This window comes from Gymnoscopelus braueri (assembly GCF_963280865.1).
Source record: "Gymnoscopelus braueri genome assembly, chromosome: 8".
Classification (NCBI taxonomy): domain Eukaryota; kingdom Metazoa; phylum Chordata; class Actinopteri; order Myctophiformes; family Myctophidae; genus Gymnoscopelus; species Gymnoscopelus braueri.
Genome location: NC_137609.1, coordinates 55,019,242 through 55,091,330, shown reverse-complemented (window position 1 = coordinate 55,091,330; position 72,089 = coordinate 55,019,242). Strand labels below are relative to the sequence as shown.

At 42.8% G+C, this 72,089-nt stretch overlaps 2 protein-coding genes across 3 annotated transcripts; both read right to left on the bottom strand.

Moving 5' to 3' along the window:
* Positions 1-780: 780 nt before the first annotated feature.
* Positions 781-1,920, bottom strand: LOC308090957 (E3 ubiquitin-protein ligase TRIM21-like; the record flags this gene model as incomplete). Its single annotated transcript, XM_080436229.1, has 1 exon — positions 781-1,920. One exon carries the CDS (start codon positions 1,918-1,920, stop codon positions 781-783), a length of 1,140 nt encoding a protein of 379 aa, XP_080292355.1.
* Positions 1,921-14,883: 12,963 nt separating this feature from the next.
* Positions 14,884-66,551, bottom strand: LOC308089793 (U2 snRNP-associated SURP motif-containing protein). 2 transcript variants are annotated; one of them, XM_080434718.1, is made up of 24 exons: positions 66,504-66,551; positions 61,324-61,411; positions 59,331-59,442; positions 58,444-58,568; positions 58,164-58,231; positions 56,461-56,594; positions 52,130-52,203; positions 49,858-50,023; positions 43,217-43,419; positions 41,026-41,069; positions 40,177-40,281; positions 39,352-39,418; positions 36,194-36,372; positions 34,915-35,077; positions 33,078-33,157; positions 32,873-32,960; positions 31,873-31,998; positions 30,557-30,773; positions 27,725-27,805; positions 26,917-26,980; positions 26,512-26,665; positions 24,591-24,701; positions 17,425-17,612; positions 14,884-16,959 (listed from the first exon to the last, which is right to left on the bottom strand). In XM_080434718.1, the coding sequence occupies exons 2-24, from the start codon at positions 61,399-61,401 to the stop codon at positions 16,839-16,841; spliced, it is 2,748 nt and encodes a 915-aa protein (XP_080290844.1). In that variant the 5' UTR covers positions 61,402-61,411; positions 66,504-66,551; the 3' UTR covers positions 14,884-16,838. The 2 variants fall into 2 exon arrangements, with proteins under 2 accessions (XP_080290844.1, XP_080290845.1); XM_080434719.1 differs by having other exon boundaries at positions 27,725-27,802.
* Between the last annotated feature and the right edge of the window lie 5,538 nt (positions 66,552-72,089).

Here is a 72,089-nt window from a genome sequence, read left to right as displayed (position 1 = left end):
AAAATTAACCATCTTTGGTTATAGTATATCTATGTGTCGCATCACGACTCATTGTGAGCTTGTAGATCTGCTATTTTCAAATTGCCAAAATATATATAGGGATGAAGTGATTAATGTATGTTTTTGTAATGATAATCAAAACCTACAAAGTAACTAGTAACTGAAGTTTTGGGCGGAACATTCGGAGTAAATAGCTGATCTACAAGCTCACAAGCTCTGTTGTGAGCTTGTAGATCTGCTATTTTCAGCGACACATTGTGAGCTCGTAGATGGGCTTCTTACAGGCAAAGAGGTTTGGTGTAGAGGGGAAAAAAGAGCAGACCAAGTACAGAGCCGCAAAGGTCACATTTACTATAGGCAAATATAAGTATAGAGGTTAAATGGTTAAATGTCTGAAAAGTATCTTTTTTTTAAGGCCGATGCAAACCTCTAAAGTTTGTAAAGATAAACGTTAAAATGAATCCAACATATACAAATAAAATATCATATTTACACAAATAAACAAACATTCATTTACACAACACTGAGTCAAACACGTCTATGAAGCTATGTTTGAAATCTAGATGGTTTATTCATAAGTTTATGCACTATTCTAAACTATTTTTTTTACTATTGTTTTTCTCTACATGTTTTCAATGTCTTCTGCCTATAATGACATTGTCTGATTTACTGACTATTTAAACTCCAGGCTGTTCTTCTTCATGTTGACAGGAGAGCTGATCAGAGGAGCAGAGTTTCTACCATTATTAATATTTATTGGAGGGAACAAATGCTTTTTCTTCATTTTGAAGATGGAGGGAACATGTTCCCACTGTCCTCCCCGAGCTCAGTGTCCATGTTGACAGGAGAGATGATCAGAGGAGCAGAGTTTCTACCACCATCATTATTACATGGACTGAAGAATGGAAAGAGTTTCTCAGTGAAGGTGCAGCCAGTGAAAGTATAGAGATGAGCTCTGGTCTCCACATCATAAAAGGAGACCAGACCCTCCTCATAATCCACAAACACTCCCACTTTCTGGACCTCCTCTCTTACAGGGAGGAGGACACCAGGGTCAACATGAGGCCAGTACTCATTTCCATTCCACAACCCTATAGTCCAGTAACCATTGTTGGGTCTCAGTATGTTTTCACTTTTCCTGTTGACGGACTCTCTGGCCACTCCTAAACACCACTTAGTCTTCCCTGTAACCTGAACCTCATAGTAAAACCTTCCTGAGGAGAAGCTTTGTTTTCCTAAGACATTGACATACAGAGAGAATCTTTCTTTGTTGTCAGGGAGATTCTTCTTTACGTTTCCTTGACTTACTTGTTTTCCATCCTCAGACAGGATGAGCCAGGGATTTGCTGTATCAGGGTCCAGAATTACATCCACCTCATATTGCTGGATCCTCCTCAGCTCAGCATCACAGAGCTTCCTCTTCATCTCTTGACTGAGTGTCTTTTCCAGCTTAGCCACAGCTGTCCTCACTGTCCCCACAAGTGAAGACTGATGCACATTGACCTTTGTCCAGTCCTTGGTGGGTTTCCACCCAGAGTTTATGGATGGTAAGTTGTGGAGGAGGTCATGATGGTCTTCAGTGTGTGAGAGCTGTTTCAGCTCAGAGCTTCTCTTCTCTAATTGAGTGACTTCCTGTTGCAGCTCATTAATATAGCCTTCAGCCTGTTTCTCTGTTGTTTTCTGCTTCTCTTCAATCACATCAATGAGCTCAGCCTGGCTTCTCTCAATACAGCTGATCAGAGCAGTGAAGACCTGCACACTGACGGCTATCACTGTATCTGCATCTTTCCTGCTGAGCTCTACTGAGCGTTTGACCTCCTGAATCTTCAGTCGTCTTTCCTGGATCATCTGCTGAACTTCAGCCTCTGTCTTTTCTTCATATTCTTCTTTCAACTTGTGAATCCTGAACTGATCGGCCATCATTGAAAGAACTTTATTAACTGAGAATTCTTGATTCTTAGAGAATGTTTTATTGCACAGTGGACACTTACACACATCATTAGTGTCCCAGTAACGTGTGATACAGGCTTTGCAGTTGTTGTGTCCACATGGAGTGGTGATTGGATCAGTGAACACGTCCATACAGATAGAACACAGGAAGTGATCTTCAGAGACGGGAATGCTGGCAGACGCCATTTCTACACACCGAGAATAAAAGTGAAAGTGTGAAACACTGGAAATATATTCACTGACTGAAATGCTTTGGGAGCTCAACTCAAGCTAGCTGGTTACGTCCAACCAATGTCCGCTGCAATGGTGTTCTATTAGAACTTAGATACGATGATGTTTGTCGCTGAGAAGCTAGAGGTGATTTCGATGATACACAGGGACACAGAATAGCCAATAAGAGGCTGAAGAGGTCTGCGGTTCCAGAGATCTTTAATGACACTGATTGAGATTGAATGGACGTTATGAGCTTCCGTTCGTAGGACACCAGTATCGTAAACCGCTTGTGCGTCGTCTTATATCTCCCGTCTTGTAAGATGCCCTGTCATCCCTCTGATGTCGCTCTGTCCCGGCATATCCCGTATATGGAGTTTCCAAAGTAGCTACGCCCAAATATGGTGTATAGTGTATATGACGTCAGATCTAAGTGCCACTTCATGAGGCCAGTCCCCAATTGGTCAGCCGCCTCAGCCTGCTCCATATATGGTTCTCCCAGACACCACGACCATGTATGGTTTTCACTAGAGACCGAAGTCGCCCAAACTCCATACTTGGTAGTTGTTATTCTAGAGCTCCATATAGGAGTCGACTTTATTTGATTGCGCCTGAAACCATGACAACACGATATTGAGGTTAGACAACATTCTCCATATTTGGGCGTAGGTTTGGAACTCCTTTCATTGATTGATTGATTGATTGAAATTGTTATTAGGCAAAAGAATGTAAAACAACACAGTTACATTTATAATGCTTTTGTCTAAAAGGTCCGGCCAAAAAAGTCCTTGCGGGCTTGTTTCCGTTGGGGTCCTTGAATTAATTTCATAGACATATATAGTAGCAACCAAACAGTTCAAAAATCAACAAAAGAATACAGAGGAAAAAATATATACCACTATGTACAAAAAAGGCATGAGGAAAAAAAAAAGATATGTACAAAAAAAGGGGAGGGGGGGGGTCGTCTGTCTACAGGGAAACTGGTACTAGCTCCTCTTTAGGCCTCCAGAAAGATGAGTTTTTAGGGCTGTTTTGAATTGTTTTGAATTTTCCAGCGAACTGCATTTTTTGAGGGATGGGGTTAGACTATTCCATTCCTTGGTGGCTGTGCTATAGAAGGAGAATTTGCCCATGTTTGTTTTATGGGTGGGTGGTACCAGATTGTTGTTTACGCTCCCTCTAGTTTCGTGGCTGTGGGTGTCACTAACTTTTTCGAGGTATTTATACAGATATGCGGGTATAGGGGGCATTTCGGGCAAATCTGCATTTATAATTTTGAAGACCAGACCCATTTTTAGTTGTTTAACCCTGTCTTCCACCCTGAGCCAGCCTAGGCTGGCAAAGTGAGTGGGAGAGAGGTGGGTCATGGGCCCCAGTCCGAGAAGTAGTCGGATCAGTTTGTTTTGGGAGGTTTGAAGCTTAGTCTTCAGTGACACTGAGGTGTTGGAACATGGCTATGGCTGAGTCATACTGTAGTGACATGAGTGCAGTGGTGGAAAGTAACTAAGTACATGTACTCAAGTACTGTACTTAAGTACAATTTTGAGGTATTTTTTGGGCGGTGAAACCGCCCCTATAAGTGAGATTTGGAAAAATGTACATTTTCCTGCGCTGTGATCTGGGCCCAGGAAATTTGTAGAATTATCCTGCGCTGTGATTGGCCAATCACAGTCTATTCAGGACTGTGATTGGCCAGTGTCACATGACACATGTGCATAGCCCTATATAAGGAACCATAACTTGAAAAAAACCAAACATTTGTTTTTTTCAAGTTATGGTTTCGTCCATCATAAAGAGTGTTTCAATAAATGTATTTATCTTTTGTACATGATTGGTTGACTCCATTCAGTATTGTGATTAGCTAGCAAGACACCGCCCACTTCACACAGGGTGTGATTTTTACTTTACTGGAGTATTTCCAATTTTCAGTACTTTTACTTCTACTCCACTACATCTCAAATATTGTACTTTTACTCCACTACAATTATATGAAAACTTTGGTTACTTTGTAGATTTGTATTATTACAAAACGTACATTAACCACTTCAGCCTTACAATTCGGCAATTTGAAAATAGCCGATCTACAAGCTCGTCGCAATTTGACACATTGTGAGCTTGAAGATCTGCTATTTTCAAAAGCCTTTTTATTAATTTGAAAACTTGTGAAATGGGACATTCTGCATAATGACAGAATGTCATGTCGCCCTCTAGTGGCTCCAACAGGGATGGTGTATCTTCATAAAATTAACCATCTTTGGTTATAGTGGCCCTCATTTATCAACCGAGCGTATAAACCGGCGTATATTTTTCCATATATTCGGCCGTACACCAACGTCGAAGTCACATTTATCAACGAATCCTACACAGCCGATCCGAGCGTACATTTGGTCCCAGCCTTGATAAATGTCCCGTCTGAAACCGAGCGTTATTTAAATAACACGCCCTTAAATATTCTGGAAACACCCCGATTTTACGACATGAAGAACCGAAAAGAAAGAGTTTCGCCGGCTCGCCTCGCCTCGCTGCCTGTCAAGTCACACACACGCACACTCACACGCACACCCCTCTCTCTCTCTCTCTCTCTCTCTCTCTCTCTCTCTCTCTCTCTTTCTCACACACACACACACACACACACACACACACACACACACACACACACACACACACACACACACACACACGCACACACACGCCCAACTGTGTCTTTCATGTAATCCGTAGCGGTACCATCTTTGTTGTAGGCTTGTAGCCTACATGAATGACATTATGATACTAATCACATCGCCATGAATGGAATACGTTTGTATATTAATTTATTTAACCCATACCGAGCAGTGCTTGTTCAAGTTACATTAAAATAAAGCAGTCAAACTCGGGCGGGCGGCAGTGATCCCGACCCGTGCCGCCACGTTAATAAGACATTGGAGAGTCGGGTTTATATCCTTAACCCAGCCAGGTTGTAGTCTTCATAACTCTCTAAGACATAAACTCCATACCATAGGACAAGCTACTGTAAGTTTGTACACCTCACTGTCCATGAAAAGATGTTCGGGAGTCCCGAAAATGCGCTCGCAGAAGCGCTTTGAAAATAGCAGATCTACAAGCTCACAACGCTTCGCAATGCGAGCCGTTGTGAGCTTGCAGATCTGCTATTTTAAAATAGCCAATGCAGCCAGGTCTGCAAGCTTAACCGAATGACTGTTAAAGCAGTTTGTTTAAATTACTTTATAAAATGTTATATTTTCACAGGGATTATTTATTGGTGTAGATATACATTTAGGAGTGGATTATGTGTCCAGATGCCTGTCAGACAGTCAGACAATGCTGCTCCGCAGGTCTAGAATGGAATAAACGGGCGCAGCCAAAGTCAACAACTGGTCTCTACCAGACGTGAGATCTCAGCGTACCGTAGGCTGAAGCCCACGTCAGGATATATTGATAAATGCCAAAAGGTGCGGTGATCTCGCCGTACGCCCATTATTTGGGCTGCGCCGCGTTGATAAATGAGGGCCACTATATCTATATGTCGCATCACGACTCATTGTGAGCTTGTAGATCTGCTATTTTCAAATGGCCAAAATATATATAGGGATGAAGTGATTAATGTATGTTTTGTAATAATAATCAAAACCTACAAAGTAACTAGTAACTGAAGTTTTGGGCGGAACATTCGGAGTAAATAGCTGATCTGCAAGCTCAAAAGCTCTGTTGTGAGCTTGTAGATCTGCTATTTTCAGCGACACATTGTGAGCTCGTAGATGGGCTTCTTTCAGGCAAAGAGGTTTGGTGTAGAGGGAAAAAAAGAGCAGACCAAGTACAGAGCCGCAAAGGTCACATTTACTATAGGCAAATATAAGTATAGAGGTTAAATGGTTAAATGTCTGAAAAGTATATATTTTTTAAGAAGGCCGATGCAAACCTCTAAAGTTTGTAAAGATAAACGTTAAAATGAATCCAACATATACAAATAAAATATCATATTTACACAAATAAGCAAACATTAATTTACACAACACTGAGTCAAACACGTCTATGAAGCTATGTTTAAAATCTAGATAGTTTATTCATAAGTTTATGCACTATTCTAAACTATTTTTTTACTATAGTTTTTCTCTACATGTTTTCAATGTCTTCTGCCTATAATGACATTGTCTGATTTACTGACTATTTAAACTCCAGGCTGTTCTTCTTCATGTTGACAGGAGAGCTGATAAGAGGAGCAGAGTTTCTACCATTATTAATTTTTATTGGAGGGAACAAATGCTTTTTCTTCATTTTGAAGATGGATGGAACATGATCCCACCGTCCTCCCCGAGCTTAGTGTCCATGTTGACAGGAGAGATGATCAGAGGAGCAGAGTTTCTACCACCATTATTAAGACATGGACTGAAGAATGGAAATAATTTCTCAGTGAAGGTGCAGCCAGTGAAAGAGTAGAGATGAGCTCTGGTCTCCACATCATAAAAGGAGACCAGACCCTCCTCATAATCCACAAACACTCCCACTGTCTGGACCTCCTCTCTTACAGGGAGGTGGACATAAGGGTCAGCAAGAGCAAGGTACTCATTTCCATTCCACAACTCTAGAGTCCAGTATCCATTGTTGGGTCTCAGTGTGTTAAAACCTTTCCTGTTGATGGACTCTCTGGCCATTCCTAAACGCCACTTAGTCTTCCCTGTAACCTGAATCTCATAGTAAAACCTTCCTGAGGAGAAGCTTTGTTTTCCTAAGACATTGCCATATAGAGAGAATCTCTCTTTGTTGTCAGGGAGATTGTTCTTTACGTTTCCTTGACTTACTTGTTTTCCATCCTCAGACAGGATAAGGTAGGGATTTGCTGTATCAGGGTCCAGAGTTACATCCACCTCATATTGCTGTATCCACCTCAGCTCAGCATCACACAGCTTCCTCTTCATCTCTTGACTGAGTGTCTTCTCCAGCTGAGCCACAGCTGTCCTCACTGTCCCCACAAGTGAAGACTGATGGACATTGACCGTTGTCCAGTCCTTGGTGGGTCTCCACCCAGAGTTTATGGATGGTAAGTTGTGGAGGAGGTCATGGTGGTCTTCAGTGTGTGAGAACTGTTTCAGCTCAGAGCTTCTCTTCTCTAACTGAGTGATTTCCTGTTGCAGCTCATTAATGAAGCCTTCAGCCTGTTTCTCCGTTGTTTTCTGCTTCTCTTCAATCACATCAATGAGCTCAGCCTGACTTCTCTCAATACAGCTGATCAGAGCAGTGAAGACATGCACACTGACGGCTATCACTGAATCTGCATCTTTCCTGCTGAGCTCGACTGAGCGTTTGACCTCCTGAATCTTCAGTCGTCTTTCCTGGATCATCTGCTGAACTTCAGCCTCTGTCTTTGCTTCATATTCTTCTTTCAACTTGTGAATCCTGAACTGATCGGCCATCATTGAAAGAACTTTATTAACTGAGAATTCTTGATTCTTAGAGAATGTTTTGTTACACAGTGGACACTTACACACATCATTAGTGTCCCAGTAACGTGTGATACAGGCTTTGCAGTAGTTGTGTCCACATGGAGTGGTGATTGGATCAGTGAACACATCCATACAGATAGAACACAGGAAGTGATCTTCAGAGACGGGAATGCTGGCAGACGCCATTTCTACACACCGAGAATAAAAGTTAAAGTGTGAAACACTGGAAATATATTCACTGACTGAAAAGCTTTGGGAGCTCAACTCAAGCTAGTTGGTTACGTCCAACCAATGTCCGCTGCAATAGTGTTCTATTAGAACTTAGATACGATGATGTTTGTCGCTGAGAAGCTAGAGGTGATGTCGATGATACACAGGGACACAGAATAGCCAATAAGAGGCTGAAGAGGTCTGCGGTTCCAGAGATCTTCAATGACACTGATTGAGATCGGATGGGCGTTATGAGCTTCCGTTCGTAGGACACCAGTATCGTAAACCGCTTGTGCGTCGTCTTATATCTCCCGTCTTGTAAGATGCCCATGTCATCCCTCTGATGTCGCTCTGTCCCGGCATATCCCGTCTATGGAGTTTCCAAAGTAGCTACGCCCAAATATGGTGTATAGTGTATATGACGTCAGATCTAAGTGCCACTTCATGAGGCCAGTCCCCAATTGGTCAGCCGGCTCAGCCTGCTCCATACATGGATCTCCCAGACAGACACCACGACCATGTATGGTTTTCACTAGAGACCGAAGTCGCCCAAACTCCATACTTGGTAGTTGTTATTCTAGAGCTCCATATAGGAGTCGACTGCATTTGATTGCGCCTGAAACCATGACAACACGATATATTGAGGTTAGACAACATTCTCCATATTTGGGCGTAGGTGCATTTGGAACTCCTTACATGGATGGCTGAGTCATACTGTAGTGACATGAGTGCAGTGGTGGAAAGTAACTAAGTACATGTACTCAAGTACTGTACTTAAGTACAAATTTGAGGTATTTTTAACTTTACTGGAGTATTTCCAATTTTCAGTACTTTTACTTCTACTGCACTACACCTCAGAGGCAAATATTGTACTTTTACTCCACTACAATTATATGAAAACTTGAGTTACTTTGTAGATTTTTATTATTACAAAACGTACATTAACCACTTCAGCCTTACAATTCGGCCAATTGAAAATAGGAATGTTCCAGACATCCAGGAGTGTGAATGAAAAACATCATCGCTGTCGGGGGTCTGAAGGCCTATGTGCGTCATGATCCAAGGAATCCAGAAAACATATATGTGATAGTTACAGGCCAAAACCTTCGCCTACTGTGAGTGTGCGAGCAAAGTTTCACGCAAATCGGTCCAACTGTGTCAGAGATTAGTAGTTCACAGACACACAAACACAAATATAATACAATATCCTATCATGAAACAGCCCATCCTAAATACATCCAGAAACACAATAAATCTCAAGACAAAAAAAAAAAGACTTGCCATCTCCGGTTTACTTCCTGTATCTGCGTGAAGTGGAATCTTCCCAAGATTTTCATAATAAAATGTATTTTTTCAGAGACAAATCAGGAGAAAATCAACTTAATTATCGACCTTTCTCTGTCCCAGCAAAACCCACTCTCGCGGGATCTAGCACGTGCTATTGGTAAACATAGGACGTTTGTTTGCGAGATTTGCTCTCAGACGCCAGCACCGACTTAGGAGACCGTTTGTAGGATTTGTGTACCATTTTGCCTCTAGTGGCTCCAAGTGGAACGGCGGATCATCCTAAATTAACCATTGGCTCAACTTTCTTCTAAGAAAAGGTCTCTGGATTGGATTTCCACATTATCATTGAGGTTCGGGTTGTTGCCACTAAAGATGTAGGCCATACATGGGCAACGGGCAGCCCGGGGGCCACATGCGGCCCCCCACCTTCACTTAATGCGGCCCACAGGTTAATATTGGAATACTGATATTATTGATTTCAGCTGTTATGATTCCAAACATGCAAACATGACCCGTGTTAATTACTTACAGTCTATATTAGTAGTTTAATGACAGGTATTAAAATTCGATTGCCTTTTTTTACGTTCAATGTATTTGTATTTAAGTTAACATAAGTATAACTAAATGCATTTGAAATTAAATAAAAATGTTACTTTTCAGGATTCCAATTCAAAAATAGCAAAAAATAAATAAATCAGTATTCCAATTCAAAAATAGCAAAAAAATAGCAGATCTACAAGCTCAAAATGCGTCGCAGTGCAACACGTTTTGAGCTTGTAGATCGGCTACTTTTGTGTGACATAGAATGGCGAAAAAAGTTTAAATACGTAGAGACAGTATATGCAATGTGGCTCCTCTGGAGTGAGTGTGGAAATATAGTGGCCCTCTCCATCATAAGTTGCATCACCCCTGTACTATATCTTCGTCTGTCATGGCCGCCAGTTCCCACCTGACGTTGTGCGGGAGCCCCGAGAGCTCCAGACCGTACCACATAACCGCCAGCTTGCATAACGTCTTCAGACTAGGAGTCACGTCCAAGACGTATAGGTCGTTGGCCGTGTACAATCCTCCAAAGAGGACGACGCGATCTCCCACCATGCAACAGCACATCCGGTACATGTCGCACAGGCTTTTCCCTCTGGGCTCGACGCTCTTCCAGGAGAAGGTCTCCGGATTGAATCTCCACAGATCGTTGAAGAACTGGTCGTCGCTCGCCCCACCGAATACGTACAGCTCTCCGTTGTAGGCAAAGGCGGCATGACCCTCGCGTCCTTCCGGACGAAGCCGCGTAGAGGGCGTGTTCAGCCAGCAGTTGGTCTCCGTGTCAAACACGGTGAGGTTGTCGTTGACGTCCTCATGGTCGTCATCCTCTACACCCCCAAACACAAACATCTTTGTCCCGATGACGGTGGCAGAGTGATGTGAAGAAGCCGGTGGTGGAGTTCCTCTGGTGTTAATTAAAGACCAGACCATTGTGGTGGTGTCCAACTTGTAGATGTCGTTAGTGTAACCGGTCAGCTGGTTGTATCCTCCATAGACGTACATGACCCTCCTCGAGACACAGGCCGAGTGGCCCCGCCTCCCCTTCGGAACGGTACCGGAAACCGTGGGCTTTAACCATGCGTGGGCGTCGACATCGAACGCATAAAGCAACTTACTGTACTCCCATCTGTTAGTGAGTCCCCCCCAGATGTAGATCAGATCTCCTATCAGCACGGCGGTGTGGTAGCGGAGCATGGAGGGGACGTCAAGGGGACGCTGTGCTCTTCCGGGAGCCACTAGGGGAAACTTCCTCCAGCGCAAAGACACAGTGTTGAAGACACGCACTTCGATGTGAACCGTGTCGTAACTGTCACCTCCAAAGGAGAACACCTCGTCTCCTACGGCCACGGCAGCGGCATGCAGGCCTCTCTTTGGTCCTTCCTTCAGATGCACCTCCCAGCAGAACATTTCTCACAGCAGACCTGTCTGTACAGCAGACAGGCTGTTCAACAGTTGACACATTCAGAAGATGCTAAAGGCGGGCGACATTCTTGCTAAATATGCTAAATTATATTTTGTTAACTTGACGTTTCCTTTTAAAGGACACAATTGTGATGACGACATTGAGATGTCGTTGTGCGATGACGTCATTACGTAGAATACACAAAAGTGAAAGGACTTCACTCGGTAGAACCAGTAGAAGCCCTAAAAAAAATACCCTATTTTATTTCAACTGGTCACATAATATTTATCTCCAGTATGATAGATCCCCTGACGGTTACTAAACACGGAGGGATTCACTGTGCTTCCGCAAAGAAAAGAAAGAAAAGTCATTGCGACCCCCGTCCGCTTGTCACAGGCCTGGTGGACTCCCCCCCCGCTTCCGGAAGTCTCATTTGCATTTGATTTCAGGAATTGGGTCTGAGGGCTTATCTGGGCGTTTCTTTGTCGTCCACAAAATGGACTAGCCCCAGGGGTCTTCAACGTTTTCAGGCCAAGGACCCCCTAGCTGAGAGAGATGAAGCAGGGACCCCCTCCCCTTTATATTGGATAAAATTGTGTTTCAGATAAAACACTAACTTGTTTCCCTCTACACCTATAACTCTTTGCCAAAAATAGCCGATCTACAAGCTCTCAACGCCTCGCAGCACGAGGCGTTGTGAGCTTGTAGATCTGCTATTTTTGGCTAAAGTTGGGATGCTAGGATGCTAAGAAAAGGGATGCTAGGGTTCAAGTGGTTAATGCAAAAAAAAAATCATATCACACAAAGATTTGGCGGACCCCCTGTAGTAACTCTACGGACCCCCTAGGGGTCCCGGACCCCCTGTTGAAGACCCCTGGACTAGCCTATCACCGTCCTCGCTCATTGTTCTGTGATTGACAGTGGAGGTTGGCCAATCAGGTGGAACCCGAGTGAACCCGAATGGAGCAGAGTGCAGCCGACCGAAATGGAACGACCGCCATTGACATTCTGTCCGCTGTTTTCATCTCTCTTTTAAAATCTCAAGACACTCTCAAACTTCTTTTTTGAGGCACGGAATTTGCTTTAAAGATATCGTTTGGATAGGATTTAGTTGTTTAACTTATATGTGGTCAATTAATCATGACAGAGCCTATTAAAAAGTGAACCAGGGGACCTGGTACTGCCAGACCCCTAGTGGTTGAAATCTGAATGGCCGGAAATCTGAATGGCCGACAGAGCACTACGTCCCGCTAAGCTTGGCCAATCAAAAAGAGGGACATGTAAGCACCATATATAGACGAAAACATTGACCGTTGACACGTAAAAAGAGGGACACGTAAGCACCATATATGGACGAAAACGTTGACCGGGAGGAAAAGAGGGACCGACAAAGCCTCATGTAGGCCTGACCCCCTGGGCAACAACAATTAAAATTCAGAGAACCGGCAGGGGCGGGCAGTGACACACATTGTATCCGCATAAAGCAACCTATCTTGGGCATGGCCCTTTCAAAAGTCCCCTTGCGTCACGTTGCTCTGGTGGTTGTGTAACAAACTGCTGATTGGCTGAAGGGAAACAAACTGCTGATTGACTGAAGGGGTTGTCAGTCAACTGTATTACTCCCGCCCAGCTCCAGCCCACAGCAGAAAAGCCAAACAGGCCCCCATACCAGACTCCTTCTTGAAATTAAATGGATAAGGATAATCCATGAAAAAAAATGACTTTTTGTTGCACTCCCTCATGGAGCTACATGCGGATTATACTAGGGTCAGTCCACTCTAGGTGGACACGCACTGACCTTTTGCACCTTAATCCCTTGTATAACGCACTGACTTTTTTTGGGTCTTTTTATTGTGCTCCTTAAGCACCTTAACGTCCTTTGTCTATCATGCACAGTATAAGTATAACATGCACAGTACAATACATTGCTGCTATGCTCAGGCACCTTAGTTTAGTTTTTTTAGTTTTTATTTATTATCTCAGGTAATTTGTAAATATGTAGATAACTTGTCTGGCCTTCTGTTGCTCTCTTGTTTTTGATCTCCTTCCCACCTGCCCCCCACCCTCTTCTTCTCCCCCCCCCCTCTTCTTTCTATGGAAACTAACGTTGCGATGGGAACGATGTACAAAAAAAGAATTTCACCCACTTTTTTACCTTGTAAACCTGTGATGTGACAATAAAACTGATTCTGATTCTGATTCTGATTCTGATAAGGATAGGATATGAGGACATGAGATTTAGGGAAGGGGTGTGGTTTACCAGGCTAGGCCGGGGCATCTTCCTCTCTCTCTCCTCGGCTTTCATGCTCACCGTGCTCTCAGCCACCAGCGCACATTTTTACACACACAATAATGTACCCGCCCACCTGAGGACATCTCACAAAAGCACACACTGTGCCTGCCCTGTCAACTGAGCGGCACCCCCAGGGTCCTAGTGCCGATCGTATACAGCACACAAACAACAAACTGAAATGGACAGGTGCGTAGAAGTAATGAACTTGACCTACTGACATGGACAGGTGCGTAGGAGTAATGAACTTGACCTACTGACGTGGACAGGTGCGTAGGAGTAATGAACTTGACCTACTGACGTGGACAGGTGTGTAGGAGTAATGAACTTGACCTACTGACGTGGACAGGTGTGTAGGAGTAATGAACTTGACCTACTGACGTGGACATGTGCGTAGGAGTAATGAACTTGACCTACTGACGTGGACAGGTGTGTAGGAGTAATGAACTTGACCTACTGACGTGGACATGTGCGTAGGAGTAATGAACTTGACCTACTGACGTGGACAGGTGTGTAGGAGTAATGAACTTGACCTACTGATATGGACAGGTGCGTAGGAGTAATGAACTTGACCTACTGACGTGGACAGGTGCGTAGGAGTAATGAACTTGAGAAGAGCATCGTATGTTACAACGCTTCGGTCGCTCTGACCATCAGATAAAAAAACTAATTTGTTTTTAACTCATTTTAGAAATGGCTTTAGGGCTGTTAATGGGTTCATTGTTCAGCCCTACATCACAGAACTAAACAAAATAAAAAAAACGTGCAAAGGTCTCCGCCAGGTCAGGTACGTTATTATGGCCAGGTGGCGCTATAATAGGCCAATGTGAAAAGGGTGGCATTTCTTCTTAGGTCTTTCACGGCAATCGGACACTGCATTCATGATTTGAGGCATTTTGTTCCAAAAATGTGGTTTGCTAAATTAGACCTGCTGGTGGCGCTATAACAGGCCACGTGAAAAGGGTGGCTTTTCTTCCTCAGCCTAGTGGGAATGTGTGTGTGAAATTTCACGGAAATAGGGTATTTTGTTCAGAACGGACCAATCCTGCAAACTTTTGAAGCCAACCTTAGCCAATGAGAATAGAATCTGGAAATTCGGACAGATCCGGGTTGATCACATGACTATAAAGATACTGTGTACTGATTTGCATGACTTTGGATAAAATCTGTAGGAGTAATATAAAAAATTGGTTTTGCACAAATCCGCCTCCTGGTGGCGCTATAACAGGCCAATGTGAAACATTTGAGGCAGAGGTTCTGCTCTGCCATCCAGGGAGTGTGTGTGCACAGTTTCACAGCGACCGGGCCAACGGTGCCGGAGATTAGCTGGTAACACACGGACGGACACACGGACGGACGGACGGACGGACGGACGGACGGACAGGGGGCAAAACATACTCTCTCGCCATGCCTTTCGGCCTGGCGGAGACAATAAGTAATAAGCCTCATCAATGGAGAACATCCTCCACTTTACAAAGCAGTGTGTGGGAATAAAATAATAAAGTCAGACACTCCTCATCACCGGGAACAATTTATTTTGTCAGGTTTTTTTTTCACGGAACTAGTAGCAACATTCTGTTCAAATCTTCCATTTTTAAAACAAAACGTTAAAACAAAGAAAATATACAGTATATAACTAATTACAATGTTCAAACTTCATCATACAAAAAAAGAAGAAGAAGAAGAAAAACAGTGCGCTGAATCTCGTGAAGCGAGAAGAAGAAGAAGACATCAGGGTTTAAAAGGAAGAGCGAGGAAACCACGTGACGTCAGTAGGCTCCTCCCCCGAGGCGTGATTCATACCCAGTTGCACGCTGCGTGAGTGTCGCCGGAAAGAGCAGATCTACAAGCTCATAGAGCATTGGTTCTCAAAGTGGGGTCCGGCAAAATGAGATTATATAGCATCACAATAATTTAACTTTTATACTTTAGCTATTCAAAAATAGCAGATCTATAAGCTCAAGCTATGAGCTTGTAGATCTGCTATTTTTTTGAAAAAGTCGTTAACATTTTGTGCAAATCTTTGAATACTTTTAGATTCTTTTATGTTTCATGCGAACATTTTTAACTCAAATCTTTGCTTCTGGGGGGGGGGGGGGGGGACAAAATATTTGAGATGGGGGTCCACGGCCAAACACATAGTTTTGGGGGTCCTTGACGTGAAAAGAGTTCGAGAACCACTGTCAGAGAGCATAGCAGTGGCGGCCATTTTGTTTACCGGCCCTGGTTCCACAGATAGAACCATTCATTAATTTTTTTCCTTAGAGATTTGCGAAAACATTCATATCAATTATTTTAAGCCGGGAACCAAGCCACCCAGGCTCCTGGTGAATCATGACCATAAAACATTTGATTCTGTGTCGAAACAATATTTGTAAACCGCAAAAGATACCTACTAACTTTACCTTTTTTTCCCTGTTTTTGGGCGGTGTAGCCGCCCCTATAAGTGGGGTTGGGACACCTCATTAGTATTAATTTCCTGCACTGTGATTGGCCCACATGGCCCACTTTCCTGTACTGTGATTGGCTGACTCTATTGGCTGACTCTATTCAGCACTGTGATTGGCTAGCGAGACACATGATGACATTAATAACCTATAAATAGGATTATGCACTTCCAAAAATCATTTTTTTTTGGAAGTGAGCTTCCATCACTGTGATGACCACACCGCCCACTTCACACTGGGTGTGATTTTTTTGGGCGGTGAAACCGCCCCTATAAGTGAGGTTTTGGGCGGTGAAACCGCCCCTATAAGTGAGGTTTGGAAATTTGTACAATTATCCTGCGCTGTGATTGGCCAAAAAGTACCCCGCCTAACCCTGCACCGTGATTGGCCAATCACAGTCTATTCAGGACTGTGATTGGCCAGTGTCACATGACACATGTGCATATCCCTATATAAGAAACCATAACTTGAAAGAAAACATAAGTTTGTTTTTTTCAAGTTGTGGTTTCGTCCATCATAAGTGTTTCAATAAATGTATTTATTTTTTGTACATGATTGGTTGACTCCATTCAGTATTGTGATTAGCTAGCAAGACACCGCCCACTTCACACTGGGTGTGATTTTTTTCCTGTTTTCAGGTTTGGTTCGAGGCTTAAAATAATCAATATGAATATTTTCAGAAATCTCTCTGGGAAAATGAATGGGCTTTCTATCTGTGGAAGCAGGGCCGGTAATCGAAAGGGCGATCTGCTCTTTTAGATGAGCGCGACAACAGTCTGAGTGAAAGGAGAGTCATTAAAATGTGTAGTGAGGAGAACAGGAAGTGGGTGGTGTTGTAGTGAGAAGGAGAACAGGAACAGGAAGTGGGTTTGTGTTGTTGCAGAAACACTGGGCTGAGCGATCCGGAGAATGGCCGACGGTGGAAGAATTCAGCACGAAACTAAAACAGAACAAAAAGAGGACAGACAGACAGACAGACAGACAGACAGACAGACAGACAGACAGACAGACAGACAGACAGACAGACAGACAGACGAGGTTCTTGTGTGTCGTTTTCGTCAACGTTTGCTCCTCTTGGTCTTGTGGGAGCGATGCGGCGACCGCGATCTGGACCTGAGAGACGACTTCTTGTCCGGCGACGGCGACTTGGAGCGCTTGGACCGCTTCGGCGACTTTGTTCTGTGACATCACAAATCGGTAGAGAGAGAGAGAGAGAGAGAGAGAGAGAGAGAGAGAGAGAGAGAGAATGGAAATTAACCTTTAGTGCAGTGATTCTCAAACGTTTTTCATTTTCACGGACCCCCATTGTACTTTGCTTAAGGGCCGCGGACCACTGGGGTTGAACCGGGCCTGAGAGTGTAGGCCTTACGATCTGCAAGGTCATAGCTCTCACAGCACGGCACTCTGTGCCGCACTGTGAGCGCTTGTAGATCTGCAATTTTTCAAAAGACAAATAAATCTAAAAATGACACAGATTCTTCCCCGATCTAAATGGGTTAAGTTGTCACTTCCTTTAACATGTGATGTCACTTCCTTTAACATGTGATGTCACTTCCTTTAACAGGTGATGTCACTTCCTGTAACAGGTGATGTCACTTCCTTTAACCTGTGATGTCACTTCCTTTAACAGGTGATGTCACTCACTTTACAGGCGAGCTGCTCCTGCATATCTGCTCCTCAGAGTCTCTGCTCCTCCCTCTCCGTCTGTCCCGGTCCTCCTCGCCCCGCCGGCTCCTCTCTTTGTCTCCTCCTCCTCTCTTGTCCTCCTTCGACCTGTCTTTGGACTTGGACGCAGACCTCCCTCGTTTCTCCTCCTTGTCCTTGTCAAACTCCTGCGGTGGATCAAACCAGACGAGGAACACTTTGTTTTTGTTTGTTTCTCATTTATTTATTCAGGGAAGCCCATAGGGCATAGCAGTGGCGGCCATTTTCTGGTTCCACTTCAAAATAGTCAATGCATTTTCCCCATTGACATTTCCAAAAATATTTTTTATCAATTCATGTAAGCCTAGAATCAAACCATCCAGGGTCCTGGTGAATCATTTTTTTCTGTGATTTTATTTTATTATATATTTAATTATATGATATACTATATTTAATAAATGCCCTTTGTTTTGCCGTTTTCAAAAAAGTTTTTTCACAGAATCAAACGTTTTATGGTCATGATTCACCAGGACCCTGGATGGCTTGATTCTAGGCTTAAAATAATTGATATAAATATTTTTGGAAATGTCAATGGGAAAAATGCATTGACTATTTTGGAGTGGAACCAGAAAATGGCCGCCACTGCTATGCCCCATTGAGAGCAAGCTCTCTTTTTCAAGGACGCCCTGATAACAGCATATAAAACACATACATAATGAGAAACAATAACAAACATTTGAATCACATCACAATCGTCACAGATGCAAATAAACATAGTGTTACATGGAACTGGTGCAGTCTCTATGTAGTGTGTCCTCAAGAAGCACCCTGAATGTCTCTATGTAGTGTGTCCTCAAGAAGCACCCTGAATGTCTCTATGTAGTGTGTCCTCAAGAAGCACCCTGAATGTCTCTAGTGTGTCATCAAGAAGCACCCTGAATGTCTCTATGTAGTGTGTCCTCAAGAAGCACCTTAAATGTCTCTATTGAGCCCAATCGCTCCAGTTTCAGAGAGTCCTGACGTTTGTTCCATTTGTGTGGAGCATAATACATGAAAGCAGTCTTTCCTTGGTCACTGCTCTTACGTGGACTGGTATATCTAATGTGTGTTTGTGAACGTGTTGAATGTCCAGTAACCTTTGGTTCTAAAAGCGAGGATAGATATAAAGGAAGCTTACCACACAAGGCCTTATAAATACATAAAATACAATGTTGCTCTCTACGAACTGCGAGAGATGGCCAACCCACTTTATCATATAAAATACAGTGATACTGTGGTAGACTGCTTCAAGAGGCTTCAGTGTGGAGAGTGAAGCATGTATATACAGCACATCACCATAGTCAAACACAGACATTATGACAGATTGAATAACAGTTTTTCTGCTGGCAAAAGAAAAAACAGGACCCGTTTCTATGGAGGAAACCAATCGGTCCTCTTAGTTTTTTGGTAAGGTTCTCCACATGAACCTTAAATGAGAGCTTGGAATCTCGCCAAACGCCCAGGTATTTATCAGATGAGACCAGCTCAATGTGTTCACCTTTTCACATCATGGTCCTTTGTTGGGACACTTTAGGATTTTAACCATTCCAGTGCCTGAACGATTCTCGTGGAATGCCCTACCAAAAGGAGTAAAGGAGTGTAAAACGATAGTTACGAATGTAACTACGGTTCTATGAGTCCCGAATGACCGCCAGAGGCGGTGCTTAAAGCACTGAATAGTTCCTTCGCGCATGCGCATCTCGAGTATTGTATACCAACAATCGTCACTTGTGACCCCTGGATGACCCGGAGGAGACTATATCATCCGGGAATCATCAAGGGATCTTTTCCTATAGAATCTTCTCGCGTGAAGACGAGGATTCTGAGCGACAGAGCACTCTGGCGGTCATTCGGGACTCATAGAACCGTAGTTACATTCGTAACTATCGTTCTATTTCGTCCCTGCTAACCGCCAGAGGCGGTGCTTAAAGCACTGAATGACTCATACCAAACGAGTCGCGAGGAATCCTGGTTACAAACCTTAGACGGTAGAACCGGACTCTGGGAAGAGGACCACGCACAGTGGATGGGGAGTGGCAACATTCACCCTATAAAATCTAGAGAACGTGCCCGGTGATGCCCATGAGGCAGCGGCACAGATGTCCTCCAAGGGAACCCCTCTCAGGGCGGCCCATGACGTGGAGACACTCCTGGTAGAGTGGCACCTGACGCCAGATGGGCGACGATTACTCGCCCCATAGCGTGATCGATGGCATCCACAATATAGTGGGCCAGGCGCTGTCTGGAGAGAGCGCAACCTTTGTTAGGACCACCATAAGAAAGGAAGAGCCGTTCTGACCGCTGAATGCACGCAGAAGGTCTGACATAGGCTCTCAGGGCCCGCACAGGGCACAACAGTTCCAGCTTGTCCATCCACTCTCCTGGTGGAGGGTTAAACTGTGCTAGCCTTATAGGCTGGTTGAGGTGCGAATGTGACAGCACCTCCGGGGAGGAACGCTGTGTTTGGCCACAGAGTGACTAAGCCGTCTGAGTTCCACCTCGGACACAAGTCATTGACAGACTGGGCGTGCAGCTCGCTGACACGCTCGCTGAGGTAAAGGCCAGGAGGAATGCTGTCTTACATAACACCCACTTAGACTCCGCCTGAGCCAGGGGCTCAAAGGGAGGCCTGCATAGCGCATCCAGCACTATGGGAGATCCCATGCTGGAGTTCTCAGGGCTCTTGGAGGATGCAACCTCAGGGCCCCCCTCAGGAAGAGGGACACTAGACCGTGGCTTCCCCACTGTGGCTGTGCCATTATAGATTATAGCACGTCAATATGATATTGCTGCTAGTATGTACACTCTTAGAGTAGAAGGAGAATAAGAGGGACTGCAGAAGCTCCAGAAAAGTAGGCACAGAGCAACGCACTGGGTCCTCACCCTGACCTATACACCAGTTGCAAAACAGCTTCCGTCTGTTATCATACTGTAGCCTGGTGGATGGTGCTCATGTCTTCAGGATGTTGTGCCTGTAATGCACAATCTATGTAATGCGCTTTGGAAAAAAGCGCTATATAAATGCACCATTTACCATTTAAGCCTGACTGGGTCCGCACGGCTGCTCAGCAGCGGTTTGGGCCCTCCGGCAGCCAAACACACAATCGGAGGTGTCGAGGATTGGGATGCCAGATCCGACCTCTCATGTCGGGGAGGCGCCATGGCGCCCTGCGACTGAGTCTGTGCAACAGAGGAAACCAAGTCCTCCCTGGCCAGAAGGGGGCTACCAGCGGCATGGTGTGACCCTCCTGAAGAACTCTCTGAGGCGCTGGTCGTATTAGAGGAAGCAGTGGAAAGGCATATGCAGTGCCTCTGGCCAAGGGTGAGCCAGCGCATCTTGGCCCAGAGGGCTGGTCGTCTCCGCTAGGGAGAACCGGGTGGGTCGACGCCTCTGAGGCGAAGAGGTCCCCCTCTGCCGCAGAGGCCCCAGGTGGTGTACACCACCTCTGGATGGAGGCACCACTTTTTTCCCTGCTCTCCTGATAGGTAAATTGCCCGTAGGCTGATCAGGCGGGGGGCTTGGTCCCACCCTGATCATTTACATTATACACGGTCGAGGTGTTGCCTTGATATGCGGGGCCAGGGCAAGGAGACACTGCTGTGACCTCCTGATCTTCCTGTGTCCGTGCCACTTGGCATCCAAGTGGCCTCTCTGGGGCAAGGAAAGGAGGTTTAAGATGTCGTCCACCCGACGGGCGGACGGACAGGCTGTCATAGTCATGGCGTTTAAAGCCACGTCAATGAATGTTGTGGCCTGAGATGGTTCTAGGCCACTTTTCTCCTAGTCCCAGATGGGCCACGTGGGACGGGAGACGTGCTGTATTTCTGGATACAGAGCACTCATGTCTGAGGCTGCAGAGGCGCAACTGCCGCTGCCACACACCTTGTGAACGCCCTCGGGGAGAGGGAGAGCCCGAATGGTGGCACCCTGAACTGCCAGTGGTGGCCTTGATAGGCAAGTTAAAGCTAAGAAGATGCTGTAAACAACTTCTTCACCATTTCAGTGGTAGCAAAAGACCACAGTGGAAAGCTGCTAGTTGTACTCCATGATGGCAGCTTACATGTCAACGAAGAAGTCCGAGAGAGGATCCCAAAGGTGAAACTTCAAACGATAGCTGTTAATAGGAGCCTGAGCTACAAACTACTTGTAGCTTTATATCAAAATAGAGGCCATATGCTGGAGGAAGGGAGCGCGTAGCTGCCTAATCAGCAGACAGAGGTTTGAAACCAAACAAGCTAATCCACAGTAGCTGTTAATAAGAGCCTGAGCTACAAACTACTTGTAGCTTTATATCAAAATAGAGGCCATGTGCTGGAGGAAGGGAGCGCGTAGCTGCCTGTACCAAATAGGCTAATCACAACAATATAGGCAATATGGCTGAAATAGCAGCTTGAGCCACTGGTAGCTACCAGCTAGGCTAACAACAACAAAGCTATAAACAATAGCTGTTAACCAAAGCTTGAACACAAGCTATGAACGCTGCTATAAGCTATACACAATATAGCTGTATAATAGAAGCTTGAGCCACTGGTGGCTACCAGCTAGGCTAACAACAACAGAGCTATACACAATAGCTGTTAACTAAAGCTTGAACACAAGCTATGAACGCTGCTATAAGCTCAACACAATATACTATGTACAGTATATAGCTTTCACTAGAAAATGCTTATTAAAAGCAACAACCAGAGATGATAGTTAGTGTTTGTTAACTAACGCCCCTCATGCTGGGAACAGGGCGCATCATGGCTTGTCACCAGCAGAAGCTAATCAACAGGTTTATAGTCAAGCAGCGTGCTTATCAACAAAAAATTAAGCGAACGTCGGGTAATGTCCAGGCGCCTCGGTGCGGCTGCAGAGTGAGACTAGGACACTCGTTTATGACATTGTGCGTTTGTTCAACACTCAACTCTTAGCACAAAGTTTATTTTCATACAATAGACCTATGTATTACATTTCAACAATACAAGTAATTCGATCATATAATCGGAGCGCTCAGGCTACCGTTCACAGACAAACAAACCGTATGCTGGGGTAAGGCGGCGCTCACGCAAGCCTTTACCGACAGAGGTCCGGTCGTGATCCAAACAAATATAAATTTGAACGTCATCTTAGTGCGGATATTACCGCTAACAACGGTGACCCACCTTTTGACCGAAGAGGGAAACAAGACCCTCATTGACGGTGAAAGAGATCCGACGCTAACGCGTCCACGTGAATATCCTCCGCTCATGGAGGAGATAAATAGTCGCAGCTCCTGGAGGGCGAACAACCGCTACTCCGGCCGTCCCATACGGCCACGGAGCTACCAGCGACTTTAATAATAAGGTAGGTTGCACACCAATGCATTGCATAGTAATGCATTGCAGCTCGGTGCAAACCATGTTTGCAACTCGCGCGCGAGAAGAAAAAAGGATAAGATCCCTTGATGATTCCCGGATGATATAGTCTCCTCCGGGTCATCCAGGGGTCACAAGTGACGATTGTTGGTATACAATACTCGAGATGCGCATGCGCGAAGGAACTATTCAGTGCTTTAAGCACCGCCTCAGGCGGTTAGCAGGGACGAAATAGAACCCTACTCACTTTCAAAACTGCCCTAAAGATACACCTTCAGGAGGCTGCAATTCGAAAATGGCCCCTGTCTAAGTCTTAACCTACCCCCCCCCCCCCCCCCACCTCCCCATTTTTTATTCTTCTCTTGTACATATGTAAGCTGTAAGCTGATTGTATGACATTCTGTATAGTAGTGTGTATATCTGTCTGTCTCTTATATGTCATCATGATTTGTGTGCATGGGGTTCTCATCTTAAACAAGCTCAGTGCTTAATGAGTCTTCCAGTTTAGTAGACCTTGTATTATGAATGTGTACTTCCATGTACTGATGTTCTCATGTCTTACTAAATAAAGTACATCAATCAATCAATCAATCAATCTCTATTAACAATTCCTATAGGGGGGGTCCCTTACAGGTCTATAACTCTGAGAGTGTACACATGGAACCAAATGGACCCTTACAGGTCTGTAACTCTGAGAGTGTACACATGGAACCAAATGGACCCTTACAGGTCTGTAACTCTGAGAGTGTACAAAAGGAACCAAATGGACCCTTACAGGTCTGTAACTCTGAGAGTGTACAAAAGGAACCAAATGGACCCTTACAGGTCTGTAACTCTGAGAGTGTACACATAGAACCAAATGGACCCTTACGGGTCCATTTGGTTCCTTTTGTACACTCTCAGAGTTATGGGTGGTCCTTGAAATGTAAAGGTTAAATAACTACTGGTATATTAATAGTATATCAGACATAAAGACCACATAACCAGCTCTGACAGTGTAGATATAAAAAACCTGGTTCCGGAAACGGTTCCAAACGTGATGGAACCGGTTCCGGTTACTCAATGTTGGATCTGGAATCCTCCGGTTTCCGGATCCAAACCCTAGTCAATATTAAAGGGGCATTTAGATTTATTATCTGAATGAAATCATTATTTCAGTGTCTCTGGGTGTAAAACTAAGATAAATCCCATTCAAACACCAAAGACACTTGTACTTTTACGTATGACAAATAGTGAGAATAGCCGATCTACAAGCTTGTTGGCATTTTCACTATGTTCACTACTAATGCCACACCCAAAATAGGTACACCGGGTTGAAAAGATTTGATGCTATATCAACTAATTTAGCTGGGGACACCGGGAAGCCCCTTCAAGGACTCCTTGCTGAGACCCCATATTGAGAAACCAGTGGCATTAAAGGACGACTTCACCCATTCTCCACCTGTTTTCATATAATTGTTCCTCACCAATGATCATTATAATATGGTACCATTTGTTTCTACTTGCTATGGGTCTCAGAGGAGGGCTGTGGACAGTTCAGAAACCCGGCTACCAGTGACATCATCGATGGGGAACCCAAGCTATTAGAAACTGCAGGCTTTCTATTACTGGGAAGTTATAGCGTGCTGTAATGGAAGCCATTGTTCTCGTGTGAATACAATGTAAATAAATAAAAAAAAATCTCGTTTGACTTTTTTTTTTATCATGAATTAGTGAGGACCATTTATATGAAGATAGGTTGAAAATGGGTGAAGTCGTCCTTTAACGCGCAGGAGCAGGTAGGAACCAACCTTCTGCAGCAGCTTGTTCCTGTAGTGCTGCACTTGCTGTTGCACGCTCCTGCCGCACTTCCTGGGCCTCTTACCAGACTCCAACTCATCCTGGATCTTCATCACCTTCACCTGCAGGGACAACCACAGAAGAAGAAGCGCGTCATGTATTCTGTAGTTAGTGCATACATGGGCAACTGGCGGTCCGGGGGCCACATGCGGCCCCCACCTTTACTTAATGCGGCCCCCAGGTTAATATCAGAATACTGATATATTACTGATTTCAGCTGTACTTTACTTCAACTGATTTACAATCGCGCTGCGACACGTTTTGAGCTTGTAGATCGGCTATTTTTGCTACTTTTGTGTGACATCGAAGTACGGCATTCATTTAGGAAAGAAGTTCAAATAGAGCGATAAGAGGGAGTGTAGAAATATAGTGGCCATCTACATCATCAAAGTTGCATCACCCCTGCTGTATAACCTTAACGATGCAATATGGGGACGCTTGGGTGGGGGTGCAGTGGTAAAGTGGCTGCCCACCGACCACAGAGGTTGTGGGTTCGAGCGGTGCATCCAGTTTTGTTGAGCGTCTGTAGTGCTTGGCAACGTGTCGTCACCACGGGGAAGTGACACAAACAAACATGTGTGTGGGGAGGAATGCAACGACTAAATTGGGGAGAAAAAGGGGTAAAAAGCAAAAGCACAACACATTTAAAATGCTATATTATTATAAAATAATTAAAATAAAGGTATTCAAATGTGACTTTTACCACCACTGCCTGTGTGTGCGTTAGGGCATTCACAACTAATGATTTTTACTAATCGACTCATTTGACCAAGTACTAGTCGACTAGTCGACTAGTCGAAATTTACATTTAAGGATCTACACCATGAATTTAAAAAAAATATTTGATATTTAATATCATATGGTGTATGTCCCTCAAACCTTTTTCAAAAGGTTTGAGCCTAAATCATCACTCAGATATACTCATCCCAAGTCAATTGTCTCTGGCTTATACAGCACTTTCAGCTGCAATACCAAAACGTCCTCTTGGGCAGGGGGGCTACTGAGCAATTCTGTCTGTTAATACAAAAAAATATTTAAAAAAATATTTAAAAAAAAGGGAAAAAAAGGAAAAATTCTGCATAAAAAGAAGCATCTAAGAAAAATACAAAATCGAAAAAAAAACACTTTGAACATTTTTGAACAATTCCACCAAGTGTTTGAGGTGCCTGTTTCACCCACTTCCGGGGGGCGGAGCCAAAATCCGAGCCCGAAGTATTTGTTCGTAGAAAAAGTTTCGGAGCGATTCGGGCACTTTTCATTTAACATTGGGTTTGCCATCAATAATGTTTGTGACATCATAAACATTTCCATTCTGAGATCGCCTGTTCAGACACGCCCATTCTGGAAATCCATGAAATGAGAAGGAATGACTGAATTAAAAATAAAAACATTTTTTTGGGTACAAGAGACACTGGGGACCCCAAAAAATACAAAAAAACAAGAAAAAAGTGATTTTCATGGTGTAGACCCACATTTTTTTAGGGGGGGGCATTGTTTTAATGCCATCCTACTACTATTATTATTATCCTACTGCCCTTATTTTTTATGGCGTTTTAAGGGAAGCGCTTCTGGCACAGCAGCACAGCACCACAGCAGCGTCTCCAAGGATCCCCATTGCCGAATAATAGGCTTTTATTGGGCATACTTTTGACCCCCTTTTGATAAAAAATAAAGTCAGGAGGATAATAATAATAGTAAGATGGGCCATTACTATGGCATTAAAGCAAAAAAAAAATCAACTATTCGACTAGTACCAACAGAGTCGACTAGTGGTTATACTAGTCGACTAGTCGACTAGTTGGTGAAAGCCCTAGTGTGCGTGTGCATACGCAGAGCTGTTCACACTGACTATCACTCAAACAGGTGACTTGCCTCCAGCTCCCTCAGCCGTTTCCTCTTCACCTCAGACATCTGGAAACTCTTCAGCGAACTGGCAAAGTCTGCGTCGTCGTACTGACGACCGACCGACTCCTCATCGCTGCTGTCGTTGTCCGACTCCCCGCCTTCTGCGCCGTGATTGGTCGAACTGAAGCCCAGGAGGGGGAGGGGGAGGGGAGGGGGGGGGAGAGAGAGAGAGAGAGAGAGAGAGAGAGAGAGAGAGAGAGAGAGAGAGAGAGAGAGAGGAAAGAGTTAATCAAACTAATTGATTTTCGGGAACATTATTTAATTTCGACTGAATTTAGGACCTACTGTCCACTCTGTTATTAAATGTGATCTTTAGGACCTACTGTCAACAGTGTTACAAATGATCAGTTTAGTGAGAGTATGAAAATGTACCTTTCATTGATGTCTTCCTCACTGTCTCTCTCCACCACACTGTCCCACTTAGACTCTGTCCTCGCTGAAGACCCCAAAAAAAAAGAGAGATCTCAGTGAAATGATCTAATTCACTTATGTGAGACCAATTCTATATTAAAAAAATATGTATTCCCATTATTTAAACATCTCTCTCAACGGGGAAAAAAACAAACTTATATTTTTTTAATTAATTTAGTATCAAATTAACACATTAACTGCCAAAGACGTTTATAAACGTCTTTGGGAATTCAGCTATTGCCTGCCAAAGACGTTTAAAAACGTCCTGGAAAAAAAAAGAAGAAAAAAAAAAAAATTTCAACAAAAAAAAAAAATCTAAAAAGATTCTCTAATTATTTAGTATTGACACTCTTTCGATATTCCAAACGATATTTTCAAACATCAAACAACACATGACAACAAGGTCATAATGACCTCGTTGACATTTGTGAAACCACACCTGAATCTCATCTGTGATTAAAAATTATCTGGGATCAATCATACTGGAGAAAAATATTCTGTGGCTATGCGAAAAGGTACCAAAATCGTTCAAAACCTGGCAGAGGCTACAGACTGTTCTGAAAAAACTCTGGCAGTCAATGTGTTAACAGCCATTAGTACTGACCGTTTTATTTCACCTTTTAGCTTAGCACATTCATTCTGTGTTATTTTCAATTATAGTGAGGGCTCTCTAAGTCTGTATGTTCTGTATGTATTGATTATGGATTATAACATGTTATTATATCACAATGTTCTTTCCATATGGTTTGACAATGTAGCTGACATTTACCTTGAGAGAAAGCTTCTGTGTCGCTCATCTGTTCCCATTTAGACAGAGCGACTGTGGACACCACAGAGCTACCATCGTCTACTGGAGGAAAAACACACATCCTGTTATATGTCAAAGTGATGAAGATGATTCACGGTTTGGACCACATGAACCCTAGCATCGTCCCTATTCTGGGGTGAAACATTTGGTGAAAATAGCCGTGGGAAATGCTCAGTACAGGATTAACCAATTAAGACCTGCAACGCATCTGTGTCACTTTAGATTTCTTTGGCTATTCAAAAATAGCAGATATACAAGCTCATAGCGCGGCACTATGAGCTTGTAGATCTGCTATTTTTGAAAAATCTTGAAATCGTTAGGATTTAGAAAACATTTTTAGAATCGCCTCAGGTCTTAATGGGTTAACGGAAGGACCAAACGGCATGGAGAAAGTGAAAGAAGACGGAACTATCGCCGAAAAAAAGCGCCGAAATGTAGAAGCAGCGGCAGCTCAAGGAGCGCTAAAGCTGTGAAACGCGCCGGTGAAGTGTCAATGTTCACTCTGCTGTCTGACTGGGCCAATAACATCAGGACAGATCCTATCCACCTGTTTCCTAGGCTTTTCACTGTGTTCCACTTCCTGTCTTTTGATCCAATGAAATCCAATGAAACCGGTCAGATGACTAATGATATCCAATGAAATTCGACAGGAAGTGGAAAACACACAGCCAAGAAACAGGTGAATACCACCCATATTATCATGGACTGTTCACTCTGCTGCCCCCTCTGGCTAAAAGGTTCCACAGCATCCAGGTTGCAAAACAGCTGGATTTCGCACTAGTTTCTTCCCCCCCCCCCCAAAGCCATAAGACTTGTGAACATTAAATAAGTGTAATATCATGTATATGCTGCTGAGGACTCCATGCTGTGCCATACAGGTGTTTTTTTGGATTTTAACTAGGAGTACTTTTAGGTGCCGTTTACACGACAAAAGGTCTCTACAGAAAACGGCAAAATAAAGTAACAGATGTGCCGTCCGTTTGGGGGGGGGGGGGGGGGGGGGGGGTGGTTTGTGGACAAATACATAATTTGACATGAAGATGTTTAAGAACCACTGGTTTAAACAACATTAGGAAACAAGTCCAAATAAGCAAACTACACTTTAGAAACAAGCCCAAAGTCGCTTATAATAAGTGGACATGGCAACCAAACAAACGGTTGTGATAGGAAGAAGACCCGTCACCGCCACCTAGCCACCTGGCATGCACACTACAGCGTTTTAAATCACTGGAGCGTCTCCCGTGTAAATGCATAATAAAAAGTGACGACGCAAACAGCACTTTGTCTGTTTTCTGTTCTGATCGTCGTCGTCTAAACGTGACCTTGGCTTTAGATGTCAGTAAGCCAGTGGAACGGCATATCGTTCAATCATGCATTTTATGTATTGTTGAATGACAATAAAATTCCTAAGACAATAATTTGATGACCAGCGGACCGGTAGCGGTAGTGGCAGCGGTTCCGGTAGAAGACACTCCTTTGTATCTCCTACCGGAACCGTTGCCGGTCATCAAATTATTGCTACGCGTTGTGAGCTTGTAGATCTGCTATTTTCAAATAGCCAAAGTTTAAATAGGGCTGAAGTGGTTAATGTACGTTTTGTAATAATAATCAAAATCTACAAAGTAACTAGTAACTATAGTTTTTAAATAATTGCAGTGAAGTAAAAGTACAATATTTGCCTCTGAGATGTAGTGGAGTAGAAGTAGAAGTATTGAAATTTGGAAATATTCCAGAAAAGTAAAAGTACTTAAACATTTTACTTAAAGGACAACTTTGTTTTTTTACAACCAAGGTTTATATTTTAACTTGTAATTAAAGTAAATAAAAGATGAGTGTTATTTCTTTTTCATTTACTGCTTTCTATAGTTTTAGCAATTTTCGTGATATTTTTTACAGTGGGCGGGGGCATTCTGACCGGTGGCTAAATATGTATTTTTTACACAATAAAAAAGGTAGAGTGGTCTTTGATGGCCAGATGTGAGTTATTGGGGGCTAGAAGAGCTACTGTAAATAATAATAAAGAAAACACCAGGTTATTGTGTAAAAAAAATTATATATATAAAGATCGCGAAAATTGCTAAAACTATAGAAAGCAGTAAATATTTTTTTTTTAACACTAATCTTTTATTTACTTTAACTCTTACCCTGCCAGAGTTTTTTCAGAACAGTCTGTAGCCTCTGCCAGGGTTTTGACCGATTTTGGTACCTTTTCTGAAAAAGCCACAAAATATTTTTCTCAAGTATGATTGATCCCCAGAAAATTTCTAATCACAGATGAGATTCAGGTGTGGTTTCACAAATGTCAACGAGGTCAATTTGACCTTGTTGTCATGTGTTGTTTGATGTTTGAAAATAGCTCAAAACCAGTGGTTTCAAACCAAAAAACATTGTGAATTGTTTGTCCGTTTCAATTTTAACATTGAAGTGGATGGAGCAGCAAATCTTTGGAAATTGTTATCTCCTTATTCGTTTGGAATATCGAAAAGGTGTCAATACTAAATAATTAGAGAATCTTTTTAGAATTTTTTTTTTTTTTTTTTAAAGTTTTTTTTTTTTTTTTTTCCAAGACGTTTTTAAACGTCTTTGGCAGGCAACAGCTAATTTCTCAAAGACGTTTATAAACGTCTTTGGCAGTTATAGAGTTAATTACAATCTAAAACATAAACCTTGGTTGTAAAAAAACTAAGTTGTCCTTTAAGTAAATGAACTTAGTTACTTTACACCACTGATAATCACACCACTGTACTTTTTGCAAACTGTTAATAAAGTATTCAATTAAGGCTGATCTCTCACAGGGCATTCCGTCGATGTCGTCGGCGGCCGCGGCTCCCAGCGGAACGCCGTCGATGTCGTCTACGGGCACGCCGTCCAGAGGGTCCCACCCCAAGGGGGCGCCGTCCAGGTCGTCCGCCGCCGCCGCGGGGGCGCCGTCCAACGGCAGGCCGTCCAGCGGAGCGCCATCTAGTGGCAGGCCGTCCAGCGGAGCGCCGTCCAGGTCCGGAGACTCCTCCTACCGAAAGGATGACGGACAGGAAGCAGTGTTGTTAACTCTATAACTGCCAAAGACGTTTATAAACGTCTTTGGGCCTTCAGCTATTGCCTGCCAAAGACGTTTAAAAACGTCTTTAAAAAAAAAAAATTCTAAAAAGATTCTCTAATTATTTAAGATTGACACCTTTTCGATATTCCAAACGAATAAGGAGATAACAATTCCCAAAGATTTGCTGCTCCATCCACTTCAATGTTAAAATTGAAACGGACAAACAATTCACAATGTTTTTTGGTTTGAAACTACTGGTTTTGAGTTATTTTCAAACATCAAACAACACATGACAACAAGGTCAAATTGACCTCGTTGACATTTGTAAAACCACACCTGAATCTCATCTGTGATTAGAAATTATCTGGGATCAATCATACTGGAGAAAAATATTCTGTGGCTATGCGAAAAGGTACCAAAATCGGTCAAAACCCTGGCAGAGGCTACAGACTTTTTGAAAAAACTCTGGCAGGGTAAGAGTTAATGTTCGTCGACTAAAACTATGACGAAAACACTGTTGGTCGATGACCGTTTTTCACTGACCAAAATCAAATAGCAACTAAGCTATGATGACTAAATATGGTGACAATTTTGGCAACAAACTTTTTATTTTTTTCTAACAATAAAGTACAACCTTGAACCTTGAACCACTTAAACCCTAGCATCCGTACATACTGGGGAAAACATTCACAGGAAAAAAGCCACGCTCACGCTTGTAGATCGGCTATTGTCTGCTGCGAAGATATTTAACGTTGAGATGTGTTTTTGTGATGATATTTGAACTGGCGGTGCCACTATATATGACTATGAATTGAATACCAAGGACCTCAATGGAAACAAGACCGCAAGGACGTTTTTGAACGGACCTTTTAGACAAAGTATTATAAATGTAACTGTACTGTTTTAATTTTTTTGCCCAATACAATTTTCAATCAATCAAGTGAAAACTAACCTGGCGCCCAGTATTCGTTCTAAAACTAGCCGTATGATCCGGTTTAGAAAAAAGTATAAAAAATAATTGTGTTTCCGGTGGTTGGTTCCGGTTGGCGTCGCATAGTCATCAACGTACCTCAGGTTTGTCCATCATCTCGTCAGCTTTGACCAGACCCAGGAAGATGTTCTGTAAGGTGATCAGATAGGACTCTGGATAGACGGCCCAGTCCTCCCACGCTCTGAAACAACCCATCACCTTTTGCTGGAAGGAGAAAAAACACAGGTCAGGAGCATTAGCAGTCACACAGTCCACAGGGCAGGAGTCCATCTCCTGTTTCTGTAGCGTGAGGCGGCTTGACATGGCGCTAGTATGTCACGGGGACTTAACCCCTACAATCCAACCCTTGATGCTGAGTGCCAAGCAGGGAGACATGGGGGTCCCATTGGTATTGGTGTTTGGTATGACCCGGCCGGGGAATCGAACCCCGACCTCCTAATCTCTCGGACACTGCATTCATGATTTGAGGCATTTTGTTCCAAAAATGTGTTATGCTAAATTAGACCTGCTGGTGGCGCTATAACAGGCCAATGTGAAAACGGTGGCATTTCTTCCTCGGCCTAGTGGGAATGTGCGTGTGAAATTTCACGGAAATGGCAAGCTGCGTTCATGATTTGAGGCATTTTGTTCAAAACGGACCAATCCTGCAAACTTTGGAAGCCAACCTTGGCCAATGAGGATGGAATCTGGAAAATCGGACAGATCTGTGTTGATCACATGACTATAGAGATACTGTGTACCGATGTGCATGACGTTTGGATAAAATCTGTAGGAGTACTATCAAAAAATGGGTTTTGTACAAATCGGCATCCTGGTGGCGCTATAACAGGCCCATGTGAAAGATTTGGGGGCAGGGGTTCTGAATTGGCATCCAGGGAGTGTGCGTGCACAGTTTCGCAGCGACCGGGCCAACGGTGCCGGAGATTAGCTGCTAACGGACGGACAGGACACACGGACGGACGGACACACGGACAGGGGGCAAAACATTCTCTCTCGCCATGCCTTCGGCCTGGCGGAGACAATAAGCTCTTATGTTCTCGTATGCATTCTGTGTCAATAAAAAACATCAATCATTCACCTTGAACTGTTCGGCTTGCAGTCTGGCCTGGATGTTCTTGTACGCCAAGTTCATGTCTGCGAAAATCTGTGGAAGCTTTATTTCAAAGCTGGACAAAAGGTGAGACGGACAAGCCTTGTTGAAGATACATGAACCACCGCCAGAAACATGCATTATATTTATATATTCAGAAGGTTATGCTGAAGTGAAGTTGTGTGCTTCTTACTATTTGCGGTAATAAGAAGCGTTGGCCACTTTGGCGCAGGAGTTGTGTAAGATGTCGGATATGAGGTACAATCTGGCGATCTGTGGAAATCACAACAAGATCACAACAAAACATTTTACTCCACTACTTATTTCTTTGTTAAAATAAGTGTTAAGCATAGATAGTAATCATTGCTTTAGCGTGTTTGTTCAGTAACAGAAGTCTCTCCAGCTCTTCAGTAAACTACTTTTTCAGGACGGGATATGGATTTGATCCAATCAGGAGAGAGGACTTCTGCAGGATAACATGGATAAGCAAGTGAAACTGGAAGACTTTCTCTCCTCGTTGGATAAAATTGGCGGCAATATTATAGTTATTATAAACAATAAAGCTATTAACTAGTTTCCTGCCATACACGCATAAAGTCGTTCTATTAAATAGCGCACTTGTCCGCCAACTCGCATAAATGCGTTCCATAAAAAAAATGAGGCACGCTGTTTTAGGCACCGTAACACAGCTCTGTGATGATCCATCGTCACTCAGAGAAGAAGTATGTGGATGTGACATCATTCCAAAAAAACCTCACTTCCGCCCGCCCTGACTATGGGATTTTCAGAAAAACTGCTGTAACTCAGTTGCTGTTTTTTTGCATTGAAAACCACTGTTTTCAGCGGAGGCCCCAGGCCCAAAATGGCGGATCGCGGTTGGAATGTTGTGGTTCGTCTGAATACACAGATCCCTCCGCTTACCCCTTCCCTCCGCCTTTTTAGTTTTTTTGGAACACAATGGCGTTTCAAATGTCATCGAATGAAGGTAATTATGCTGGCAAGGGGATAACAAACGATGTTTAACACATTCCATGCCAGACGTTAATCTCATAATGTACTCACCAGTGCCAACGTGTTATTGTTGTTTTTTTGTGTTTTTTCACGTCGCCATAGACCTTGTTAAAATCCTTAAGATCGAGCTGTGCACTGTCTGTAAACATCGCCGACATCTCACTGATTCTACCAGTGAAAACCACGTGTCAAACGGAGCTCCATTGTTGTACCGTAAATTTCGGACTATAAGCCACGACTTTTTCCCCATTTTTCGACCCTGCCGCTTATATAACGGTGCGGCTTATCTATGGATTTTTACAGCTAACGGCCACTAGGGGACCTCCTAAATCTATGGATTTTACACCCGCGGCTTATAGTCCAGTGCGGCTTATATATGTACAAATCATTCAATTTAGCTGCTGCGGCTTATATTCAGGTGCGGCTTATAGTGCGAAAATTACTGTAGTTAGAACGGTTTACGTTAAACAGTGATATGCGAGGAGAAAAAACTACAAGGAGAAAATGGAGTTTCAGTTTCGTCGTTAGAACGAGGGCCGACGCGATCGGCAAAACCGGATCCCAAATAATTCCGTTTCCGGTGGTCAAACCGGAACCGGAAATGGATCAACAAATTTCCGAAAGTGCACTTTTGGTGAAATCAACGCGAACCGGCGGTTCGCGTAGATCTACGCGATTGGCACGTGGCGGCTTTAAATAGGTTCGCGTAGATCTACGCGATTGGCACTCAATGTGTTAATACCTTGGCGGTTATTGTGTTAAAAACTATCGTCTCCGTCGGGTGGAAACCTCATATGTTCCAAAACTGTGCCTTTTCAGGTTTCAAATTCAAAAGAATCAAAAGTAACAGATCTACAAGTTTGAAACGCGTCGCTTCGCGCCGCGTTTCAAACTTGTAGATCTGCTACTTTTGATGCCTTTCTGTGACTCTGTAGTATGATCAAGTAGGGGGTTAATTTACGGGGAAAAAAAATACACAACAAGTTAAAGTATGGAAAGGTTTGATTGGCCAGACGGACCTTCTTCTGCAGCGGCGTCTGGATCAGCCCGAAGGACTCTGCGATGTGAGACACCACCTCCTCTGCTGCCTCCGCCCGGTCCAGACAGAACACCATGGCACCGCTCACCTCCTCCCTGCACGGGGTTAACTCCTTCACCAGGCCCTCCAGCCTCTGTCTGTGTCTGAAACATTACATCATTACAATCATTAGAACAGAGGTCTTCAACAGGGGGTCCGGGACCCCTAGGGGGTCCTCAGAGTTACTACAGGGGGTCCGCCAAATCTTTGTGTGATATGATTTTTTGTTTTACCTTAACCACTTGAACCCTAGCATCCCTTTTTCTGAGGAGAACTTTAGCCAAAAATAGCAGATCTACAAGCATACAAAACGTACAAAAATAGCAGATCTACAAGCTCACAACGCCTCGCAGTTTGGCTAAGAGGTATAGGTGTAGAGGGAAAAAAAGAGCAGACCATGTAAACAAAAAAAAATGAATCTGAAACACAATTTTATACGATATAGAGGGGGTCCCTGCTTCATCTCTCTCTCAGCTAGGGGGTGAAAACGTTGAAGACCCCTGCATTATAATAACAACATGACACGGCTGACCTCCTCTCTAAGAGAGGTTAACTCCTTCACTACTGTCTCCAGTCTCTGTCTGTATCCAAAACAATAACACATAATACATCATTGTAAAATGTGTCAAGATGCAAACAGCAGACAAGACAAAAAAAGAGAATTGAATAAAAAAAAGAGAGATTTCAGTCATTTGCTACTGTATTGAAAATAGCCTTAAAAAATAAAAAGAAGAAAATACTGTCATTTGTCTGGAAAATAAATTTGTGTTAAAACAAATTGTGAAACATAGTATCGTGAGTTGAGTGAATCGTTACATGCCTCGTGAATGTAATGCGCGTTAAATGTATGATATGTACTGTATGTATGAAAAGCTGATATATTGCACTTTTACCTTAGCGCTAGCTATACTCTTAGTTGCTTGTTTTAGAAGAGAATGCACTTAAAGACTTCTGGTGATTAGTAGCTTCGTTCCCTACCTATGTTGAATGTACTTAATGTAAGTCGCTTTGGATAAAAGCGTCTCTTAAATGACTGTAATGTAATATAAACGACATTAATGGGGTCAAGATCAGGGCTGCAACTGCTGATGGTTTCCTGTGCGCTCACAGCACGCAGCATGGCAGCGCGTCGTCAGCTTGTACACCGGCTATTTTCACTTAAAAACGTGTCACCTATAATGACCACGTCCATGATAAGAGTCTGTCTGTGTTCTACTCACTCTGCTTTAAGCTGTCCTTTCTTCACCTCCTCTTCCTCCTCCTGTGAAGCGTTCTCCTCCTCCTCCTCTTCCTCCTCCTGGTTGTCATGGAGATAGGGGTTTAGGGGCGGCGGCCTCCAGACCGAGCCCCCGCGGAACATCCGGAAGTCCGAGCCGCGCCACTCGCTCGGCGTTTCCCCCTAGAGGAGGATATGGTGGGGTTAGACACATAGGCCACTCCCCCTAGAGGAGGATATGGTGGGGTTAGACACATAGGCCACTCCCCCTAGAGGAGGATATGGTGGGGTTAGACACATAGGCCACTCCCCCTAGAGGAGGACATGGTGGGGTTAGACACATAGACCACTCCCCCTAGAGGAGGACATGGTGGGGTTAGACACATAGACCACTCCCCCTAGAGGAGGATATGGTGGGGTTAGACACATAGGCCACTCCCCCTAGAGGAGGACATGGTGGGGTTAGACACATAGACCACTCCCCCTAGAGGAGGACATGGTGGGGTTAGACACATAGGCCACTCCCCCTAGAGGAGGACATGGTGGGGTTAGACACATAGGCCACTCCCCCTAGAGGAGGACATGGTGGGTTAGACACATAGGCCACTCCCCCTAGAGGAGGACATGGTGGGGTTAGACACATAGACCACTCCCCCTAGAGGAGGACATGGTGGGGTTAGACACATAGGCCACTCCCCCTAGAGGAGGACATGGTGGGGTTAGACACATAGGCCACTCCCCCTAGAGGAGGACATGGTGGGGTTAGACACATAGGCCACTCCCCCTAGAGGAGGACATGGTGGGGTTAGACACATAGGCCACTCCCCCTAGAGGAGGACATGGTGGGGTTAGACACATAGGCCACTCCCCCTAGAGGAGGACATGGTGGGTTAGACACATAGGACACTCCCCCTAGAGGAGGACATGGTGGGGTTAGACACATAGGCCACTCCCCCTAGAGGAGGACATGGTGGGGTTAGACAGATAGGCCACTCCCCCTAGAGGAGGACACAGCCAAAGATGGTGGAGTTAGACCATAGGCCGTCCGTCCTAATTGTAGCCACTAGAGAGCACTATTTCCAAAACCCTGGGTTGGGAGATTTAATATCCCCTTTTCTTCGTTTCATACATTAAAACATATATATATATCATTTTCAAAAGATTTAAAAAAAGTTTTAAACAAATTAATACAAACTTTTCATCAATTTAAAAACATTTCTAACATTTAAAAAAAAATGATTTAATGAATAAAATAAAAAAATATCTAATCTAATGATTTGCATAAATAAATAAATACATAAATGTTTAAGAAGTTGTGAAAATAGCAGATCTACAAGCTCACAACGCATGTTGAGAGTTTGTAGATCTGCAATTTTTTCAATAACTTGATGACCAGCGGACCGGTAGGCAGCGGTTCCGGTAGGAGACACAAAGGAGACTCTTTGTGTCTTCTACCAGAACCGCTGCCGGTCATCACATTATTGTCTTAGGAATGAGACAAAAACTAAAACAAAAAAATCCATGGATTCAAGTCTCCATAGGGTGAATGACTAACTAAAAAACGTCATTGTGGGGGTAATCTCTCAAGAACAGATTCTGCTCTGCGTTTGAATCTGTCGTTAGCCGTGTTGACAACCCGTGCACATTGGCTTCAAGTGGGCGTGCCATCAGATCAGGAAGCAGGCCGCGCTTTACCCAATCAAATGTAGTGGGCGGGATTTACGTGTGTGCCGTTCGTTCCCCACTAGAAACAAACCGAAACTCATTTAACAATAGCGTCCTCGAAGACGACAAAACCACGGAAAAGATATTCACATTTTAACTTGCTCTTTCATCATAGAAACAAGTGGGCTTATAACCAAAACCATCCATGTTCTCTCTGGGAGATGTGGTGTTAGTGTTCCGTGTAGAAATATTGTTAGTGGGAATGAAAACATAGTCGCACCACCGGAAGTGGAGCGCTGAAGGCAGACCAAAACCCCTGGTTTCCTTGCGCACGGGTCCACCGTATAGCTCCCCCCAGAGCCAAGTGAAAGAGTAAAAAACAACAGAGGGCGCTGTTTTTTCCTTTTTATTTGGCGATGATTGTTTTGGGGTAGTTCACCCCCAAAACAATCATCAGTTAAAGTTTAACTCATGCTTCAAAGGGAGATAAAGCTTTACTCAGGGATGCTGAACAGAATTGTGGGCCCAATGGCAGCACCTCATCACACATCAGCCTGAATATCACACAGTATGTCCAACACCCTTACCTTTCAGGATTCACATTCAAAAAGTAGCAGATCTACAAGCTTTAGTAGAGCTTGTAGTATGATCAAGTAGGATGTTAATTTACAAAAACAAAAAAAAACACAAAGTTAAAATATGGAGATAAGAGGTTTCTGCCCTGACAGTAACGATATAGAGCACCGAAGTCTGACATCACTGCCACTAGAGGGCGCTGTTCCACGGGTTCGTGGCTTTATTTTTTGTGTTGAAATCCCCATTTGGGAATGTTAGATCACGTCATATAAGAACTGTGTTCCAAACATAAACACACCACCCTGGCGTTTTTGTCAGGGGGTGGGGGGCTCTGCATCGTTTATGATATTCATTCATATTTGATACAGCCTGTTTCTGGCGAAAATGGAATTAATTCTGCCTTAAAAGTCTTAAGAACTACTACTTCCGGGTCTGAAATCACTGTCCCTTCAGCAGCCGCGTTCATGGGAAATGTAGTCTTTGGGTCGTTTGACTCGTTTCTAGTGTTTATATTGTGTTACTCTTTGGGTAAATGTGTACATTTACACCTTCAGTCGATGCTCCATATCCATATGAGTGAAAACGCCAGGGTGGCGTGTTTATTTTTGGAACACAGTTCTTATATGAAGCGATCTAAGATTCCCCAATGAGGATATCAACACAAAAAGTAAAGCAATGAACCTGCGGAAAGCGCCCTCTACTGGTAGTGACGTCAAGAATCAAGCATGGAGTAGATTGCAGATTGTGACACGCACGCACGCACGCACGCACGCACGCACGCACACACACACACACACACACACACACACACACACACACACACACACACACACACACACACACACACACACACACACACACACACACACACACACACACACACACACACACACACACACACACACACACACACACACACACCTGCAGAATGGAGTAGAGCTTCCAGCGGTAGTACACGTGATCTTGGCTCTTGTTGTCAAACAGGAACCTAAAGACAGAGAAGAAGAACCAAGAAGCAATGTTATATTGTCAACATATTCTTGAAGTGTTTTGGTCATTATTTAAACGGGGGCCCACAGTTTGAGAACCCATAGGTCAGGGGTACTCAACTACAACTCTTGAGGGTCCACAAATCATGTTTTTGAATAAGGCAAAGGTCTGTTTATTTAAGTCGGTCAATCGAGCCAAGCTTATCAAATCGGATCCCCTCCCAACCAACCAACTTAATAAAACTGGGGTGCAGAGCAGCAGTTGCATGTCTGTAAAACCTTTGTTGTAAATGTTCCTTTTGTTCACAAGGTGCCATTGAAAAAGAGACCCTGGTCTCAGTGGATTTCCCTGAAATAATAGGTTTCAATCAATCAAAAACCGTACAGTGCTGCCCAGAGTCATTGTCCAAGTGTCCCCGCGGTAATCCGTCTGGAGCCGTGACAGAATGGTGGAACCAGCAAGGTCATCGCTATGTTCCCCAGGTTCTATGTTCCCCAGGTTCTATGTTCCCCAGGTTCTATGTTCCCCAGGTTCTATGTTCCCCACGTTCTATGTTCCCCAGGTTCTATGTTCCCCCACTTACAACTACGGTTAAGGTTTAGGGTTTAGGGTTAGGTAAGAGGGGAACGTAGAACCAGGGGAACTTAGATATGATCCAGAACCAGCGGTCTCCCCTAAGAGGGCGTGGCTTCACAACTCGGACCAATTCATTTAGACAGCACTGTGTTACAGGTCCAGGTCTGCATACTACAGTACCTGAAGTCAGGATTGTTCTTCTCTTTGTTCATGATGATGGCTTCAAACATGGGCCCCTCCCTCACCACAAACTCTATCATTCTGTGGATGAGTCCCAACAGGCTCCTATGGAGGGAGAGGGAGAGAGAGAGAGAGAGAGAGAGAGAGAGAGAGAGAGAGAGAGAGAGAGAAGAGAGAGAGAGAGAGAGAGAGAGAGAGAGAGAGAGAGAGAGAGAGAGAGAGAGAGAGAGGGGGGGGAGAGGTAGAGAGAGAGAGAGAGAGAGAGAGAGAGAGAGAGAGAGAGAGAGAGAGAGAGAGAGAGAGAGAGAGAGAGAGAGAGAGAGAGAGAGAGAGAGAGAGAGAGAGAGAGAGGGGGAGAGGGAGAGAGAGAGAGAGAGAGAGAGAGAGGGACATAGAGAGAGAGAGAGAGAGAGAGAGAGAGAGAGAGAGAGAGAGAGAGAGAGAGAGAGAGAGAGAGAGAGGAGACAGAGAGAGAGAGAGAGACAGAGAGAGAGAGAGAGAGAGAGAGAGAGAGAGAGAGAGAGAGAGAGAGAGAGAGAGAGAGAGAGAGAGAGAGAGGGACATAGAGAGAGAGAGAGAGAGAGGGACATAGAGAGAGAGAGAGAGAGAGAGAGAGAGAGGGATAGAGGGGGAGGGAGAGGGAGAGAGAGGGAGAGAGAGAGAGAGGGGGAGAGAGAGGGAGTGGGAGAAAGAATTACGATTAGTTGATTATGTAATAATTGTGACAGGCCTATGTTTGTGTGGTCTATGTGTGCGTGTGCGTGTGCGTATGCGCGCATGTGTGTGTGTGTGTGCGTGTGCGTGTGCGTGTGCATGTGCGTGTGTGTGTGTGTGTGTGTGCGTGCGTACCTCTCGGTGGGGATAACCACTCTGACTATGGCTTCGGACAGAGTCTGCTCGCGACGCCAAACCGAACGATGAAAACATGAAAACATAAAGACATCAGGTGAGCATTCAGACACATGGAACACAAGCATCAACACAACACTGAGGGTTCTGATTCTAAACATGCGAGTCTGTGACTCTGAGAGTGTACAAATGGAACCAAATGGACCCTTACAGGTCTGTAACTCTGAGAGTGTACACATGGAACCAAATGGACCCTTACAGGTCTGTGACTCTGAGAGTGTACACATGGAACCAAATGGACCCTTACAGGTCTGTAACTCTGAGAGTGTTCACATGGAACCAAATGGACCCTTACAGGTCTGTAACTCTGAGAGTGTACACATGGAACCAAATGGACCCTTACAGGTCTGTGACTCTGAGAGTGTACACATGGAACCAAATGGACCCTTACAGGTCTGTAACTCTGAGAGTGTTCACATGGAACCAAATGGACCCTTACAGGTCTGTAACTCTGAGAGTGTACACATGGAACCAAATGGACCCTTACAGGTCTGTGACTCTGAGAGTGTACACATGGAACCAAATGGACCCTTACAGGTCTGTGACTCTGAGAGTGTTCACATGGAACCAAATGGACCCTTACAGGTCTGTAACTCTGAGAGTGTACAAATGGAACCAAATGGAACCTTACAGGTCTGTAACTCTGAGAGTGTACACATGCATGGACCCTTACGGGTCCATTTGGTTCCATTTGTAAACTCTCAGGGTTGAGGATGTTACCGTGCAGATTGGGATCACAGATATAATAAATAAATATGTAAATAAATAAATAAATAAAACAAATTGTTAACCCCACGACACCCTCTTTAAACGTATAGTTTTTTTCAGTTTTCAGTGTTAGTTTAGTTTTTGCATTCTTTCATCCTGGTCAATTTGTAAAACTAAAACTACTTAAAGGACAACTTTGTTTTTTTTACAACCAAGGTTTATATTTCAGATTGTAATTAAAGTAAATAAAAGATGAGTGTTCTTTTTTTTTCATTTACTGCTTTCTATAGTTTTAGCAATTTTCGCAATATTTTTTACAGTGGGCGGGGGCATTCTGTCCGGTGGCTAAATATGCCTTTTTTACACAATAAAAAAGGTCTTTCATGGCCAGATGTGAGTTATTGGGGGCTAGAAGAGCTACTGTAAATAATAATAAAGAAAACGCCGGGTTATTGTGTAAAAAAATACATATTTAGCCACTGGACAGAATGCCCCGCCCACTGTAAAAAATATCGAAAATTGCTAAAAATATAGAAAGCAGTAAATAAAAAAAAATTAACACTCATCTTTTATTTACTTTAATTACAATCTAAAACATAAACCTTGGTTGTAAAAAAAACAAAGTTGTCCTTTAAGGGTTCATTTTCACTTTTTTTTAATATATGTTTTTTGGGGGGTTTTATGACCTCAATTAGACCCCCAAAAAAATGAACTTTGAACATTCAGTGGATTTTCTGTGGTATGGGTTTTTCTGAATAATTAGGCTGAAAAGTAATCTGTGATTGGCCCCTGGACTTTGATGTCACAGTCCATTAATCCCGCCCCCTCTCCTCTCCGTCCCTCCCCTCCCCTATCCATTCCTTTAGGGGGGGATGCATTATTGATTATCATCAATAATGCAATAATGCAAAGTAGAAGTACTCTGTTACAAGTAAAAGTCCAGAAGTAAAAAGGTACTTGAGTAAAAGTACAAAAGTATTGGCATCAAAATATACCTGAAGTACCAAAAGTAAAAGTACTAAAATGTTTGAAAATAGCAGATCTACAAGCTCACAACGCGTCGCGATGCGACGCGTTGTGAGCTGCAGATCGGCTATTTTCAGGTATAAAACAGGGCTAAAGTGGTTAATGTATGTTTTATAATGTAATCATTTCTATCTGCAAAGTAACTAGTAACTACAGTTTTCAAATAATTGTAGTGGAGTAAAAGTACAATATTTGCCTCTGAGATGTAGTGGAGTAGAAGTAAAAGTATTGGAAATTGGCACACTTACCTCAAAATTGTACTTAAGTACAGTACTTAAGTAAATTTACTTAGTCACTTTCCACCACTAATCAATAGAAAACACAGTCATTTTGGGGGTGGACTATCCCTTTACATGGCTTTTTTTCCCACCCCTTGGTAAAGCGTGACGACGCTGACCTTGTCGAACTCGTCCCGGGGCCTCTCTGGCGGCCGGGTGAAGTCGTTGCGGAAGCGGTCCTTGGGCTGCGCGTTGAAGGGAAGGCCAGAAGGGGGCGGTGGCGCGGCCTTCTTCAGCACCATGGCCCTGTAGAGAGGCTGAGGCGGGATGCGGACCGCCTTGCCCCAGCCCAGCTTCATCTCCATGCCCATCACCACCTTACCTGCAGGATATGAACACGTTTGGGGTCATTTTAAAGTAATACTAGGTAACTTTTTCAACAAAACTAAAGTTAAATTGTATATATTTTGTGAGTGGCAAATGTCCCACAACACCCACTCCATGAGTTTCACCCCCGAAAGCCTTTTATAAACTATTTTCTATTGAAACGGTGGCTAGGGTGTCATTCCCGCGAAAATGACATCCGGTGACGTCATCCGGCCGGAAAACGGAAACGGAAATGCACCGGTTTCCTGTTTGGCCAGGAACTACCACACCGGTTATCTGTTTGGCCAGGAACTACCACACCGGTTATCTGTTTGGCCAGGAACTACCGCGCTAATAACAAAAAGGAATCTCACGCTGTTTTAAAGACATTGTAGGATTTGAAGATCGAAAAACAACAGCAAAAGAAAACACAGCTCACGGTAACTAAAGCTCCACTGGCTAAGAGAAACGATCCACAGATAGTATTAAACAATTAAAAGAACGCTTTTTGAAACGCTTCCGTCTTCCGGTGAAAACAAATGGAATTCTGGGTAACGCAGGAATAAACAAACGACCTGCAGTGACGGTAATGACCAGCAAAGGCTGCTAAAAATCGTTATTTGTGGACCTGCATTGTATTACTTTAACTCATTGACTGCCATGGGCGAGTTAACTCGTCGAATTCTGCCAGGGCTTTTTTTTTTTGTATATATGTTACAGGGAAATTGGAAAACCAGTGAAATTGAAAAAAGGAGCGCTCGTTTTCACACCCCCCACCCCCTCGCTTCCCCCTTTGTTATCGATTCACTTTGATTGCGACTAGTGACGTTAATCTGTCTATGTAATCAACACACCTGTTACTAGGCAATTCTGTAGAACCAACACTAGAGGGCAATGCAAGCCACACTAGAGCCCCCCCCAGCCCCACCCCCACCCCCCCCCTCCCACACACACAAACACACACACGCACGCACGCATGCACACTAATTAGAGAGTGTCACCCATGAAAAGATCTATTCTGCCCGGTTTACAACTCGGACGGCGCTGCGTCGACTAGCAGACCATCGGCCGGTCGGCCTCAAGGTCTGCTGAGTCGGCGCGCCTCCGTCATGGACAATAACTGTTATCACCGTCTTGCGTCTCACATTCAGTCTATGATCTAAGCTGCCACTGTTTTTGGGCGGTGTAGCCGCCCCTATAAGTGGGGTTGGGACACCTCATTAGTATTAGTTTCCTGCACTGTGATTGGCCCACTTTCCTGTACTGTGATTGGCTGACTCTATTGGCTGACTCTATTCAACACTGTGATTGGCTAGCGAGACACATGATGACATTAATAACCTATACATAGGATTATGCACTTCCATCACTATGATGACCACTGTGATGACCACACCGCCCACTTCACACTGGGTGTGATTTTTTTTCTCTTAAGAATCAATAAACAAAGAGTGGAAAAAAGAGGAGAGGAAGAACCGGCAGCCCAGCTGCTTACTTGGGCAGTGGTCAATATGCCATAATAGGGCAATGAACAGGCATCGACTTTCCTCATTGGCCAACCGAACCCATTGATGTCACCGATTGGCCAAGCTTTGCGGGATGTTGGTGCAACTGTAATCATTAATAAATGGTAGCAAACACAATAGAACTCAGATATTCAAAACTTAGTAATCTACTTTGATGTGAGCTGCTGCCGTTGTTGTGAAATGTTTTGCTGGTCAGTGCATTTGAAAGGAGGAACAAATGGGTGTTACGCTGCTGTAGCAATTGGGTACAAAGTGTACCATTTTGAAGGGTCCGCCAGAGAAAAGGTTCCGATTGAAGTGCACATCTTCAACACTGTGTCATTAAGCTGGATCCACTTGCCCCCGGTGACAACTGGAAGAGAAGAACGCCCCCTTGAGGTTCCCTACATGCACTACGGCTACACAGCTGTGCTGTTAGAAGATACCGTGTACATCTGGGGAGGGCATAATAACACGTTGGAGGACAGCGGTGGGTTTTATGCATTTGATGTCGGCGCCCACAGATGGTCCAAACCCAAGGTGTCAGGAACTGTTCCAGAGGGGAGGAGCAACCATGCAGCCTGTGTCTTGGGGAAGGTCATGTTTATCTATGGAGGATGGACACTGCTGACTGAATGCAGTAATGACATGTACAAGTTGGACACCACCACAATGGTCTGGTATTTAATTAGCACCAGAGGAACTCCACGACCTGCTTCATCATATCACTCTGCCACCATCATCGGGACAAAGATGTTTGTATTTGGTTGTATGTTCATAGAGGCTTATGTCAACAACCTTAGAGTGTTTGACACAGAGACTAACAGCTGGCTGAACGCGCCTTATGCACAGCTTCTTCCAGACGAATCTAGCGGACATTCAACCTTTGCCTACAATGGAGAGCTGTACATATTTGGTGGCGGAAATCTGTGGAAATTCAACGCTGGGACCTTCTCCTGGAGGAAGGTTGAGCCCAAAGGGAAGGGCCAGAGTGCAACTGCTTATAAATGCTGTTGCATGGTGGGAGATCGTTTCATCATGATCATTGGACGATACCCAAAACCTGATGACCTGTACATATTAGACTTAAGTCCTAGTCTGAAGACGTTATGCAAGCTGGCAGTTATTCAGTACGATCTGGGGCAGTCTGAACTCCCACACGACATCCAGTGGGAACTGAGAGCCATGACGAAAAGAAAAACAGCGAGGCAACTACGAAAGAGGATGAGGAGGGTCATTAGGCGATAACGGGTCCGAAGCCCGCTCCTTTACTGGTCCGAAGCCCGCTCCTTTACTGGTCCGAAGCCCGCTCTTTTACTGGTCCGAAGCCCGCTCTTTTACTGCCATGGACGCGTTTTCGAGTCAATTGGTACTTGTGTGGCCATTGACGCTTAACTCTCTCAGTGCCAAGCCCCGAGTTATCCCGAGTTTTTTCTGAATACCCTCCCTGCCAGAACGAGAAATCTAGAGTTTGTACTTTTTACTGTGATCGCGCTATTCTGTTTATTTTTCATCATCACTTTCGCTTCCTGACTCCTTCAGACTCACTGGGTTCCGGTTTCATGACGCAGATTCCGTTTCCGGTTCTCATTTTTTTCCCCGGTCATTTTCGGCCAGAATAGGGAAAAACTCGTTTTTCCCTATAACGGAGAGGTCCACTTCTATTCTCTTTAGTCTGGGTGACGAACAGTCATCGTAGCCGTGTATCACATCGTAATTTAGCCCGATCAGCGATTGTCGAAAACGTCACATCCGGTTGATGACGTATAGTACTGTATAGATACTGTTTGGTCCTGTTTAGGGGGGGGGGGTAGAGCGAGTCAGCGAGTGATTGAGGTGTCAATCTACTGCTCTCTGCTGGTCGATTTGACATATTGTTTAAAACCGCAGCTAGACAAGCTATTTGAAAATTTAATTACAAAATAACAACAACAAAAAAACACGAAAATCGCTGAACTGGGGGAGTACTTTATGAAACAAGGGAACCAGGAGACCTGGTACTGCCAGACCCCTAGTGGTTGAAATCTGAATGGCCGGACTTCGCATGACGTGTGTGCAGAGGAAAAGAGGGACAGGACAGGAAAAGAGGGACAGACCGACCGACCGACCGACAAAGCCTCACGTAGGCCGACCCCTTGGGTCTGGCAAATACTCTGGCAGTCAAAGAGTTAAGACCCGTTTAAAAAAAAGAATTCACACAGAACCAGAGATATCGCGATACTGCTCCATTCACTTCCTGGTTAACTTATTACTTAAAAATGCTGTATCTCTGCGTTTTCGTCGAGACATGTTATTTTCAAAGGCGGACAATAAATGTCAACGAGGTCGCGATGACCTCGTTGACATTTGTGAAACCACAGTGAAACCCTCAGTGATTAGCAACCATCAGGGGATCAATCATACTGGAGATTTTCAGCATGCAACCAAGTGTAAAATCAACCATTACGACGCCATCCAGGCCAACATACATTTTAGTCGACTAAATCAACTGTAGATTTAGTCGACTATAATCTTATGATATTTAGTCGACTAAAACTAGACAAAAACTAAAACATTTCGAGTGACTAAAAGGAAAGCTTTCACAAGAATACCTCTGTGATCAGTACAGAGTGTGTGTTCAGTACAGAGTGTGTGATCAGTACAGAATGTGTGATCAGTACAGAATGTGTGATCAGTACAGAGTGTGTGATCAGTACAGAGTGTGTGTTCAGTACAGAGTGTGTGATCAGTACAGAATGTGTGATCAGTACAGAATGTGTGATCAGTACAGAATGTGTGATCAGTACAGAGTGTGTGATCAGTACAGAGTGTGTGTTCAGTACAGAGTGTGTGATCAGTACAGAATGTGTGATCAGTACAGAATGTGTGATCAGTACAGAATGTGTGATCAGTACAGAATGTGTGATCAGTACAGAGTGTGTGATCAGTACAGAATGTGTGATCAGTACAGAGTGTGTGATCAGTACAGAATGTGTGATCAGTACAGAGTGTGTGATCAGTACAGAGTGTGTGATCAGTACAGAGTGTGTGATCAGTACAGAATGTGTGATCAGTACAGAGTGTGTGATCAGTACAGAATGTGTGATCAGTACAGAATGTGTGATCAGTACAGAGTGTGTGATCAGTACAGAATGTGTGATCAGTACAGAGTGTGTGATCAGTACAGCAAAATAGAAAGTGGCCGGATGAGGTACTACAGATGAAGGATGAAGTACTACAGAAGTAGGGAATTGCAGGACAAGCACAGGGTCTACCAGTATTAACACATCCACTGCCAAGGGCTAATCTCATAATGTACTCACCAGTGCCAAGGTGTTTTTGTTGTTTTTTTGTTTTTTTCATGTCGCCATAGATCTTGTTAAAATCCTTAAGATTGAGCGCTACACAGTCTGTTTACATCCGCGAGATCTCCCTGTATCTCCCAGTGAAAACCACGTGTCAAACGGGGCATCCATGTTTGAGTTAGAGCGGATTACGTTAAACAGTGAAATGCGAGGAGAAAAAACTACAGGAAGAGAATTGAGTTTCAGTTTCGTCTGTAGAATGGGAGCGGGCGTGATCGTGAAAACCGGATCCCAAATAATTCTATTTCCTGTCATCAAACCGGAAACGGAAGTGGATCACGACGAAAGTGCACCCGGACCGCGCATGCGCGAAAAGACCGCAGCCCGTAGGGCTACGGTCTCGGCGCTTAACAGTTGGATTTAACGGCCCGTAGGACTACGGTCTTGGCAGTTAATGTGTTAAGGTCTGATTGATGTCCTGGCTACTCAACTAAACCAGCCAGAACATACTGAGGAAACCAGGATTGGTAAACAGATCTTTCTTCCAGCTTCACACACCGGTAGCCCCAGATACCTCTACAAACACTATCTTGATGCACTTGCCATAGCAACCAGATACAGGAAGTTTGACCTCTTTATCACAATTACGGCAAACTTAAAGAGTGACGGTGTACTGATGAACATATTTATATATAACTTAAAGAGTGACGGTGTACTGATGAACATATTTATATATAACTTAAAGAGTGACGGTGGACTGATGTTTCAAGGACAGCAGCCGGGTGACAGACCAGACATTGTCAACAAAGTTTTCAAAAGAAGTTTCGATGAACTTCTCCACGACATCAAGGAAGATAAAGGCTAGAGTACACACCGTTGAGGGACAAATGAGAGGACTCAAACATGCCCACATCCCACTGCTCCTACACAAGATCTTGACTGTGGATGACATTGAGCAAATAATTCGAGCAAATAATTCGAGCAATTATCTTAGACCTCTAGTCTAAAATGATTGCTCCATTGATTAGAAATTGAGAATTCAAAATATGCTCCTCATTGACTTACATTGTATGGTGAAACGGCTCTCAAAGTCACTCTTTTCGCAGATAAACAAACGCAAACAAAGCTGATTCAGACAATATAGAACATCACCAAACCCAGTACTGTTTGTTTTTTTAATAAAAATGTCAACTTCCTGTTGATTTTACTATTTGAAGATCATGATTCGGATCCACGGATCCAGCGCAGGTTTTCTTCCTAATGAAAATAGTGTGTGTGTGTGTTTAATGTGTATTATGGTGAATGGTGGAGCAGAGCCGTACCGTTGAGTGAAGCCATGGCCCTCTGTGTGTGTCTGTGTTTAATGTGTATTATGGTGAATGGTGGAGCAGATAGTCGTACCGTTGAGTGAAGCCATGGCCCTGTGTGTGTGTGTGTGTGTTTAATGTGTATTATGGTGAATGGTGGAGCAGAGCCGTACCGTTGAGTGAAGCCATGGTCCTGTGTGTGTGTGTGTGTGTTTAATGTGTATTATGGTGAATGGTGGAGCAGAGTCGTACCGTTGAGTGAAGCCATGGCCCTGTGTGTGTGTGTGTTTAATGTGTATTATGGTGAATGTGTGTGTGTTTAATGTGTATTATGGTGAATGGTGGAGCAGAGCCGTACCGTTGAGTGAAGCCATGGCCCTCTCGGCGTCCTTCCGGGTCATGAAGGCCACGAACCCTCGGTTGGAGTTCCTGGCCCGCTCCTCCTCGGAGCGAGGCCACATGATCTTCACGCTGGCCAGAGGCCCGTACTTCACAAACTCCTTACACAGCAACTCCTCGTTCATCTGGGCAAGAAGAAATAAGGTTTTATTTAACTCTTTAACTCAGTGGTTCTCAACCAGTGGTCCGGGGACCACCAGTGGTCCTTGAGGGGGTTCCAGGGGGTCCCCAGCAAAATTAGTTAACATAGCGTCACAATCATTTTTAACCACTTAGCTTTGGCTATTCAAAAATAGCAGATCTACAAGCTCATAGCGCGGCACCGAGTGCCGCGCTATGAGCTTGTAGATCAGCTATTTTTGAAAGATCTTGAAAATGTGTGCAAATCTTTGAAAATGTATTTTAAAGCGAACATTTTTAACTCAAATCTTTGCTGCTGGGGGTCCCTGGCACAACACATTTTCAGATGGGGGTCCGCGGCCAAAAGTATATCAATTTAGGGGTCCTTGGTATGAAAAAGGTTGAAAACCACTGATTTAACTCATTCACTGCCAGATTTATTTCTGTCCGTTTTCCCACTACCAGCAATTTTCTTTTTTTTTTTTTAACTTTCAACAGGTCACAACAAATGTATATTCATTATGATCGCATGACCGATCGTTTGTAAACCCACAGGGTACGTGTGTGTGTGAGTCACCCAGACAACAAACATTCCAATCGGCTGGGCTACTTCTCATGCAGCTCTATGCGAACGCTCCATTCCTCGTCAAAGATGCTACACTTCTCTTACTTTTTCAGCTCACAGAAAATGTACATCCCTTATGAGCGCGTGTCCGACTGTTGGTAAACACACAGGGTACGCGTGTGTGTGTGTGGGTGTGTGTGTGTGTGTGTGTGTGTGTGTGTGTGTGTGTGTGTGTGTGTGTGTGTGTGTGTGTGTGTGTGTGTGTGTGTCGTGCCCAGAGAAAAAATATTCCATCCGCGACATTTCCTTCTCCTGTAGCACCACTTTCAAAACAGCTGCGCCTCGCGGGACACGGCGGGAAAAAAAAGCACTCGAGCACGAGACGTTCTAATGAAGAAGAGATGTTCTAATGAAGAAGGTAAACAGGGAGTGGACGGAAACGGAAACAGTTGTAAAATATTTAGCTCCAGGGACCCCCCCAGAGGGACCCCCCCAGAGGCAAAGATTTGAGTAACAAATGTCCGCTTAAAAAAAAAGAAAAATTCTAATATTTGCACAAATATTCATGATTTAAAAAAAAAAAGCAGATCTACAAGCTCATAGTGCGGCGTCCGGTGCCGCACAATGAGCTTGTAGATCTGCTATTTTTGAACAGCTAAAGAAATCTTAAAATGACACACAGACGTGTTTGCGGTCTTAAAGGGTTACTTTACAACAAACGGTTAATGTTTTGTCAACTAAAAACTACGACGAAAGATTTTCATCGACTCCCCTTTTTCACTGACGAAAACGAAATAAAACGAAATAAAACTGAGCTGTGATGATTAAAACTAAGACTAAATGTATTTAACAAATACAAAAACTAGATTAAACGTGGACTAGTTGGAGAAGAGATCCAGTAAAACTAAGACTAGTCGGTTTATGCTTGGCTGCGTGTGGAAGGCAGAGTCCTGCACGGGTCCAATTTTGAGAACCCGCACCCGCACCCGCCCGTCAAATAACAGACCCGTTGTCCGCCCGTTTACCCGTGATTACATGCAGAGTAAAATGTAAATAGCCTACAGACAGTCACTCAATTTAAAAGTGTGTTGAAACGTGTTGAAAAAGAGAGCAGCCTTCAACAATAGAGCTACATTCAGTGGTCAGGTTTGTTTCAGATATCAAGTGAAGAGCGGAGGAGCGAGCTTTAGCCGCGTGCGCGAACACGCACATATACGCAGTACGCATGTGTCGTTGTTTACGTTGTCAGGTGGTTTTAATTTGACAGTTTAACAGGATGTTCAATGTGTTTTTGTGTGTTAAGATAACTGACCGACGTGCTCCATGCCGTTGTGCTGTGTTAAGTTACACAAGTGACGTTGTTTGGGCGGAAACAGTGCTCTTTTTTTTTCACAATAAAATGTTACCCCCCCCCCCCCCCCCCCCCGCGTTTAGTTCAGAACCGCCCGTCCCCGTACCCGTGAACTTATAAAAGTATATTTTTCAAAGAAAGAAACAACAAACAAAAAAAATGGTTGACATGACTCATAATCTAGTCTAGTCTTACCTTCGGGCTGATGCCACCGATGTAGAGGTTGGTGGTGTTTGGCACCGCCGGGTCGAATGGATCATCAAACAACACTGGATGGATGGATGGATGGATGGATGGATGGATGGAGAAAGAAAAATAAGTGAGTGACATCCACAGCCATAACACCAAGGGACTCCTCCTTTCCCAGGTGTTTCGCCCAGGTGGGTGTGGTTTTGAGGTTAGGTTCATCGTCGTGACTTGCAAATATCCTTTGTTTTACTTCTTATTTAAAAAATAAATAAATATATATATATATATATATATATATATATATATCAAAATATTATTTTTTTCACAAGTATTCATAAAACATATCTAAATTACATTAAAAATACATTAGAACAAACTTTAGAAGTAGAGAAAATAGCAGATCTACAATCTCACAACGCGTTGCATCGAGACACATTGTGAGCTTGTAGATCGGCTATTTTCACTAGTTTTGGGTCCCGGGAAAGACATAAAAAGGTTTGTGAACCACTGGGTTAAGGCAGAATATTTTCTGTGAGGTTAGGGTTAGGTTTAGGCATATAGCCACGCCCACCTGGGCGAAACACCAAAGAAAGAGGGAGTCCCATAACACCAGAGGGGCCATGGCCTGGTACCACCCACATTTAACACGTGAACAGTGGTTCTCAAACCTTTTTCATGTCAAGGACCAACAAATTGATATCTGGCAACGGACCCCCATCTGAAAAGGTTTTGTTCCAGGGACCCCCCAGAAGCAACGATTTGAGTTAAAAATGTTCGCTTTAAAATATACATATGTATTAAAAAGATTTGCACAAATCTTCATGATTTTTCAAAAATAGCAGATCTACAAGCTCATAGCGGCACTCTGTGTCTCGCTATGACGAACTGTTGACGAACTTTAGACTCGATTTTATTACCTTAATAAACATTGTCATAAATACTATATATGCTTCCAGTCGCTAGTTTAAAGTCTTCTTTCAATCATCATGAAATGTGTTTTAGTAAATTATGGTCCCATTTATTAAAAGAATTACGATAAAGTAGGCTATGCTCTAGGAGGGGCGGGATGATTTGATTGACAAGCTACACAACCAATAGCATTCACCCCCCCCCCCCCCCGCCCCCCTCTTGATTGACCAGCTACCCAACCAATAACATTCATTTAGTGATTGATTTCCTGTTGCTTCTGGGCATATATTAAAGATGGCGGATTTGAAATCGTTGAAAAATAGACTTTATTTACGGTCTGTAGAGACATGTCTTTCATAAAGTCTATGCTGTAAACATGATTTTTTTTAAAGGACGCATATTGTCACCTTGCTAAACTAATGATGAAAAAAACTATATGATATTTCTTAATCATTTCACCCACAATGTTTATAAAAAATTATGACTATTAAAATAAAAATAACACTGTCTGTCAGTTATGTAACATAAGAGATTTAAATAGGTTTAAATAGGATTAAATCTGACTTAGGCCAAAAAACATAGATTTTTTTTTTTGCCTAAATCAGTAAATAATTTCAAAACCATGTGACTTAGGCCAAAACAAATGGCCTATTTTGTCCTAAGTCACACTAGGGAGTTAGGCCATTCTACTAAAAGGGGAGTGAACAGCATGATCCTTTTCAATTAGGAGATGGGCTATTTTACCAGAGGTGGCCAGTGTCATGTAGCCTGGTAAAGCCCCTCCCTCCGGAAAATCTCATTTCCATTTGATTTCAGGAGTGAGTCTGGCCTGAAGGCTTGTCTGGGCGTTTCTAGCCCGTTCACCGAATGGACGAGCCTATCAGCGTCGTCGCTCATCGTTCTGTGATTGACAGCGAAAGTTGGCCAATCAGGTGGCGAGTTCGAGTGAGCCCGAATGGAACCGAGTGCAGCCTGAGTGCAGCCGACCAAAAACGAACGGCAGCCATCTTTTTTGACCGCAGTGTTTTCTACTCTCTTTTAAACTTCAAAATGCTCTCAAACTTCTATTTTGAGGCACTTTTAAGATATCGTTTGGATAGAATTTAGTTGTTTAACTTCATATATGTGGTCAATTAATCATGACAGAGCCTATTTAAAAATAAAAATATCAGAGAACCGGCAGGGGCGGGCAGTGACACGCATGTATCCGAATAAGGAAACCTATCTTGGGGCATGGCCGTCTCAAAAGTCCTGTTGCGTCACATTAGTCTGGAGGTGGTAAAAAATGCACTGGCTGAAGGGGAACACTGCTGATTGGCTGAAGGGGTTGTCAGTCAACGGTATTACTCCCACCCAACTCCAGCCCACAGCCAAAATTGCCGAATGCGCGATCATGCCAGACTCACTCCTGAAATAAATTACAAATGAGATTTCCGGAGGGAGGGTTTACCAGGCTAAGTGTCATGAGGAGCTGAAATATAATTTTCCTCAAAAAACGACTTAGGCCATTAGTCTAGCAAGGTGATGAGGAGTTCTTGGCAGACAAGTGTTAAAAACAAGTGTTTCACTTCCTGAAGAGTTGATATTTTTTGGACGGTGTCTGCCGGACAGCAGAGATATAAATGAGTTCATTTACAAAAGTGACCTGATGCTTGTAATGTTTTATATAAAAGCACTTTGGTTTGCCTCCATATGAAATATGCTTCAGTAAGGCCTCATCAGTTTACTCACTGTCAGCTGAATGTGAAGACAGCATCAGCTGGATGAATGAGCATTTCTGATACCAGTGGTGTAAAGTAACTAAGTGCATTTACTCAAGTAACTGTACTTAAGTAAAATGTTGAGGTATTTTTTACTTTACTGGAGTATTTCCAATTGTCAGTACTTTTACTTCTACTCCACTACATCTCAAAGGGAAATATTGTACTTTTACTCGACTACAATTATTTGAAAACTTTAGTTACTAGTTACTTTGTAGATTTTGATTATTATTACAAAACAAACATTAACCACTTCAGCCCTATGTACATGTCGGCCATTTGAAAATAGCCGATCTACAAGCTCACAATGCGTCGCATTGTGAGCTTGTAGATCTCCTACTTTGAAATGATGTTTATACATTTAAAAACTTGAAATGGGACATTCTGCATAATGAGTACTTTCTACTTTTGGTACATTAAGTACATTGTGATGCGAATACTTTTGTACTTTTACTCGACTACATTTTGAATTCCGGACTTTTAATTGTTACGGAGCATTTCTATATTGCAGTATTGATACTTTTACTTAAGTAAAAAGAATGTGAGTACTTTTTTCCACTACTGACTATTTGGAAATCATTGCTGTCGGGCAGAAATCTCCATATTTCAACTTTTAATGTTTGTTCGTTTTAGGGATGTGTAAAAGTGACCAAAATGAAATTTGATTACTATAATTCTATTCTTACTGACTATTCGAATATTCGACCACGCCCCTTTTTTTCTTTTCTTTTCTGCATTTTTTTGTTTTGTTCTGGGGATTTTCATCAAATGACTCATAGGTTACAATAACAGCATTGCATTGGCCTATAAACTGATTTTCAGAAATGAACAAAGACAGTAGCATGTACATATTTTACATTATTGTAACCAAACTATTAAAGACGTGGTGAAATAAACAATAAAGCCTTTGCAACAAAACTAAAACACTTTTTTTTAAATATTTTTTTGAATAATCGATTTTTATCCTACAAACAACTGGTGGAATATTCGAATAGTCGGACTCATCCCTTTAGTTTTTTTGTCTTTTTTTGTAAATTAATTCTGTTTTGAATACTTTATTGGACAGAAATGCAAACAGCACGAGGTACGGTCACACATTTGGGCTAGAAGGATAACACAAACAAGTCCTGGAGACTTGTTTCCATTGTGGTCCTGTACTTCGTCATGCTACAGTATTAGGGCCGTCAACTTTCCTCAGAAATTATATTCGAATATTGGTCTTAAAAATTGGCAGATATTCGAATATATTCGAATATTATTATTATTATTATAAAAAAAAATATGAAAAAAAAAAAAATTACAGAAACAGTACAGTACAAAAAACAATGTATCGAGTGCTTGGATCCAATGAAACATATATTTTGTTTGTTTTTATAACTTGATACATTGTTTTTTGTATTGTCCCTGTCAAATGAACATTAAAAAAAAAATCTAATATTAATTTTCATATTCGAATACACATATTCTCCCCATATTCGAGGAATATTCGAAATTCGAACATTAATTCACCAGCCCTATACAGTATCACACAAAAGTAGCAAACAAATGGCAGATCTACAAGCTAACAAGTGACAACGTTTCGCATGGCGAGTTTGGCGACACGTTGTCAGCTTGTAGATCTGCAAATGTATTTGGTATTTTTGGTGTAAAAAGGTGTAAATAACCAACCTGATCGTCTGGACAGGGGCAGGTCCAGATCTACAAACCCCCCGCCTCCTCCTCCTCCTCCTCCTCCTCCTCCTCCTCCCCCCACAGGGTCACTCTTCTTCCTCTTGTGTCGCTCCTCTCGCTGTTCCTGGATTCTGTCAGGAAGTCAGAGGAAGTTCATCAACTCATTCACTCCGGAAACGCATCCGTGTCATTGTTTTGATGTCTTTGGCTATTTAAAAAAAATAGCAGATCTACAAGCTCATAGCGCGGCACCGAGTGCCGCGCTATGAGCTTGTAGATCTGCTATTTATTTTGAAATCGTGAAAATGTGTGCACATCTTTGAACGTATATATATATTTTTTTTTTAAAGCGAATATTTGTAACTCAAATCTTTGCTTCTGGGGGGGATTCTACAAATGTCTTCTAAATCATAAGGTTTTTTCTGATGTTTCTATATCAGTGGTTCTCAAACCTTTTCATGTCAAGGACCCCCAAAGTGATATGTATTTGGCCACCGACACCCATCTGAAAGTATTTTGTACCAGGGACCCCTGAAGGGACCCCTGAAGTTGAGTAAAAAATGTTTGCTCGAACAAATATAGATATTCAAAGATTTGCGCACATTTTCAAGATTTCTAAAAAATAGCAGATATACAAGCTTGTTGTGCGGCACCGAGTGCCACGCTATGAGCTTATAGATCTGTTCTTTTTTGAATTATAAAAGTATAAAATAATGGTTAAAGTGGTTACACAGATGTGTTTCCGGCTTTTAATGGGTTAATACAATAAGTAAAGTAGTTCAGAGAGGCTTATTGCCGGTATCAGCCGAGCCAGGGCTCCTTTAAATCAATGTTAAAATGGGTGTAATGCACCTTTAAAATCAATGTTAAAATAGGTGTAGTGCTCCCTTAAATCAACGTTAAAATGGGTGTAATGCACCTTTAAAATCCATGTTAAAATGGGTGTAGTGCTCCTTAACACATTGGGTGCCAGAGGTTTATTAAAATATTATACGTTAAGTGCCTGCATTTCTTCCATCCACTTGCGTTATACGTTTCGTGCTGTGAGAAGCCCAGACGCGGAAGTGCATGTAAACAAAGCGTGCGTGCGAGACGGCGGAGGGTCCCGACTAACGCCTGGAACAATAATATTTCCAACGCGACCCTCCATTGCAGCGTGATCGCCGATCGAAAACGGCTCGTTTCCACCACGTTAAAAAGAAATGGAGATATTAAGCTTTTAGTCAAGGAGATAACATTGAAAACGCCGACCGGAAGGATTTTTGACATGGAGCCACATCCAGCCTCTTCTTCTCAGAAACTCCTTGGGTGATGTCAAAGTTTCGTTTTAGCGCCCCACGTGGGCCACTCGTATAAAAATAGAATTGGGTCAAAAACGGTCCGGACCGTTTTCGGCACTTCTCGTTTGGACCCTCAAAAACGGTCCGGACCGTTTTTGGCATTCAATGTGTTAAAATCAATGTTAAAATGGGTGTAGTGCTCCTTTAAATCAATGTTAAAATGGGTGTAGTGCTCCTTTAAATCAATGTTAAAATGGGTGTAGTGCTCCTTTAAATCAATGCTAAAATGGGTGTAGTGCGCCTTTAAATCAATGTTAAAATGGGTGTAGTGCTCCCTTAAATCAACGTTAAAATGGGTGTAATGCACCTTTAAAATCAATGTTAAAATGGGTGTAGTGCTCCTTTAAATCAAACACCTACTGTTTCAGCTCTTCCTTGAACAGCTCCAGGTTGCTCTTCTTCTTCTCCTCCGTCTTCTTTTTGAAGATCTGCAAACATATTAAATATTAATCTCCATATTTTAATATTTATATGTGTTTGTGTTTTTTCATAAACTCACGTCCTACTTGATCATACTACAGCGTCACACAGAAGCATCAAAAGCAGCAGATCTACAAGCGACGCAGTGAGCTTTGTAGATCAGGTTAAATAAAAGGTTATATGAAAATCAATGAGATTAAAAAAAATCCCAGAAACATACAGGTCTTTTGGCGTCTGCGGCGGAGGGCTGTGGTAGCGCCCCCTGCTGTTGGGAGGCGGTGGTGGTGTTCAGCTTGGTGGCAGGACGGTACAGTTTGTTCTTACTGACCTCTGCTGCTTCCTCCTCTGGAATAACAAACAACACAATACAACACAATACAACACAACACAATACAACACAACACAACACAACACAACACAACACAACACAATACAATACTGTTATGGGCAGTAAAACAAAATGATTCAAGGTAATTTTAACATTTACAAAATTGCTAGGGAATTTAAAAATGACCTAATTCATGGCTTCATCTCAACACTAACTGGTCACAGTTGGACCAGCAGTGAGTAACAGTAACTCTGTACATATCGAAAGGGGGGGCTTGACTTTTGCCTGTACAATACTGTTCATATCGTGTCAATAAAGTATTCGATCAATCAAAATGGAAACTTAGGCCTGAAGTTATAGCCTGGTATCCAGCCTGCTTCGCTACGTTCGGCGGACTTTATTTTCTCTCTTCGCTTCTCAGTCTGGAAAGCCTCCTATCTCCAAGGGAGGCGGGACATGGCATAAGGTAGGAATCGAACCGTGGCTTCTGATTGGTCTGTGGTGCGGGGCGGGACAAAAAAAACAGTGTGATCGTTGTGATTCGTCATTCGTTTGAACAACATCCAATCAGCAACGACGTTGCCCAACGTAACATATGTAGTTCCAGTGTAGTTCTGCAAAACGAGTCAATAGGGTGCTCTCCAGACTGAAAAGCGAAGAGAGAAAAAAAAGTCCGCCGAACGTAGCGACGCAGGCTGGATCCCAGGCTACTGAAGTTATGCACTGAACCTAGTACTTGAACATTGACAGGACAAGCCGCTGAAAGCCCTGCTGGTTACCTTTAGTCGCGTTGACGATCCCCCCGCGGACAAACGTTTTCACTCCGCTCTTATTGTTGCTTTCGAACGACGCCAGGAACTCTTCAAACACCTCCGCCGCTTTCTCTTGCTCCTGAAAGAAGCCACATGCCGTACGTTAGCAAAACAATGTAGGCGTACGTACGTGTGCCAGAGTGGTGACTGTCACAATGATTGCATTGTCGCAATTATTTTATTCTATCGCAATTATTGAGTGAGTGAGTGAGTGAGTGAGTGAGTGAGTGAGTGAGTGAGTGAGTGAGAGAGAGAGAGAGAGAGAGAGAGAGAGAGGGAGGGAGAGAGAGAGAGAGAGAGAGAGGATTGATGAGTGATCAGGTAAACGTGTGCTCTTTCTCTCTCCTTTCCAAGTTTGATGTCAGTAAATAAACAGTAACGTTATGCAGTTACGCATCTCTCTCTCTCTCTCTCTCTAGTAATCGGTCTGTGTTGTTAAAGGAGGAGTTCACCCAATAAATGACTTATTTTCTATCAATTGCACACCCTATGAAGCCTTGAATCCATGGATTCTTTTTAGTTTGTGTCGCATTCCTAAGCTAATAATTTGATTCCCGTCTCCTACCGGCTAATGTATCCGGTAGGAGACACAAAGTAGATTATTTGTGTCTCCTACCGGAAATACACACGGTCATCAAATTATTGTCTTAGGAATGCCACAAAAACTAAAATAAATCCATGAAATCAAGGCTTCATGGGGTTTGTAATTGATAGAAAATAATTTTTTTGGGTGAACTCCTCGTTTAACCGAGCTTTAAGTCGGATGCAGGAGCTCCTGCACCTATTAATCTTATACAAATGAAGCACTGATGATGATTATCCACATATCCAAAGCACCGCTCGGCTGAAAAAACACAATCTCAGTGGACAAGACCCCTGAAGGGCTGAAAAAGCAACTGTTTGCAAAATACAGTCCAACACTAGTGTTGATTTTGAATCAAATTCCATTCAGTTTAAGTCATATTTTAGTCATTTGAAACGTTTTACTGTTAGTCTAGTTTTAGTCGACTAAATATCATAAGATTACAGTCGACTAAATCTACGGTTTATCTAGTCGACTAAAATGTATTTTGGCGGTGCCTTGATGGTGTCATAATGGCTGATTTTACACTTGATTGCATGCTGAAAATGGCCGATCTGCAAGCTTGTGTCGCAGCGCGACGCAAGCTTGTAGATCTGCTATTTTCAGAGCGCAACACCTCAGCGTAACCAAACATACAGTTCTACTGGATCACGTTTCCACTCGTCCCTCCCTAATATGTTAGTCTAGTTTTTATCTGTTGATGAAATTGTCAATAATATTTAGTCTTAGTTTTAGTCATCATAACTTAGTTGGTAACACTTGCTCATAAGGTAGCCGTAATTAACACTTAATTTAGGATTACTTAATACAATATTTAAGCGTTAATTAAGCATGAATTAAGCATGAATTAAGCATTAATTCCTTGTAATTCATTCAACTTTGCTTAACTAATGATGTTAATTAATAATGAATTACAGGGAATTCATGATGAATTAATGTTTAATTAACGTTAAATTAAGGCTTAAATCATGTATTACGTAACTTAGCTTAACTAATGATTAACTAATGCTGTTAATTAATGATGAATTACAAGGAATTAATGCTTAATTAGTGCTTAATTAACGTTAAATTAAGGCTTAAATCATGTATTACGTAACTTAGCTTAACTAATGATGAAATAATGCTTTTAATTAATGATGAATTACAAGGAATTCATGATGAATTCATGATGAATTGATGCTTGATTAACACTTAAATAATGTATTAAGTAATCATGAATTAAGCGTTGATTACAGGTACCTTATGAGCAAGTGTTACGCTTAGTTTATACTTAGTTTTCGTCGGCGAAAAAAGGAAGTCGACGAACATTTTTCGTCATAGTTTTAGCCGACGAAATCAACAGCGCTCATACAACATGGTGTTCATCGTTCTTCTTACCTTCTTCTTGAGCTCCTCTTGTTCTCTCTTTGTCAACGTCTTGATGGCGCTGACCGTTTTGCCCTTCCTGTCCGCCATGATGCTTAAACTGCAACAAAGTAACCGTTCAACACACATGGATTAAAGCAAAGATTAAATCTCACGACTGAAAATGTTTTGTTGGCCAAGAAAGTCCTAATCTGTACTTTATGAAACAGAGTGAAACGCTGGCACTAGTGCTTCATAAACCATTAACACAATATGTAAAGTGATCATGTTTGTGTAGCCATACAGCCATACCACATATTGAGCCTTTTAACTTTTGCCTTTATGAAATATCCGACATCATTAGGATTTTATGAGCACAACACTGAATATAAGACCCCACAACACAACACTGAATATAAGACCCCACAACACAACACTGAATATAAGACCCCACAACACAACACTGAATATAAGACCCCACAACACAACACTGAATATAAGACCCTACAACACAACACTGAATATAAGACCCCATAACACAACACTGAATATAAGACCCCACAACACTGAATATAAGACCCCACAACACAACACTGAATATAAGACCGCACAACACAACACTGAATATAAGACCCCACAACACAACACTGAATATAAGACCCTACAACACAACACTGAATATAAGACCCCACAACACAACACTGAATATAAGACCCCACAACACAGAACTGAATATAAGACCCCATAACACAACACTGAATATAAGACCCCACAACACAACACTGAATATAAGACCCTACAACACAACACTGAATATAAGACCCCACAACACAACACTGAATATAAGACCCCACAACACAACACTGAATATAAGACCCCACAACACAACACTGAATATAAGACCCCACAACACAACACTGAATATAAGACCCCACAACACAACACTGAATATAAGACCCTACAACACAACACTGAATATAAGACCCCATAACACAACACTGAATATAAGACCCCACAACACTGAATATAAGACCCCACAACACAACACTGAATATAAGACCCCACAACACAACACTGAATATAAGACCCCACAACACAACACTGAATATAAGACCCTACAACACAACACTGAATATAAGACCCCACAACACAACACTGAATATAAGACCCCACAACACAGAACTGAATATAAGACCCCACAACACAACACTGAATATAAGACCCCACAACACAACACTGAATATAAGACCCTACAACACAACACTGAATATAAGACCCCACAACACAACACTGAATATAAGACCCCACAACACAACACTGAATATAAGACCCCACAACACAACACTGAATATAAGACCCCACAACACAACACTGAATATAAGACCCTACAACACAACACTGAATATAAGACCCCACAACACAACACTGAATATAAGACCCCACAACACAACACTGAATATAAGACCCCACAACACAACACTGACTATAAGACCCCACAACACAACACTGAATATAAGACCCCACAACACAACACTGAATATAAGACCCTACAACTCAACACTGAATATAAGACCCCACAACACATCACTGAATATAAGACCCCACAACACAACACTGAATATAAGACCCCACAACACAACACTGACTATAAGACCCTACAACACAACACTGAATATAAGACCCCACAACACAACACTGAATATAAGACCCTACAACACAACACTGAATATAAGACCCCACAACACAACACTGAATATAAGACCCCACAACACAACACTGAATATAAGACCCCACAACACAACACTGAATATAAGACCCTACAACACATCACTGACTATAAGACCCCAAAACACTGAATATAAGACCCCACAACACAACACTGACTTTAAAGGTATCATGACATTCATTTTCACTTTTTTTATTTTCAATGTTTTATTTGGGGTTTTATGACCTCAATTACACCCAAAAAACCTGAACTTAGAACATTCAGTGGATTTTCTGTGGTCTGGGGTTTTCTGAATAATTAGGCTGAAAAGTAATCTGAGCTTGGCCCTTCGACAGTGAGGTCACAGTCGATTAATCCCGCCCACTCTCCTCCTCGCCCCTCCCCTCCCCTATCCTTTCCTTTGGGGGGGGCGGAGCAAAGGCGATGATTGACAGGCAAAATCCCTCACCAGCGACACCCGCAGGCAAAGATTTCTTTTTTCATTGCAGTTGAAAAGGCTTTAGAAATGTGAGACAAAAACACCTGCCATGGATCACTGGAATGGAATTTTCACTTAAAACTTTTTTTACACTTTTGAAGGACCAGGACAAAGACTTTGAATGTGGTGTAAAAGTGAATGTCATTAAACCTTTAAGACCACACAACACTGACTATAAGACCCCACAACACAACACTGAATATAAGACCCTACAACACAACACTGAATATAAGACCCCACAACACAACACTGACTATAACACCCCACAACACAACACTGAATATAAGACCCCACAACACAACACTGAATATAAGACCCCACAACACAACACTGAATATAAGACCCCACAACACAACACTGAATATAAGACCCCACAACACAACATTGAATATAAGACCCCACAACACAACACTGAATATAAGACCCTACAACACATCACTGACTATAATATCCCACAACACCGAATATAAGACCCCACAACACAACACTGACTTTAAGACCCCACAACACTGACTATAAGACCCCACAACACAACACTGAATATAAGACCCTACAACACAACACTGAATATAAGACCCTACAACACAACACTGAATATAAGACCCTACAACACAACACTGAATATAAGACCCTACAACACAACACTGAATATAAGACCCTACAACACAACACTGAACATAAGACCCCACAACACAACACTGAATATAAGACCCCACAACACAACACTGACTATAAGACCCCACAACACAACACTGAATATAAGACCCCACAACACAACACTGAATATAAGACCCCACAACACAACACTGAATATAAGACCCCACAACACAACACTGAATATAAGACCCCACAATACAACACTGAATATAAGACCCCACAACACAACACTGAATATAAGACCCCACAACACAACACTGAATATAAGACCCCACAACACAACACTGAATATAAGACCCCACAACACTGAATATAAGACCCCACAACACAACACTGACTTTAAGACCACACAACACTGACTATAAGACCCCACAACACAACACTGAATATAAGACCCTACAACACAACACTGAATATAAGACCCCACAACACAACACTGAATATAAGACCCCACAACACAGAACTGAATATAAGACCCCATAACACAACACTGAATATAAGACCCCACAACACAACACTGAATATAAGACCCTACAACACAACACTGAATATAAGACCCCACAACACAACACTGAATATAAGACCCCACAACACAACACTGAATATAAGACCCCACAACACAACACTGAATATAAGACCCCACAACACAACACTGAATATAAGACCCTACAACACATCACTGACTATAATACCCCACAACACTGAATATAAGACCCCACAACACAACACTGACTTTAAGACCCCACAACACTGACTATAAGACCCCACAACACAACACTGAATATAAGACCCCACAACACAACACTGAATATAAGACCCCACAACACAACACTGACTATAAGACCCCACAACACAACACTGAATATAAGACCCCACAACACAACACTGAATATAAGACCCCACAACACAACACTGAATATAAGACCTGACAACCAGTGGTGGAAAAAGTACTCAAATGTTATCCTTAAGTAAAAGTATCAATACTGCAATCTAGAAGTACTCTGTTACAAGTGAAAGTCCGGAATTCAAAATGTACTTGAGTAAAAGTACAAACGTATTGGTATCAAATGTACTTGCAGTACCAAAAGTAAAAGTACTAAAATGTTTGAAAATAGCTGATCTACAAGCTCGCGACGCGTTGTGAGCTTGTAGATCTGCTATTTTCAAATAGCCTAGGCATAAAATAGGGCAAAAGTGGTTAATGTATGTTTTATAACATAATGATTTATATCTGCAAAAGTAACTAGTAACTAAAGTTTTCAAATAATTGTAGTGGAATAAAAAAAAAAGTGCAATATTTGCCTCCGAGATGTAGTGGAGTAGAAGTAAAAGTATAGACATTTGTGAATACTCCAGTAAAGTAAAAGTACCTCAGAATGTTACTTAAGTACAGTACTTGAGTAAATGTACTTAGTTACTTTACACCACTGACCACAGTAGAGCCAGTGGTTCTTAAAGGCCTGCTATAGGGGAGGATGCCTCCTCAGTGGGAACTAGTCTAGTCCTGTAGCCACCATTAGCCAACACTTTAGCTATGAGCTATAAAAGAAAACACATTATAGCCTTATGGCTGTTGATCAGGGAAATAAGAGCATAATAAGGTCTGATTACTGTTAGTCATGATGTGTGTGCAGCAGAACACACACACACACACACACACACACACAGAGACAAGCCTCCCATGCAACCATATAGCATGTTAACAGCTACATTCATGCAGATTTGAGGCTGTATTCTGCAGTTTAAATGAGATGTTTAGATGATAGATCTATGGTTGTAGAGAAGATGAAGAGTTTTAGAAGCACAGATCAGCCTCCTATGTTTATTTAATATGAATATAACCATAAACAACCATGTATAGCATGTAAACAGCTACATTCGTGCAGATTTCAGGCTGTATTCTGCAGTTTAATTGAGATGTTTGGATGATAGCTGCATGATGGCAGAGAAGATGAAGAAGAGCTTTAGAAGCATAGATCAGATGTTTCTATAATATTAATAATATAACCATAAACAGCCAAGTATAGCATGGTAACAGCTACATTCATGCAGGTTATTAATTAAGGTGGTTTTAGCCGTTTATAATGAGATATAGATGTTTAGATGCAGGGTAGAGACGACCTGGGTTGCAGATCATGAGCTTTATAAGCACTTAGATGTTGATTTAATATGAATATAAGCATAAACAGCCCTGTAGCATGTTATCAGCAGATATCAGGCTGTGTTTGGGAGTTTAAATGAGATGTTTAGATGTTAGATTCATGGTGGAGAAGATGATGATGATGGGCTTTAGAAGCTCTAGATGTGTGTTTTAGATGGATATAATGATGCAAAGTGTTACAAAGTGCTTACATTGTATCGACGGTCCAGGCTGAATGGCTGCTGCCACAACATATGCCAGGGTTGCCAGGTTTTGTTGTGGTTGGGAGGGAAATAAGTAAACCAGGTCTATGAAAAAAACAGTCCAAAATAAGTAATAATAATAATAATAATAATGGTAATAATAATATTTATAATTATAGAAGTAGTCAAAATAAAAATAATAGTAATAATAATGATAATATTGATAAAACTGATAATTGTATTAATAATGATAATAATAATGATGATAATAATACAAATAGCATCTTTTTTTAAAACAATGTTACAAAGTGCTTGAACAATTAAAAACAGTAATCAACCAAACAATAATGAAAAAGCAATAATGCATCAAGTTTAAGACACATTTTTAATATTTTTTGGGAGCATTTTAACACACAAATCTGGCAAGGGGGTCCCTAGCAGAACATATTTCTTAGATGTGGGGGGGGGTCCGACAAATACATATAAATGTGCTTGTATACATGAAAATGTTTGAGAACCACTGGTTTCAACCATCGGGAAAAATTAAGATATAAGACAGTAAGCCCAAATAAAGAACTACATTTTAGAAACAAGCCCAACAAAACTACAACTAACAATATTTACTAGCGACTTAACAGAAAAACAAGCCCAAAGTTGCTTATAAAAAGCCAACATGGCAACGCCAATGAGAGCCAGTGTTGCCAGATGTAGTGAGAGAAACAAGCAACCAGGTCTATGAAAATAAGCCCAAAATAAGCGACTTTGACTTATGAGAAAAGTCAGTCGAACTTTAATGTTGTTTCAACAGCAGTGGATCTAAAACAACTTTATGTCAAGGATTCAACAATATTCACAAGTGACTTTACCAGAAAAAGAAGCCCCAAAATGCTTATAATAAGGGGGCGGCCATAGCTGAGTGGTTAGTGAGCCCGCCTAGGGAACCAGCTGGCCCTGGTTGCCCCAGGTTCGATTCCAGGCTATCCCAGCATATGTGCCGATGATATGAAATTTGTCCCTGAGCAAGACTCTTAACCCCAATTGCTCACAGGTTCTCATTGGAAACAAGACCGCAAGGACTTTCATGAACGACCTGTTAAAAGGAATTATCCTTATCCTTATCCTTATAATAAGCAGACTTGGCAACGGTGATAGGGGCGTGGGGTACTTATTTTACCTTGACCGTATATACGAGGCAGCATTTCCTCCAATAAATGTAATATTTGTTTTATTGTATTTAACCACTTAAACCCCAGCAGCATCCATATTAGGATGCAGATCCTAAATAGGATCTACAAGCTCACACCGCAACGCATTGTGAGCTTGTAGATCGGCTATTTTCTGCGACAGCTTTCCCCCTAACAAAAAAAAAACGGGAAAAGATAGTATTGAGGTTTGCCCATATGCAGTGGTGGAAAAAGTACTCTTTTTTTTTTTTACTTAAGTAAAAGTATCAATACTGCAATGTAGAAATACTCTGTCACAAGTAAAAGTCATGAATTCAAAATGTACTTGAGCTAAAGTGCAAAAGTATTGGTATCAAAAGTAAAAGTAGGCTACTCATTATGCATCATTTCACATTTTAGAAAATAGCAGATCTACAAGCTCACAATGCGTCGCATCGCAACGCATTGGCCCCTATATAACTGGGCCCTATACATATTAAGAACTGGGCACTTGAGAGAACTGGGCACTTGTGTTAAAGAACTGGGCACTTGTGTTAAAGAACTGGGCACTTGTGTTAAAGAACTGGGCACTTGTGTTAAAGAACTGGGCACTTGTGTTAAAGAACTGGGCACTTGAGAGAACCGGGCCCTTTTACACGAGAACTGGGCACTTGAGAGAACCGGGCCCTTTTAGTAAAGAACTGGGCACTTGAGCAAACTGAGCCCTTTTATTAAATAACTGGACACTTGATAGAACTGGGCCCTTTTATTAAATATGGGCACTCAACATTTTTGGGGTAACATTGCACTATTTTGGGGGGTAGATCTGGGCACTATTTGGGAGGGGAACGGGCACATGTTTTAATCCATTTCGTATCACTGTTTTAGCGTTTTAAATCCATGCTGGTACCTGAGCTGAAGTAATGCTCTAAAGTTACAGACCTTTAAGGAGAGAACTGGTTGCCCTGAGGCAGTGAACCCCCCTTCAGTGCCGCCCCAAGAGGCTCTGGGTATGTGGGGGTCCTTGGCATGGAGTAGGCCTACTGTGTGGACCCCTGTATGTGTCCAGTCCTCCCTGGAACAGAAGACACAGTGAGGACTGAGGTAGGAGCTGATGGTAGGTGTTGCTGATAAGCTCCACCCAAGGGCCCAGCAGCCGCCTTTGAAATTGAGTCTATATAGGAAGTGACAGTTCGTATAAGTTTCGCTGTTTTACCCCTGCTGGTGTCAGAAGAAATTACTCTCAATGCAAGTGGATGGGTTATTGCCTAAACTTTAGACTTGATTTTATTACCTTAGTAAACATTGGCATAAATAATATACTAGGCCTGTCCCCGACTAAGGATTTGTATAGTCGAATCTGATTGGCGACTAATTGCCAATAGTCGACTGGCAGTCGACTAAGGACCCCCCCCCCCCCCCCCCCCAAAAAAACAATTTAAAAATGTTTTTTTTGCATGATTCGACTGAGATTCGACTGAGATTGTCAGTGAAATCAGTCTGATTCAACTTCCAATCTCTCAGTCAAATCATGCAAAAATATGTTATGCAATAGAGGAACATTCCATTTGGCTGCAGGGGTGCTTAGTGTCTGATTTAACATAATACTATTGGTTTCTCCCAATAAATCATGATGTATATCCTATTTTTGGCAAACTATTAGTTAATTAATGTAAAAAACTAGGCCAATCTCTCAGTCAAAAAAAATAAATAAAATTGTTTTTATTTTAATAATTCAACTAAGAGACACGCAGTCGACTCGGACCCCCCGCGACTAATTAGTCGACTATTCGACTAGTCGAGGTCAGGCCTATAAAATATACGCTTCCAGTCGCTAGTTTAAAGTCTTCTTTCAATCACCATGATATGCGTTTTGGTAAATGATGGTCCCATTTATTTAAATATTGATGATAAAGTAGGGTACGCTCTAAGAGGGGTGTGACTACCTTGTGATGCTTTGATTGACAAGCTACACAACCAATAGCATTCCTTCCCCACCCCTACTCTGGTCCCAACCAATAGCATTCATTTCCGGTTGCTTAGGATAGGACGGGATACAGAAAGATATTTGAAATGGCTAAAAAAATAGGCTTCATTCATGGTCTGGAGAGTCTATGGGTGTAACGCTGTCAATTCTTATTGTACTGTCCATGGCTCCACATCAGCGATTCCCCTCTTTTTGGCCGGTACCGACAATGAGACACTCAATACAACGTATTTACTTACTTACGTACATCCAGTGGTCCAGACCATTCAACTTACTTTCTTTAAAAATGATATTTTGTTGGAATTTTCTGCCTTTATTGAAAGTGTCCAGTGGAGATGGACAGGAAACAGGGAGAGAGAGATGGACAGGAAACAGGGAGAGAGAGATGGACAGGAAACAGGGAGAGAGAGAGATGGACAGGAAACAGGGAGAGAGAGAGATGGACAGGAAACAGGGAGAGAGAGAGATGGACAGGAAACAGGGAGAGAGAGATGGACAGGAAACAGGGAGAGAGAGATGGACAGGAAACAGGGAGAGAGAGATGGACAGGAAACAGGGAGAGAGAGATGGACAGGAAACAGGGAGAGAGAGATGGACAGGAAACAGGGAGAGAGAGATGGACAGGAAACAGGGAGAGAGAGATGGACAGGAAACAGGGAGAGAGAGAGATGGACAGGAAACAGGGAGAGAGAGAGATGGACAGGAAACAGGGAGAGAGAGATGGACAGGAAACAGGGAGAGAGAGATGGACAGGAAACAGGGAGAGAGAGATGGACAGGAAACAGGGAGAGAGAGATGGACAGGAAACAGGGAGAGAGAGATGGACAGGAAACAGGGAGAGAGAGAGATGGGGAGAGACGTGCAGCAAAGATCGTCGGGAACGGGACTCGAACCCTGCGGTGCGCTGTCAGGCTACATTAGAGCCTAAGTACACGGACCGCTAGGCCTGTGGTCCGGGCCAGATCATTCAACATACAGTATGAATGATTTGGACCTCTTCTTAGTACCCATATATGGAGATTTCTGTGTCTGTATGTCTGTGTCACTTTTATGCCCATATATGGAGTTCCATGTCAGGCATGGCCATATATGGAGTCCAGGTCAGTCTATGACGCAATTCTATGACGCGATATTGATGACATCATGGTACTCGATGTATGAAGATTTGCGGTTTTATCGATATTATTTTGTACCAATCATTTTGTCCCTTTTATGCCCATATATGGATATATTTACATGTGTTTGTATGCCTGCCTGTGTCCCTTTTATGCTCATGTAGCCTTTAGAGTCCCATGATGTCATCAGTATATACCCATATATGGGCGTATCGGTCGGATCGGTGGTTCTAGCCAACCGCATATCAGGCCGACTGCCCGACTCGCACGCTGAGTTTGAAGTCAGTCCCATATATGGGCTTAGCGGTCAACTCGGTGGTTCTGGACAACTGGATCTCCATATTATGCCAACATATGGTCTATAATGAGGAATGAAGCCTTTTATGTTTTTTATAGATGCACTTTCCAGATGCTCTTCATAGACGGTCCCTCGGGCTGTGCTGCGGTCCCCTGCTCTCATCCTCCCTAAGGGGGTTTTGTTATTTGTAAATTGTGCTGTTTGTCTTTGTCTTAGAATCCATGTTTGGCCCTTAACCAGCAGTCTATTCCCACATGGTTGGCCCTGTGCCCAAAGTGTCTTTTTAATATTTGTATGTATCAGGTTACCAAGGTTACCAAATATGTACTTGGATGTCAGTCTGGAACTACGTGGAACTCCATATTTGGGCACATTTTGATGATGTCACATTTGATGACATGAGATTTGAGTCAGCTTGACTTAAAAGCTGATTACACAGTGTGAGGGGCTTTAGTCAAAGAGAAGAGACCCTCACTCACTGAAGGAGATATTCTGCTGTAGTCACATCATTAATATTCCTGGATATTAAAGATAGTTAATACGGTTTTAAGTTGATTTTACATTTCCAGTGTTTCACAATTTCACTTGTATTCTCAGTGTGTAGAAATGGCCTCTGCCAGAAGTCTCCTGTCTGAAGATCACTTCCTGTGTTCTATCTGTATGGATGTGTTCACTGATCCAATCACTACTCCATGTGGACACAACTACTGCAAAGCCTGTATCACACGTTACTCAACTCAACTCAACTCAACTTTATTTATAGAGCACATTTCAAACAACCACAGCTGCCACAAAGTGCTGTACAGTGCATAGGTAATAAGTAAAACAGTAGCTAAAAACACAGTATACAATGACAACACACAAAACAAGAAAAACTGAGGGGGGGGCAGCACAGGGTCAGAGGTCTCATGCTATGTTAAAAGCCAAAGAATAAAAGTGCGTTTTAAGAGAGGTTTTAAAAATGGCCAGAGAAGGGGCTTGCCTAATCTGCAGGGGAAGGTCGTTCCAGAGCTTGGGGGCCGCGACCGAAAA

Excerpts from the sequence above, each read along its gene's own strand:
- LOC308089793 (XM_080434718.1), bottom strand. The coding sequence starts at position 61,401 with ATGGCGGACAGGAAGGGCAAAACGGTCAGCGCCATCAAGACGTTGACA. Across the intron at positions 39,419-40,176 it reads AAGAACAATCCTGACTTCAG|GTTCCTGTTTGACAACAAGA; the intron begins GTACTGTAGTAT and ends CTCTGTCTTTAG. Across the intron at positions 36,373-39,351 it reads AGCTCTACTCCATTCTGCAG|GGGGAAACGCCGAGCGAGTG; the intron begins GTGTGTGTGTGT and ends ATCCTCCTCTAG.